The sequence below is a fragment of the Rhinatrema bivittatum genome, chromosome 19 (assembly GCF_901001135.1).
Source record: "Rhinatrema bivittatum chromosome 19, aRhiBiv1.1, whole genome shotgun sequence".
Classification (NCBI taxonomy): Eukaryota; Metazoa; Chordata; class Amphibia; order Gymnophiona; family Rhinatrematidae; genus Rhinatrema; species Rhinatrema bivittatum.
Window position 1 is genome coordinate 30,135,739 of NC_042633.1, and position 60,948 is coordinate 30,196,686.

The 60,948-nt window shown below is 46.4% G+C and overlaps 2 protein-coding genes and 1 long non-coding RNA gene across 6 annotated transcripts; 2 read left to right on the forward strand and 1 right to left on the reverse strand.

Moving 5' to 3' along the window:
- Positions 1-18,214: 18,214 nt before the first annotated feature.
- LOC115080457 (E3 ubiquitin-protein ligase TRIM39-like) lies at positions 18,215-45,224 on the forward strand. Of its 3 annotated transcripts, none has more exons than XM_029584641.1 (7): positions 18,215-18,443; positions 27,009-27,429; positions 30,284-30,379; positions 31,782-32,012; positions 33,084-33,106; positions 37,639-37,754; positions 44,304-45,224. In XM_029584641.1, exons 2-7 carry the CDS (start codon positions 27,013-27,015, stop codon positions 44,822-44,824), a joined length of 1,404 nt encoding a protein of 467 aa, XP_029440501.1. In that variant the 5' UTR covers positions 18,215-18,443; positions 27,009-27,012; the 3' UTR covers positions 44,825-45,224. The 3 variants fall into 3 exon arrangements, with proteins under 3 accessions (XP_029440501.1, XP_029440502.1, XP_029440500.1); XM_029584642.1 differs by lacking the exon at positions 18,215-18,443 and adding an exon at positions 25,858-25,992; XM_029584640.1 differs by lacking the exon at positions 18,215-18,443 and adding an exon at positions 26,294-26,451.
- A 1,854-nt stretch (positions 45,225-47,078) lies between these two features.
- LOC115080487 lies at positions 47,079-50,818 on the reverse strand. Of its 2 annotated transcripts, XR_003853573.1 has the most exons (4): positions 50,633-50,818; positions 49,702-50,003; positions 47,449-47,615; positions 47,079-47,302 (listed from the first exon to the last, which is right to left on the reverse strand). It is a non-coding gene; the product is annotated as an uncharacterized LOC115080487 (long non-coding RNA). The 2 variants fall into 2 exon arrangements; XR_003853572.1 differs by having other exon boundaries at positions 47,079-47,615.
- A 37-nt stretch (positions 50,819-50,855) lies between these two features.
- Positions 50,856-59,477, forward strand: LOC115080444 (zinc finger protein 260-like). The gene is made up of 4 exons (XM_029584607.1): positions 50,856-51,049; positions 53,107-53,233; positions 54,709-54,807; positions 55,737-59,477. The coding sequence occupies exons 1-4, from the start codon at positions 51,008-51,010 to the stop codon at positions 57,539-57,541; spliced, it is 2,073 nt and encodes a 690-aa protein (XP_029440467.1). The 5' UTR covers positions 50,856-51,007; the 3' UTR covers positions 57,542-59,477.
- The last annotated feature ends 1,471 nt before the right edge of the window (positions 59,478-60,948 follow it).

Sequence of the window (60,948 nt, forward strand, 5' to 3'; positions counted from 1 at the left end):
CCCGTGACTGGAGACAGCATCAAGGAGGCTGGAGTACAGGCAGAGCACTGAGGAGAGCATTAGAAGTAGACAGCTTGACAACACTGGCAGTCAGTAGACCATCCCCATCATCAAGCCGCCACAGGAACTCTGTAGTCAGGACAGGCCCAGCAGGCTTCCTCCATCTAGCCACTACAGGAACTCTGTAGTCAGGATGGACCCAGTAGGCCTCTTCCATCTAGCCGGCACAGGAACTCTATACACGGGCCTGGCCAGGCTTGTTCGACAAGTCTTGTTCTTAGGTGTCAGAGGCCAGCAGTTCAGCTCCTTCATGGCCCTTTGCCATGGCATCGCTTGCCATTTGGGGACAGCATGTCTTTGGGGGACCTATCCCTGGGTCATTTCTCAGGTCGGGGTCTGCTACGTGGCATGGCGTTGTGGGATGCTGGGGAAGGCAGAGGTGGAGGCTTCAGCATTCATTGCAGAATTTGGGGCAGGACACTGGTGAAATTATTGATGGAGGTAGCCACTGTGGTGACAGCTTGTGTGGGCTGCCATCTGGTCATGCAGGACCTGGGTCTGCCCATTGACAGCCCTCTTCTGGCACACTAGCTCTGCCTGTATGTGGTGGAGGTGGACACCATGGCTCCTTTCCAGCCAGTCCAGCTGCTTGTGCATTGAGGCCTCGGGCAGTGCTGGTGCCAGAGCTGGTGCTGGTGATGTGCTCATTGTGCCGGAAGGGGAGCTTTGAGCCTCCAGAAGTGGCATGAGGGGGGGCTGGTGGGCTGCTCCGGCTCACTGTCTGCTGCCTCGCGCTGGCCATGTGGTGTGCTGGAGTGAGGTCGCGCTGACTCAATTCTGCGCCACTGCAGGCTGGGTTCCTCCAAGGTCCCTTGCTGACCCAAGGGCTTTCAGAATCTGGCTGTGCTCAGGAGGCTGCTGCCCCTCCTCCTCCTCCTTGCTGAACTGTCTCTGAGCGTCCACAGGCAAGGGGGCATGGAAAAGTGCTGCTGCGCGGCCGGTCCTTGGAAGATACACCAAAGCTGAGAAGTACACACATGCATCGTTTGGCGTGAGATGTGCACTTTGCATCTCAATCAATGTGAGAGCATCTTATGCCAAATGATGTGCACAACCGTAGCAGCCTTGCCATTTATAGGGGAGGTGAACTTACCGGCGCCAGTTCACGTGGTGTCTAGCCACTCAACCATGCCCGTGAACACATCCAGTCCCAGCAGTTGGACGAGGCGCTCCTCCATGGGCATGAGCACAATCGGCCAAGGGGCTCCTCCGCCGGTCTGCGTATTTGCTGCAGTCAGCCACCTTTGTCTTCAATTGTACCTTTATGTCCCAGGATCTGTGGGCCCCTTGCTCCCCACACCGCTGTGCCGGGAGATAGCCTGGGTGATGGTGTGCCAGATCTTGCCCTTGGATACACTCGAGTTCTTGGCTGCACAGTTGCCGAACAGCATGGCATAATGTTCCAGGACCCCTGCAATCATCTCATTGTCCTCTCGGCTGAACTTCAACGCTCTCAGACAAACACGCCCTGCTGCCTGGCTGCCAGAATGGGGTTTCCAGAGAGGTGTCCTCCCCTTTCCTCACTCTCACTCCCCTCGCTTCCCCCCTCCCCCCGCACTTGCCCCACCAACTCCCCTTCCCTCTCTGTCTATCCCTAGCCTGTCATCTTCCTCCCACTGGACTCGCTCAGCTGCCTCCATTCCATGTGATTCTTGCGAGACTGAGACTGTGAGATCAGCATGAGTGCCCCTACTCTAGTGCCAATCTTTCAGTCTCATGCGAACAGTATGAGAATGGAGCCAGCTGGACTATTATGGCATTTGCTGTTTGGGGGACTGGTTAAGAGACTGATCCTCTGTGGGCCGGTGCCTGAAAAACCTGGTGCACGCAAATGCATCTCCTGAATACTCGGTATGGATGTCTTGAAAACCTGACTGTCTTGTGCACTCAAGGCTTGGAGTTGTCTACCCCTGCACTAGGCACTACCCAGGGATTTATCTTTTCCTACCTTGTATATCTATCCAAATCGTTCATCCACTTAGTCTAAAAGAACTAGTCTAAAGAGGCTTTTAGTGAGGTAGGAATCAATATACAATTATGCACCATGACAGAGAGATGAGGAGGCTGAGAGCTAGAAAGACAGACAAAATCAGAGCCAGAGGCTGCACCTTATGCCCTCTGAGGCCAGACTCGAGGATATAAATATGTATATCCAAGAGGAAAGCCAGCATAAATAAAACACAAGGTGACCATATTTCAGAGGAAATGAAAGTAGAGAGCAAAAAGTCATGATGTGAGGCTGAAAGAGACAGACTCAAGAGTAATGTCAGGAAGCTTTTTATCATGGAAGTGGGGAGGGTGTCGATGAACTCAGTAGGGGAAAACACAGTATGAGAAGTTAAGAAAACCTGGAACCTGTGTAGTGATAAAGTGATGGGTAAACCCACTGATGGTTTTCCATTACAAAGAGAGAAAAGTCTACACAGATAGGCCTTCTAGAGGCCAATATTCAAACAAAGCCTAGAATGGTTAACTTGTCCAGCTAAATAATCCTGGGTATTCAGAAGGATAACTGTCTCACGGAATATCCCCCAGTTACGTTTCCAGTGCTGCTGTCACAGCGATGCTGAAAGCTGACGGGATCACGGCAGGAGCGCACCACAATCCCGGCAGATTTGTGAAGGCGAGGGGGCGGCATTGATTTCCTATTTTTGCTAAACCAGGGGGGGGGGGGGTGGTAGGCCGCGGAGAGATTGTGCCACCTTTATTTTTAAAAGTTGACCTGGGGGTGAAGGAGCTCGTCACGGCAGGGTCCATTTTGAATACATTAAGTGGGAGCATGGGAATCGAGCCATTTAGAGAACCACGCGTGGTTAATATTTTTCTCGAAGTTGAAGGGGAAAACTATCAAGAGAGGACAGCACTTATCCAGCTAAAGTTTAGCCATGTTAAAGAGATGTTCTGGGGCAGAGTTAAGTCTGGCTCTCTACCTCAGCCAGAAACAGCTTAATATTGGTTTTAACATGGCTAAACTTTAGCTGGATAAGTGCTGTCCTCGCCTGATATTTGTCCTCTCAACTTCGAGAACCATCGTATTAGAACCCAAAGGAGATTACAATATAACCATTGTCTAAGTGCTTGTAATCATCGATCCTAGATAAACTTAGTCCATTACTTGAAATACCTTTTTTTTTTTTTAAACTTGTGCACATAAAACCAGACTTATCTGATTGTTGTAACCAAACACACACACACAGCTCCGTGTTTTGCTGTCTTCCGCCTCAGGTGGACTCGCACTTCTCCAGATGTTCCAGTGCCTATCACGTAATATGTTCATTTATATACGTCGCCGCCTAACAAAAAATGACACTCGGCCCTGCCCAAACAATCAAGGCGCTATGCAACGATAAGCACGCCAGTCCAGTCCCTCATTACAACCACTTGGTTTCACAGAGAGTTTAAAACAAGCAATAGGATCTCCACCTCCAGCACAATGGAGAACCTGTTGCAACCCTGCCCATCTCAAATCAGAAAAGCCATGCAGCAAGTGGATACAGTGAGAAACCAAAGGTGCTGGGATCTTGGGTGTGTTCATGAAGCTACAATGCTCTTTAAGGCCTGCTTTCACAGTCCATGTAGTGCAACCCACAGGCACCAGATCACCCGCACCGAATCAAATAAACCACCCAAGAGGAAGTCCAAGCTGTCTGATTCTCCAAAGGCACTCTTTTGCCAGGAGTCCGGCATGCCCAGCTTTCTGAGACTCACGAAAGATGGTTCTGTTGCAGCTCCTATTATGCGGAACTCTATTGCACAGGAACTACAGCCAGCAAACCTCAAGTTGAAAACATTCTTCTTCAGTCTGGCCTTTGATTACATCAACAGTTTGCCTAGTTGTACTTGGAACAGCATCTGGCTCTGTGCATTGCAGGATTTGTCTCTGTACAGAATTACAAGATGTGTCTGCTATTGATTGGTTTTTTAAATTTTGTTTTGTTTATGCATGTTCCTTATTTTTGTAGGTTCTTCTTGTGCACCGCCTAGGGTCTAGCCATAGGTGGTATATAAAGATATATTTCCACTCTTTGCCTTAAAGTGCAGATGCACTGGTGTCCAGACTCCAACGTGCTCCCAAACGATGTCACTTCTGGCAGATGAGCTCTAGCTACCATATCGTTAACGATGCATCCACAACGTGAGCTGTGGCGCAGTTGCACATGCAGAATGTAGAGAGAGAACTTGCCAATGTTTATATATGATAGGAGTGATTTTGGATGCTCAATCCAGAAATTGCTTGCATTACAACATCCTTTGGTGGAGTCTCTACCCACTTCACTTGTAGTTGGCAATGAGATCTTGCCAGTTGCCCCTCAGGTGAAGAGCCTTGGGGCCTAGCTCGACTCCCGGCTTCCATTCATTCAACAACTCATTCAAAGTGGTTGTCAAACCAGGGACTTGTGGTCTTGGTTTTGTAAGGAACTGCAATAGGGAAGACAAAACAACAAGCTCCAGCATGCAACAGAGTAAAACCAGAACTGGATTAACCTGCCCTGAAAATCTGGAGCCAGTTGGTAACCCTACCCTCCACCTCCCCAGTCATCTAACAACCTTACTGACTCCCTCACAGGATTTTTATTTCTAATGTACGAGAAAAGGTTTTTATTATTAGTTTTTGCCTCTTTGGTAAGTCTCTCCTCAAATTCTCTCATGGCCTGCTTAATTAGTGTTTTACATCTAACTTGACAGTGCCTATTTGTCTTCCTATTTTCCACATTTTTTCTTACTTTCCTTTCTTTGAAAGATGCATTTTTGTCTTTGATAGCTTCTTTCACAGCATCATTTAGTCACGCTGGCAGGTGCTTTATCTTTTGACCTTTCTTAATTTGCGCAATGAATTTTATCTGGGCTTCCAAAATGGTGTTTTTTTAAACAGCCTCTGTGCCTCGTGCAGGCTTTTAATCCTTGTAACTACTCCTTTTAGTTTTCTTTTATCTAGTTTCCTCATGTTATTTATTTTAAAAAAATTATTACCCATTTGTTTCTAATGGTGTTTGTGGTGGGGTACAGATTAACATAAAGAGTAATAAAAATACAAGCCCAACACATTAAGACACCACCAATTAGAAAGAACCATCTTCAACTTCACAGCAAAAAAAACCTGTGAAGAATACCAGATGACAGTATATCAGTTTACCAGCTGCTACTTGAGGCTCTATGGGCAATCTGAATACCTGTTTAAACAGAGAGGTTTTAAAAAGTCTTTTTAACGCCTTAGTTGTGGTGATGAAACGTATGCAATTTGGTAGTGTGTTCCAATACAAAGGGCCAGCAAGAGAAAAGACTCGCTCACAGGTTTCATCTAAGTGTGTCAGTCGTGGGAAGGGTACCTCCAGGAAGCCCTGCTGAGCTGTTCTGAAATACCGAATTGGGTTATAGATGCACAAGATTGCATTAATTCGTGGTGCTGAGTCTGTGGTCTAGCATGGCAAGTTTAAGCTAATGGAATGAATGCTGTGCTGGTATGACATGATCGGGCATTTTGGATGCTGTGAGAATCCGAGTAGCAGCATTCTGCTCCATCTGCAGGCCTCTTAAAGAATTAGCTGGGAGGCCAATGTTAAGGGAATTGCAATAGTCAATACCTGAGAAGATAAGAGTCTAATAGAGGTTTCAGTCTTCTGAGCATACAGAGTTTTAAAAAGGCAGTTTTAAACTACTGATTTTATCTGGTCATGCGAAGAGAGGTCACTATTCAAAATAGTACTAAGAGTCCATAACCGAGATGAAATGTGTAACTCGTGACCTTCATATTTAAAGGATGAGGGAGCGTCAGCAAGAGAAAACCTACTTAAAATAAGGATCTCCTTCTTGTCGATGTTAAGAGCCAACTAATTATATGACAGCCAACATTTGACTGCATTCAGGCCAGGTAGATCAAACTGGAAGAAAAAGACTGGATGTCATCGGGGCAAATTTTATAATTCACACCAAGGCAAGATGGAATTTTGCAAAGAGAAGATAGGTAAAAGTTAAAGAGGCTTGCTAAAAGAGCTGAACCTTGATGAACTCCTGAATTAATAGGGTGCCAACTTGGCAATTCTAAGTGCTGGATCCTAGCTATGAAATATGATGAAAATCACTAAAGCACCATTCCAGAGATCTCATGGCCCTGCAATTGAAAAGGAGAACTTGATGATTTAGTGAGTCAAAAACTGAGGAAATGTCTAATAGCACCATAACCATTCCCCTATCAAACCCCCACTATATGGTGTCATATCTAGAGAGTAGGAGAGTTTCTGTGCTAAAAGACTGTCTGCACCCAAATGAAGGAATTAGTATCTAAAAATCAGTTAACTGGTTCAGTACTACGGATTCAATAACTTTTGCTTCAAATGTACTTGAAAAGTTTTATTATGAGGTTTTGCTACCACAGCAAGCTTCTTTTCAAATTCTGCCTTCTTATCAATGCTTTGCATCTAACTTGCCAGTGCTTATGCAGTTTCCTTCATTCGGATCCCTTTTCAATTTTTTTTGAAAGATAGTCTTTTGGCTAGAATAACCTCTCCACCTCCCCTTTAAACCATGCTGGCAGTCATTTAGCCTTCCAGCCACCTTTTTCTTAATGTGTTGAATACATCTGATCTGGGCTTCCAAGATGTTATTTTTGTACTCTTGACCTTTGGCAGGCGAGATAAAGAACGTAGGGAATGGAGAAGGTGGACTTGGTATTAGTAGTGGTTTGCAGCAGGGAATAAGATTGGGGAGGATTAGCATTAGAAGAAAGAATTTATTTTATTTATTTATTTAGCATTTTTCTATACCGACTTTCCAATAACAAAATTATTGATCAATTCGGTTTACATTTTAAACAATAACAACAATGACAAGTAAATGTCTTACAATGAACAGGTCGAATTAACTTGGATTAAGATATATGGGGGTAATAACATAATTAAGATATATGGGGGTAATAACATAATTAACATGAGCGGTGCCTAATATAGGCTAGAGGTTGGGTTTTGATAATAGACTGCCAGAGATAATAGACTGCCAAAGATAATAGACTGCCAAAGATCATGTGATTTCTAGAGAAGATCTATATAGTTCTCTAGCGTGTTACCACTGAGGGGATATTGGCAGGGATATTTAGTGGAGCCATAGGAAATAGAGGCCTGCCACCTTCCCGGTTCCTGACCAGCTGCTTGAAGAATATGAGGTGGGAACACCTCAGGCTAAAAGGTGAGTTATAGTGACTTCCAGAGTCAACCACCAAGGCAGGTGGGAGAAGTATGCAGATAGGCTGCAACTTCCCCAGTACCAGGCATGAGAAGAATCTGAGCTACTATTCTGGATGCTCACAAACAGCTAAGATGATGCCTTTAGGGGTAGATTTTCAAACAAGCTTGTGGGTTCCCGGCACGTACACATGGATGCGCCAATTTTATAACACGCACGCACTGGCATGTGCATGTTATAAAATCAGGGGCATGTGCGCCAGATTTTACAATCCGTGCACACGTGCGGGCGGCGCGTGCAAGTGGGGGGGGGGGGCAACTATTGCAATTTCCGCGCAGCAATGCAATCGGGCCTTCCCTACCCCTCCACCTAAACTCCCTCCCTCTTCCCTGCTCCTCCTCATCCCCTAAACCAGGGGTGGGCAGTTCCAGTCCTCGAGGGCCACAAACCAGTCTGGTTTTCAGGATATCCCTAATGAATATGCATGAGAGAGATTTGCATGCACTCTGCCTCAGTTGTATGCAAATCTATGTCATGCATATTCATTAGGATATCCTAAAACCTCGACAGGTTTGTGGACCTCAGGGACTGGAATTGCCCACCCCTGCCCTAAACCCTACCTATCTTTTTTTATTTTGTTTTACAACTTACTTCAGGGCTGGAGCTGAAGTAAGTTGCGCGCACCGGCAGCCGGCCGGTGTGCAAGTCATTGGGACAGCGTACAATGGTGCTGTCCCAGCCCAGACCCCGCCCCCTCCTTTGAAGTGGCCCTGCACGTCTGCGTGTACCGGGATTTATGCACGTGGCCGGGTATCTTTGAAAATTCGCTCAGCATACGCAAGGCCCAGCCATGCACGTAAACCCCGGGTTTAATGCACGCAGGCCTTTTAAAATCCAGCCTTTAGGGGATGTGGAAAATGGAAAGGGAACAAGTGAAGAGGTCACCATCGAGCAGTGGATCTCAGATATTCTGAAGGGGAACCCAGCAGTGGGAAAGGTGGACCCTATGTTTACAATTTTATCCTTCTATTCAAGGACAAAGGAGGGACTCTGAGGGAGAGATCACAGGGACATACAAATACTAAATTAGTTAATCTAAGTTGCCATAAGGAGTTTACCAAATAGATACGTACTATGTATCATAGTTTTATATTTAAAATATTTCATCTGTAAATGTTTATGTTGGAACACAACTATAATGTCCAGCTTCTTTACTGACACTCGGAAGGGGACTATTCAGTTAATGCCGAAGGCCTGGAAGTTTATCCTCTCTTCTCTTTTCCCCACTCCTCCCTCTGGGCCTAAAAGATGGAATGGTTTGGATAGAGATCTAAACCCAGGATTGTGTATTAGCCCTATGACTCTTCAAAGAGTACTCAGATAGGGGGGTTACATCAATTTGATCTTTTTTTTTTTTGTAAATTTTGAAAACATAGATCTCCATAATGCTGTAAGAATGGAAGTTGTCAATGAAGGCAGGCAGCTCCGTGTAAGGTTCTGCAATGATATTTCTGCATGCAGGATCATCAGAAACCCAAGTCACACTACTGCAGCAACATGTTACCAAACTGAGGTCAGCCATGGGAGGCATGAGAGGATTCCAGGGCAGTATGTGCGGTCAGTGAAAGAGAGAGAACCCAGGATCTCTCATGGATGAGAAAGGGGAAGCAGCGGTTTTGGCTGTCCTTACCATGATCTGGAAAGAAAATTGCTCTTTGTGACTGGATTCACTTTGGAGTGGGTGGTATTAATTATCTTTTTTTTTTTTTTTCCTCAGTAGGCCAAGGAGAATTAATTAAATGAATCAAATTATACAGGAGCAAGGTTTAATTATATAAAAACATTATTAGTATTCCACTAAAGTCTGGTTAATCAATTGTTACGGATGGAAGCAAAATCCAGAATGAGCTGAGAATTCACATTTCTTTCTGTGTCAAAGTAAGCTTCCCCCATATACATGCAGGCACATGCATCACAGAACAGGTACAGCAGCCACAGGGCATAGAGAATTAGTGATTCCAGCATGAGGCATTCTCACTAGGCTGGGGAGAGGGCACCGATAGCACAGAAGGAGAGCGTCCCCCGGATTTAGAATATAGAGGATGGAAAGCTCTCTCTGGCACTAGTAGATGTTATCACCTGAATGGGGAGTGCTCCTGACAGGGAGGTACAGCTGCCGCCTTCGTGATGTCTCTGTGCCTGGCTGCAGGCCAAGGGTGGGGGTAAAGAGGAAGAGAGTAACCAGCCTTGGGAGTGATGGATGGATGCAGATCTCTCTGCTGAGAAAATGAAATTTCACTGTCTGGGGAGATGCATCAGAGAGAATGAGTCCAATGAATCCTTGCTGTCCAGCCATCCATCTCTGCCAGAACTGGCCCATGTCAAAAAGACAAGGACAAGAGTATAGAGCTTCTGGGATCTTGGGGTAAGGATGAAGGAGTAGTGATGCGAGAGAAGCAATTCTTTCCAGGCTCTAGCCCTGCTTCCCTATCTCTCACTCCCTACTCCCTCACACAACATTCGTCCCATTTCACACACATCCCCCAGCTCCCTCCCTGAATACTCTCCATGGTTCTCCCACCCACCCCTGCAGTGTTGGATCACCATGGCAAGAAAAGGAGAGGCTGCTGCCAGGGCTCAAATGCTGCTTTCATCCGTGCAGAACATCTTACAGCTGTGCAGTTGGATTTGGGTGGCAGTGGAGGAGGAGGATACAGCTCAGTTTGCTGTATCCTCCTCCAGTGATAAGCAGGGGAGAGGAGGTTAAGAACCAGGAAGGGGACCTGGAACTGAAAAACTGCTGCAGGACAACTGCCCTTCAGCTGCTTGATCTGACCTACCTGGACCAGGTCCCCTGGTTTCCTTTGGCAATTCCACTGGGGTGAGCAAAGTGAAGGATGAGGCAGATTTTGTGGCCCTTTCCATGACGGTGGAATCAGGAGAGACCAGGGGCCCCGACTGTGATCACTATTTCTAAGTGATTTCACCACCCTTACCCCTTGCATCAGGTTTTGTGTTCCACTGCTCCTCTCCAGCAGTTCCAGATGCTCCGTGCAAGCAGTCATTTATGGCATCTAGAAACTTTGCCTCCCTAGCATACCCTGATGATAGTCACTCAATCAATTTTAAAGTAATTGTAATCTCTCATTGTCTTCCCACTTTTATTGCCCTGTCTAATCTCTGTTTCTTTATCAAAATTTATGAATCGTCTAATGCGTAAGGTTCTAGGTGATTTACAGAGGTACATACATAATAAAATTGAAAATAACAACACAAATAAAACATACAACATAAATCAGGCAACAGACCAGAGAAATAAAATATTCATATGCTGAACTAGACACACAAGCTTCCCTAAAATCAGAAGTTGTTTGGTTTTTTTTTTGTTTTTTTTTAAACAGGACGTACATCGCCCTTTCTACTCACACACAAGCCTAAGCAGATGTGTTTTCAGTGATGACTTTGGACACTCCATAAGCTGGAGCTTTTCTGGCAATGAGTTCCATAACTCAGGTGTCTGCACAGAAAACGCTTTTTCATGCATTTCATCCAAATGCACCATTTTAGGTGACGGAACAGCCAGCAAACCCCTCCGAGCACCCAAAGGGCGTGAGTAGGAAGGTCTAAACTCACAAAACAAGCAGGCCCTAGGCTGCTCACGTCTTGCTCATCTGCACTGTGCCAATGACGCATTCATTGACCTTACTGGTAAATCACAGTGCGTTCAAGAGACTCGGGGAAAAATTCCCAACTGGGGGTGAAATAGTCACAGACATCAGCATTTTAGAAGGTACGTCACTTTACTATTCAAATCTGGGATGTGAGCTTCTTTGTTGGAAAGAGATGTACTCCCTAGAGCAAGGTTTGAAGAACTTGTCAATAGCTTGCATTTCCTTCAGTCGATCACCCTTGGAGAGGGATTTATCCAGCTTCTCACGCGAGCTAGATCCATAAGACTGAGGACAGTGCTGGGTTTTAAGTCCCAGATCTCAGTCCTGCCCTCGACCTGCAGTTGAAATGTGCTGTGACTTCAAGAAGAATGACCGTTCAAGCAACGCGTTGGCTACCAAACAATTCATCGTTGCATTATGCAATAGCTTCTAAACCTCTCCTTGGATGCCAGACGCACGGGGACGGTGGCTTTCCAACTGGCGCAAAGGCGCACTTTGGCACAGGTACGCAGCCAATTTAGAATGAGCATGCACATATGCGCACACATTATACAATAGCCCGACAGCGCACACATCAGCGCCTAATTTTAAGTGGGCATGCGCCTAGGTGCGCAAATCCCGATTCCACCGCAGAAGTCAGGGTATTTTATAATGGGTGCGCGTCCATGCCAATGCCAATTTCACCAGTTCATTCAGCAGTTCGCCCAGAAGAGCTAGGTCCTCCAACCCCCCCCCCCCCCCCCCCCCCCCCCGGGTTTGATAGCCTGCACTCCCCCCAGTTACTCCAGACCCTTCAAAACCCCTCCAAAATGCCTGGTTTTAGATTTCTTTTAAACTTATACGTCCTCCCTAGATGAAGTCGACTTACAGAGCAGCGAACCTGAGCGTGCACAAGGAGGTGTAAGTATTTACAAGCATTCTCGGCCGTGCCTCGAAATGCCCCATGTCGCACCCAGATCCTTTTTGAAATCAAGTTTAACGTGCGCCCAGCAGGAGATGCACGCGCACCTGGGCAGCTCCTTAAATTTGGCCGGCTCACGTAAACCCAGCTTGGGTGCACGCCCCCTAATTTATGCACATGCCGGGCTTTTAAAATTCACTTTACAGTGAAGATTAGCGATGTTCAGCTCCTCGTTGGTTAGACTAACCCTCTGGATCTGGTTAAACAGAATCAAAGGTCAGTTGAGCTTTGGCCAGGTTATCTTTCTAGCTTAGCAATACAGCACTAACACTACTAAGGAATAAAGCTAGAAGACCAAGAAATAGGTCAAAAAATATAATAAATGCTTAAGGCTGTAACTTATGTATCAGAAATAGGCACTGCTTCTAGCAACTCAACAAATACAGATAAGGATCAGCTATGCAGATGTTATGACATTTTTTGGTTTACCTCTGTCTTCAAAACGTAGCTGTAGTTTCTCAGAAAATATTCTCAGAGATAGCCAGGGTGCTGGTGTGGGGGCCTTTGAAAGTCTCATGCTATTCATGGCACAGAGGCGCTCAGAGGTGTTGAGCATCCAGGATGTCCCTAGATGAGCAACTAATGTAGTCTGTGGGCTGGTGACCTTTCTGCACCTGCACTGGCACAGAAAGCCCGACTCTGGCTGAATTTCACCCCTGCATGTGGGGCTGCCTCAGGGGGCTGTATGCGTATAAAACTGGAAACCAGATTCAAATCTTGCATAAAATAGTTAACCTGGATTTGCACACATGTAAGATTGGTTTCCGCGCATGTTATAAAAATCCGATGCCCGCGCGTGGGGGGGGGGGGGGGGCATTTTTGTAAAAACCACGTGGCGACGTGACTAGGCCTACCCCGGTTCCTTCCAATAAGGGAGCGGACTGGGCGGGAACTTCCCTACCCGTAACTTTCCCGTCTCTTCCCCGCACTCTAAACACCACCTACCTACCCTCATCTTTTTGGTCACTAAACTTACCGGCCGCATGGAACAGGAGCAAGTTCCGCACGCTGGCCCCCGCCCCACCCAGACTCCACTCTGGCACTTGCACACGGCCCAGCCACGCGCGTATCTCCCGGGATTTGCATGCGTCAGGCTTTTAAAATTTGGCCTTTAGGGAAAAGCCACTGCTATTACTAGCATCAGTAGCATGGGATCTACTTAATGGCTTGGGTACTTGTAGCCTGGATTGGCCACTGTTGGAAAGAGGATGCTGGGCTTGATAAACTCTCGGTCTGACCCAGTAGGGCACCTTCTTATGTTCTTAATAACTCTCTCCTCAAGGACAGGTACTTCACTCCTTTTCACCCCAAAAGTCTCGTTCCAACAATTTCCTCTGAGTCTTTAGGGGGGTCCATGGTGTATATTTCTCCCTGCTCAAAAGTTGCAACAGTTCAGTATTCCCTCTTCAGAAGCAGCTCAAAATCCAGTCATCCCACATCAGGAGCAGCTCCAGGATAGTGCACTCCCAGGCCATTGGGCCAGTGCCACTCCTGAGCTCAGTGATGAAATAACCAGCCAACACCTCTCCCCCTAGGGCCAGCCAGCCCCCACCACCACAGTTCCTTTGTACAACTTCCAAACGTCAAAAGTCTTCTCATGCTAGAACCCAAACTCTGTACAATCACCTTTCTCGCTTGAAAGCTGATGAGAGCTCTCAAATGGTTTTCTAATCCATAACTCATCTTGGGCTATTGATCAATAGTCAATCCAGTATTGCCGTCTCTTGTAAACAGCAACAATTATCATGCTGAAAGCTGATTTGGTTTCCAACTGAACGTTTACTGATTAAATATGGAAAGTTGGTGAAAGTATCCAATTGCTTATTATTTATAGTCCATTCTACAGCTTTCGATCTTCTAATAAATTAGACTTTAATTTATTCTGTTGCTGACGCCAATGGAGGTTTTATTCCTGTTCTAGAGCTGCCTCCCAGAACTCGGTGGACAGGATACACTGTCCCCAGCTGTTCTTAAGTCCCGTTTTGCATACCTTAGCCCAGTTCAGTCAGTCATTCTCCTTACTTCCCATGTTGGTATCGGGATGGTATCTCCATACTCCTTTACGCAACATCTTGATGATCTCGATGTGGTTATCGCCAGAAGGGACCACGGATCATCTTTCCCACTCTTCTCTCTCCCCAAGAATGAACCATACTGAGCCCCTGGGCCCTAGGGTACTCAGGCAAGTAGGGAAAAGGGAAAGCAAAACTAGAGAAATGAAGGGTAGAAAAATGTCCCTCTCTAGAAAACAAAAGGTTCCCAAAAAGACTTAAAAAGTTCAGCAAAGGCATCCTTTCTACTTTCCTTAGAGGCCCAAGGATCCTTTCCCAGGAAAGGAGTCGCCAAAGTATATAATCTCATGCCATCATTTGTAATTATCCCGAGTGCATCTCTACAGGCTCCTTAGGGCATCACCGTTTGGCCTATTTATTCCGATGCCACGACTATTTCCTAGTATCTGCAGCTTCTTCCACAGTTGCAGCTCTCTGTCCTCCAGAAACTTAACAGCTGAACTGGACACTGCTGCCCGTGCAGCTGTCCTTTATAGACTTTGGCATCCACAGTGAGTTTGAACTGTGCAGAGTTCCAAGAAATGGTATTCAAGCTAAAAGATTGAGAGCTGAGGGCAGAACAACTCTTTGGACACCTGAACTAGAGCAGTAAATGAGAACTTGAGTTACTTGACAGTCATGTGGGAGTGCATATGTACCATTGGTAAAAGAAGGAGTTGAGGTCATAATTACCCCTAGTAAGAGAGTCCTTTCAACAGGGCTCCAGCCAGGTAATGACTTCTATTTCTGACACCAAGAGGTTGAAATGTAAATGAATGACTGCTTGGAGTACCTTACTGTTGAGTGATACAGAAGCGACCCGACATGCTACCAAGGCCCCACCATCCGCCCCTGGTAAAGGAACTTGTAATAATGGAATAACTTCTTGGGCAGTGTATTGGCCAGGCTTCCCAGGCTCCCTTTCTTGCACCTCCCGCTCAGGCCAAACCTCTTGGATCAAGAGGCTCCAATAGCCAAAAGCACAAGCGACAAAACGTGCTGCCAAGATAATCCAGTTTGTTTACAAGTTTTGGCCAGTTTGGGGTTTTAATGGTCTGATTCATTGTTTCCAATAGTCCTGAGGATTGTGGGTGATAAGGACCTTTTCGGTTCCTAATACTTTTAAGTCTTTCAAAAACTTTCCCACAAATTTGGGTTCCCAGTCACTGTCCAGGGATTCTGTGAATCATTCTGTCTGGTGGCGGAGGCCTCTGGCCATTTGCTAAAGCTGTCCACACTGACCAAGCAGTATTTATAGCCCTGGGTTTGTGGCATTTATATAAAGTCCATTGTAGCCGAACTAAGGGGCCCCAGTGAGGTGACACTGCTCTAGGTGGTGGCCACATCATGTTGACATATGGAACAGTTGTGCATAATATTCTCAGCAATTTTCCCCCCACTATTGTTAAAGTTCAACATCATGGCCCCTTGGATACATGTGACACAGAATGGGCCATGTGTTCTAAATAGGGGAGCAAGGCCTCTGGAGCCACAGGGCGACAGCCCCTGCTTCACCAGATGCCATCCTTAGAACGTTGGCAGCCAATCTCTACCCACTGCCATTTCTCTCTGAGGCTGCAGCCTATAACTCAATGCCATCATGAGTGTTGCAGGCCGTGACAGCAGTTATAACAATATTCCCAGGAGGCAGCCTTGACTGCCTCATCAGCAAGTTCGTTGCCTTTCAGGACTGGATTAGTATTTTTTGTGTGTGCCTGACATTTAACAGCAGCAACAGAAGAGGGCACTAAAGCAGCATCAACGAGCTAAGCAGTCAAATTCGCATGCTTGATAGGGGTGCCCTGTAGAGGTGAAGAAACCTTGTTCACGCCACAATGTACCAAAATCATGAAGCACGCCACAAGCATATCACAAACCAGTATAAATATTGGTACTTACCCAAGCATAGGAGCCTTGGTCAGTGCTAGAAATTCACAAATCTGTGCAGAGTAATGAGATGGTAGAGCGTTAGGTTCAAGATCATCACACTGAGAAGTGACAGCATACCCACAATGGCGCAAACCATGCAAAAAAAAGCCCCCGATCAGCATTATTATTACTAATATCATTACATTTATTTATCACCGTACAAAAAACCCTTAAGGCAATTTACAATATATCAACTAAAAACATACAATTTAAAACAGAACCAAAAGGCAACATTTGAAGCATAACACTCTTATTAAACCAATACTAGAATAGCCCACCATGATCTCCTCAAAGCAGGCCCACACGGTCAGTTATCAAATTAACAAACAGATCCTGCAGATCTCTCAACTTAAAAGGGAGGAGGAGGTACTGAAAGGAGGAAGGCACTGAAAGCCTTTGAAGGCTGGTTCTTCAGCCTACTATCCTTAACTGGTGGAGCCACCAGTGACTCTTGCTGTAATGAACGCAATGCACGGCTCAGAACGTATTTTCAATTTGGTAGGGGTTGGGTCCAAATGGCAATCCAGAAGGGTGAAAATCCAAGCAGAGGTCAGAATCCAAGAAAACTAGAAGTCAAAGACAAGGTAGGGGTTGGGTCCAGGTGGCAATCCAGAAGGGTGAAAATCCAAGCAGAGGTCAGAATCCGAGAAAACTAGAAGTCAAAGACAAGGACCAGGACAAGACATACACTCTGGCAAGGCAGGGCAAGATGAACAAGGGTTGGACAAGGCAAGGACATAGGAACACAAGAACTGGAACAAGGCAAGGACAAGGAAGCATACACTAAAGACCGAAGAACTCCAGGAGATCTGTTGCTGAGGTGATGGTCCAGGGCACCATGGAGGTTTAAATGGCCCAGAGGGCCTGACATCATCCACCAGCGCGTACCGCTGTTTCCACCGGAAGCAATAAAGTATAGTGTGTCGGGTACACGACTGCCGCGTTAGGCGTTGGCAGTCCTGGGGTGTTACATTCAGCGAGCCGCTGAATGTAACACTTTTGTGAGTTTCTAGATCAGGTCTGAACCAGGGTAGACTGAAGCCGAACATCGGCCAGGTCTCTGTGAAGGGCTTGCTTGAAAAGGGATGGGGACTCAGGATACCCTTGGGAGTCTAGTCCAGGCATATTGCTGACCTTGGAAGGTGACTGCGAATATATAGTGAGACTCGAGATAGAGCTTAAGGGAGAAAAATGCATCTTTTAAGTCAAGGCAGTATAAATTTGGGCATCAGCAGGAATTTGGGATAGGATAGTAGCAGGGTTAGGGACAACAGGGAATTTGGGGGATCACGCAAGCATTAACAGCCCTGAGGTCTTGTGGCAGGCACCACCCGCCATCTCAGTCCTGCTTCTGAACAGGCCAGTTTGGCATGTTGCAAGGACTGAGTGGAAACAATTATACCTTGGTAAACGAGACTATCACTGGCACGACACCTTGCTCTGCGTCAGGTTTTAAGTGATATTGGTGCAGATTGAGCAGATGTTGGGGTCCAGGGTAATGGAAACAAGAGCGGCGGATTTAACCCATTTTTCTTCACTAATTGGTTATGTCCACAGGCACTTCAGGATCTGGAGGGATTGTAGCAGGTCCTCATGGTAGTTGACAAGAAATAAACAGGAAGAGGACTGGTAGGGGAAAAAAAAAGCTAATTTTTCTTCTGGGCCCAATGCAATATGAACATCTATTTTGGGACAACACATCCATACCTAATAGACAAAAGGGAACATAAGATTCGCCAAACTGGGTCAGACAAAGGTCCATCAAGCCCAGTTCCCAGTGTCCAAAAGTGGCCAAACCAGGTCACAAGCAAGATAACATAATAATAATGCATTAATATTACTAATAATAGTAATGATGGTAGAAAAAGACCAAATGGTCCATCCAGTCTGCCCACAAAGGTCAATAGATTGCATGCTGCTTATCCCAGGGATTTCCTCAACTCCACCTTAATGGTTGATGGACTTTTCTTCCAGGAACTTATCCAAACCTTTCTTAAACCCTGTTATCACATCCTCTGGCAACAAATTCCAGAGGTTATTAATTACGCGTTGAGTATACAAATATTTTCTCCTATTTGTCTTGACTGTATTACCTAGCAATTTCATTGCATATTCTCTAGTGTTCTGCCTTCACGGTATATTGAAATGCATATGTACATATGTCTTCTTCTTATCCTGCCACCTGGTGTCATTTTGTGATATTGCTCTGCTGAAATTCTCTGCATATTGTAGAATTCCTTTTTCTTATTGGATATTGTTTGAATGTTGCCGAACTCTGATTGGATCTGTTCCTGCTGATCTCTCTCTCTCTAGCTGTATTCTCTCTTTTTTCCTATTGGTTCCTTTCCCCAATTTCCTGCTGAGGTTTCAGTTAGAAGCGGGCTCTTGCAAGCTAAAACTCTCCTTCATCCTCTTCAAGCTCCTAGGAAGCCATCACCCTTTCACCTCTTACTTCCTAGAGCTATTTCCCATATGCTATTAGCCTGCCTTAGTTGCTCGTAGCGCTACCAGCAGCAGTTGTCTGTGTCTGACTGCTGAGGTCCAGTTCACCAGGCTGCTGTCTGGACGGATACTCTTCTCGCCTTGCAAGTCACTGTGAGTGTTTGACATTGTTTCTCTTCATTCTAATAAACATTGCTTGGCGTTAAGAACTCTTGAGTTCTCTGATGTTTGGAAGACGAGGCTCAGCTTCTTGCCTAGGAATTCAAACTACAGAGGGAACGCCAAGGGCGGGACACCTGGTCTTTAAAACAACTGATTTGCTTTTACTCGCTCCACAGCCACTCATTATTTTATAGGCCTCTGTCGTATCTCCCCCCTCAGCAGTCCCTTCTCCAACCAAGTAACCAAGAAAGAGACAGAGACAAGCAGGGGACCTTTTATGGATAGGACGTACCCAGCTTTAAATTCAGAGCTGTCTACATTTTCAGCTGCATCTGTGCTTCCTCCAGAGGCTCCCTCTTTCTGTTCCCGAGCTGTAGTGTTTGCACTTTTAGTAGCAAAGTTCTTAGCAGCAAAAAAAAAAAAAAAACTTTGCTTCTGTCAGCCTACTTCAGCCCGCAGTAGTTACCAGACTGCTGCTGCCGCCCTGGGCTTGATGAGTGTGGCTTAAAAGGTGGCTGCTGTTTGTTCTGACCCTAAATTCCTCTCCGAGCTTGCAGTGCAAGGACAGTGGCTGACTTGAGCCTTTTTTCCCCTCCTGCAGGGCTAACAGAACTCTGCCCGTGTCCTTTGCTGTGATCTCGGGGTGGACTGTTCGAAGGGCGTCTCCTAGTTTGGAGGTCATACCAGCAAGATGCCGGTCTATAACAGTGGTATTAATATCGGCGCTTCTTTAAAAATATTCATAAATCCACTATTGGCAATCCTTGTCCGATCTATTGTAGCAGGAAAAGCCTCGATAATATTCTTATAAATGAGTGCAGATTAATGGATCCTTTTCAAATTCATGTTTACCCTTTGAACATGTCCATCTGATAGGTCTTCAGGACCAAGGTAAGGAGCGCTTCAGCATCAACATTACAATGGTAACATCCCACACTGTGTTTTATCTTCTCCGCTAATTCCGGAACATTTTGGTCTGCATTGGGGATGGAGGTGACTGGCGAATTCATTTCAAGTGGTGTCCATGGTCTATGGATGTCATGGATCCTCCAAACCTGGAGGTATCATATCTGCCTATTTGGCAAAGTTGGCCTACCAGTGTAGGATCCCTATGCCCATCTAAGTTTCGTGACACGTTTTGCCCACTCAGCGAAATGTTCTAATGCCCATTTTAAAGTCACGAGGAATGAATTAAATGATTTTTTAGTCACTGCTGTCAACTTGTCATTATCTGAAGGCATTGTACCTTGCATATTGAAAACTGCCTCAATTCGTTCTGTTTTTAAAAAGCCTTCATTAGACCCAGCAGGTTTTGCTAGCTACCACCCTTTTTCCTCACTACTATTGTTGGCTAAGGCTTTAGAAAAAGTTGTGCTGAGGCAGCTAAATTCCTACATTGAGGAAAATAACCTGTTCGCTTTCAATTTGGTTTCTGTGCTGCCCGTGGTTCTGAGACATTGTTAATTTCTGTCGCTGACGTGTTCCATTGGGGTTTTGACAGCAGAACTGATTTCCTTTTAGTCCTGCTAGATATTACATCAGCCTTTGAAACCTTAGACCAACATCTTCAGGTCACTGGTCTCTCTCTCTCTCATCAGTAGTTCTCTCTTGATTTCATGCTTTCCTATCAAACCGGTTCCAATATGTGGCCATAAGTTAGATATTGGTGTACCACGAGGATCTGCTCTGTCACCAATCCTATTTAATCTGTGGATGTACCCATTATGCCAACTTCTAGCCAGTTTAACTGTCGGCTACCGTCTTTATGCCAATGACATCCAGTTCTGGGTCCCGGTTTCTACCACTATTGATGCCTTAATTAAAGTTTGATGTTGTCTTACTGCCATTAAGGATTGGCTTTCCAAAAATAAGCTTCTACTGAATGTTAGTTCTATCTTTGTCTCAATTTTCCCCAAAGGAGCCTCCTGCTACACTTTCATTTGTTGGACTGGATATTGTAATCTCTAGGAAAGTATGCAATCTGGAGATAATTTTCGATACGTCTCTTTCTTTAAAATCTCAAGTTGGGACTGTCGTTCCGAGTTGCTTTTATAGGCTCCGGCTCTGGCGACATCTTAAGTCATTCCTGTCTGAATCTGACTTAAGAACTGTGACACATGCATTAATCATTGCAGTATGTACTATATTTGGGGCTTCCTCAATAGACTCTTAAGGCTCTCCAACTAATCCAAAATGCCGCAGCCCGACTTGTTACTGGAGCAAAAGTTCAGGCTCATGTCACCCTAGTATTTGCCAAACTCCATTGGATACCAATCACTTGGCAAGTGAAGTTCAAAACCATCTTATTGATTTGGAAAGTAATTCATGGTTTATCTCCTCCTTGTTTTAATTCATTTTCAAACATACTCTTAGATCTTCACTTAAGAATTATTCTCCCTAGCAGCGTCAATAACAAGCTTTCCTCTTCATCCAGTCAGACAAGGCCAGACCAGTGGATGAACAGGCTCGCTGCTGTCACTCCTTATGTACTTCAGTGCTGACACCAGCCTGCCAGTAGTCTGTCTCCAGAAGATGGGTAGGCAAGCAAACCTGTGCTGTGGACTCAGGCCCGTAGGCCGCACTGGAAAGTGTGGAAGCCTTGTGTCCGGCGATTATGGTGGTGCAGAAGAATTTCTGAGATCTCTGCATTTGATGGATGCTTATTGTCACATTTTGGTCCAGAAAGATCAGCAGTGTTTCCTCCAATTTGCAGTTCTCGGTTGGCATTTTCAGTTTCAGGCCCTGTCCTTTGGGTTGACAACCACGCTGAGAACCTTTTTGAAGGTGATGATGGTAGTAACCACAACACTGCGCAAAGAGGGAAGTTTGGTTCATCCTTATCTGGACGATTGGTTAATAAGGGTGAAGTCATATCAGGAGAGTGTGCTGACCATTCACAGCAGGTGATAATTGCTGGATTGTCTATTTCCTCAAGAGCAATCTTCAGCTGTCTCAGACACTGGAATATTTGGGGACTCAGTTTGAGACGAATATAGGTCATGCTCGTCTAACAGACCAGAGAACTCAGACCTTGTGGGGCCAACCCTGGCTGTTCAGAGCAGCCAAGAATCTGTCGGTGTGGTCCTACCTTCAGATTCTCAGTTCCATGGATCTAGTGCCATAGGTCAGGGCACACATGCATCCTCTTCAACAGGCCTTTCCCTGTGGAATCCCTAGTCACAGGATTATTCCAGGTGTCTTCCATTCCCGGAGTCAATGAGGCTGGGTTCGCATTGATGGATGGGCTGCAAGCATTTAGAATGGGGGGTAGATTTGGTGACCCCATATGCCAGTCTGACTGGCTGGGGAGCACACTGTCAAGAAATGTTTTCTCAAGGGCAGTGGATGTTGGAGAAAGCGAGCTCATTTATCAACTGGTTGGAGGTCAGGGCAGTTCGGTTGGATCTCCTGAACTTTTCACCTCAGATAGTTGGACAGGCGGTGTTCTGGGTCCAGACCGGTCACTCAGCTTACCTTATTAATACTAAAACACATCGGTGCCAGGTGAAAGTAATGGATTTATTATTAGTTTATAAAAATAATTTATAAATAACACTAAATGGCGCTACAAATAAAATTAAATGTTGATTGCAAATAAGTATTCTTTGTAATAATTGTTATTAACTATACATAAAAATACAGAACATACGCTCCTAGCCACAAGGGCTCGGGAGATCTGTTGGAGCTGCCATCTTTGGGGGCTGTGTCGAGTCTGATCCCATTACAGTTCTGTTCATTTTTATATACTTTGGGAGAAATCTAACATTCCCTGAGGCAGGAGGGGGTCCCCCCTTTGTTCTTATCAGTTAAGCACATCAGACCTTGCTCTTGGTAGTTAGAAGGGTCCTAATCAACAGCATCTGCATATGCGAGAGACGCCTCCCTTCAGCTGTAAACATTAGCAAGCAAGCCTGATAAACTTCAAAGCAATTGTTTGGAGGATGTGCTGACAATAAGTAATTATGCAAAGCAGTAATTATGTGGGGTATTAGATGGAAAGGACTAACCGGTTTTGAGTTGGCCAGGCCCAGAACCCGTTTTCTATGTACATTCTGTCTGCCTGGCTCTGAGTTTATCAATAGATTCAAACAAAATAATCCCATAATAGGCAGTCAAGGGCATGTCCATCCATGCCTGGGGGGTAGCTTCCATAAACCATCAAGTCCTCGGGTTTTGTTGCAGATAGACCTGCTTCTTCAGTGGGTGATGGTGAATCTGGAAGCCCTGACGGCACTGCACATGGTGGGCAGACACAGCGTGCAGGCGGATTGGACTGAGGGACTCCACCCAGGAGAAGGGTCTGCCTTTCAAAGAGAGTGTTCAATCCGCCTGTCGACAGACGGGGTATGCCGGATCTGGATTGATGGCTGCGAAGGTGCGCATGTTTTTCAGCCGAGAGATGGGCTCGATGCCCTGCTACGAGACCGGCCACGGGAGGAGCTGTTGTACGCAGTTCCCCCTTGGCCCATGAGAGGCAGAGTGCTTCAGAGGGTTGCTTATCATCCGGGTCTAGGGTTCCTAGTGTAACCCTTCCTTCTAGATTGCCACGGTTTCCAAGAGCACACAAAAGAATTTATAACAGGCGCTGTCTGTCTTCACAACTCTGTTTCCTTTCTCCTTTGTCCCCAAGGTGTGGGTTCTTCTGATGGGGGGGGGGGGGGGGGGGTGAAGGCTGTCCCTCTTGGTCCAGGCAGTAGTGTTCCCATGGCTCTTCAGGACAGCTACACTTACAAACCAGGCTGGGTTCACTTGATGGGTGTTCAAATTAAACTTTACTGTGATTTCTTGCAAAAGAATCAATAGGAGCAAAAAAATTTTTTAAAAGTGTCCATGTACATCCAGTGGTCTCAGCTGTACAAGAGCCAGGATTTAAAAGATCTCTACCTCTGTGGATGTCTCCCTCCAGGCGGGGGCTTGGAACCTACTCGTCCCCCATGGTGTGGACTATGACTGGATCCCCTCCCACAATACCCGAGGGTCCACGGCGAATCACGAACTCCAACCTGGCCAGTGCCCTGTGTCCCGGGGTGGAAAAACTCTGTTGGGGTTCTCCAGATGCTCCTTCATCCTCTCTCTCCCTCCAACTCCTCTTCGAAAAGATAGCTTCTGACCTTGCTGGAGGAAAGGCCAACTACGGACAGCAGTCCAGCTTCCAGCTCTGGGGAGGGACGGGATGCAAGAAAAAAAAAAACGAGGCTTTCTTCCCTCTGTAGACAGACCAAAAACCCAAACTGGGAAAACTCTCTCTCTGACTTACTTGGTCACTGTAACCTCCTCTTGAGCTTGGCAAAGAGGTAACCCAGTTCCCTCCTGTCCACCCTAAGCCGTGAATACCGAACAGGGCCAACCTACAAAAAAAAAAGCAATAATTCTTCAGCCTCTCGCTCTCTTCCCTCCAGTGCTGTCAGAGGACCCGGCAGGGCAGTGTCACCCCCTTCTGTGCTAAGCGAGCCAACTGAAATCAGGCCTTCTCCCTCAAAATCAAATCTACACTGCCACACTAACTAGGGCTAACCCCCCACCAATCACAGGCAACCTCAGGGGGAGGTGCTGGAGAGGGAAAGTGGTCGCCCTCCAAGATCTTATAATCCTAAGGTCAATGGGAGCTAGAGCCATCTACGCTAGTGGCTCCAGACTGGCCATGTCAGCCGTGGCCCGCGGATCTCCAGAGTCTCCCCCACCCCGGGACTGCTGTATCACAGGGAACTATTGTCTCACAAGGATCCAGAGCCGTTTTGTCTTCTGGTCTGGCCCTTGAGAGGGTCCGTTTGCTAAAGAAAGAGTATTCTCGGCCAATGGTGTTAAGAAGTTTTCCACTTCCCTGGCTTATGTCCACATATGCAGTGTTGTTTCGAGGATTGGTGCACATTGGTACCAGTGATTTTTTTTTTGCAGGAAGACCTCTCGAAGGGCTTGGTGCTTAATACCATAAACGTGCAGGTGGCAGCACTCGCCTGCTATAGGTAGAGCTCGGGCTTCTCGTCCAGATGCATAGCGTTTCTTGAGAGGCAGGGAGCACATTAGGCCTCTGCTCTGGATTCCAGTCCCAACCTAGAACCTGAACTTGGTTTGGGGCTTTTTGGCAGGTTTTCGATTCGCTCCTCTTAAGTCTGTCTCTCTGTGCCTTCTCACCTTGAAGACCATCTTCCTGGTTGAGGATCTTAGAATTGCAGGCGATTTCCTGCAGGGAACCTTTTTTTTTTTTTTTTTTGTAAAGGATAGGGACCAAATTTCTAAGGTTCCCTTCTTCCTTCTGAAGTTTTGTGCCCAGCCAGATTCCGAGGATTATACAATTCTTTGCCCCGGGATGTAAGAGAGCATCATCCAATAATTAATAGCTTCTATTAAAATTTTTAAAAATTTACCAAGAACCAATATTTCAAAACAGCAGACATAGCAAATGAAGTCCAATGATACAACAAGCAGAGGTAAAACAAATATGCCCTGCTCTCCATGCCTGAGAACCTTTGATTTCCAGTTACCCTTAGATTGTTTGTCATGGATTACTGGGGGGGGGGGAGGGCAGATGCACACTTTATCCTCTCTAATACATACACACCCTTCCTAACACACACGTTTGTTCTCTCTCAAACACACGCCCTCTCTTTTCTCTGACACATGCTCTCACACGCTCACTTTCTCAGTCACACGAGCAAACAAACTCTGGCCCTCTCACATTCACTGGTTCTCTCTCTCTCACACACACACAGGCTCTCTCACACTCAGACATAATTTCACACACACGCTCTCTCCATCGCACACACACAAAGCTCTCTCACACTCACTGATGCTCTCTCTTCCTCACACTCACAGGCTATCTCCCCTACCACACACACACACGCTCTCTCCATCGCACACACACAAAGCTCTCTCACACTCACTGATGCTCTCTCTTCCTCACACTCACAGGCTATCTCCCCTACCACACACACACACGCTCTCTCCATCGCACACACACAAAGCTCTCTCTCACTCACTGATGCTCTCTTCCTCACACTCACAGGCTGTCTCCCCTACCACACACACACACACACATGCTCTCTCCATCACACACACACAAAGCTCTCTCTTCCTCACACTCACAGGCTGTCTCCCCTACCACACACACACACACACAGGCTCTCTCTCTCTCTCTCACACACACACAAATAGGTTATGGGCCTCTGCTTCAGCACACCATGGGTCGCCTGTGCTTTTTGCTGTGCCGTGTTGGGAGGGAAGCTGCTGGTGCTGCACTGCAGGAAGGGAGGAGAGGTGTTGGCGGCCCCACTTCTTATTGTCCCATGGGCAGGAAATGAGGCATAGGTGGCCTCGTGGGACCTTTTCTTGTTTAGCCGTGGGCGGGAGGGGAGATGCCAGTCACTATGATGGACCTTGTTGCGCTACAGACAGGAAGGGAGGGGCCAGTAGCCTCCACAGGCAGGAAAGCGAGGTGGCAGCGACCAAAATTGCAGCAGGGAAGGCAGCATGTGTGTGCATGCACAGGCAACTCTCTAGAAGTGTAGCACCACCCATGGCTATGGAGTTAAACCGCAGCTAGGTGAGGAGATGTGACGCAAAGATACTTGCTGCACTTGACTAGAGGGTTAAAATCCCAACAGCTTCCAGACAATTTAGCCCTCCATCTGGCTTCTGGCCAGTACCTTAAAAAATTCTACACTGTCTGTAGAAAATCTGGTCAGTGGGCAACCCCAACGCAATCCACTGCAATCGGTGTTGCGTGTGCCACAGTGCATCAGGGTGGGAGAGTCAGAATTCCAGGACTGGCCTCCAGTCTCCCTCCTGGAACGGGACTGGCTTGCTGCTTCCTCCTTCAAGCGAGTGAGGAGGACAGGGCATGCCATTGCCCACTTCCCACAACCTTAAGAGGAAGGAAGGACAGGGAAAGCAGTAGCAGGCGCTGCATTTTCTATGACCATCCCCCTAAATGGATGTCAAAGGGGAAGGGCTATAGGGATCTGTGTAATCTGAGAGGAGGGCGGGACCGAGAGACTGACAGGTAAGTAAAGATGGAGAGCGAGAATAAGGGGCACAGAGACAGATTCATAGAGACGGAGCCTGGCTGAATACAGAATAAGGGACTGCCGATCGGGCATCCCGAGAAAGCAGGCTCTGCCTGCAGGGCAACCGTAAAGAAATGGAATGGGCAGTGCATTCCCCTCCTGACCTGTGCAAACCACAGCGAGAGGTGCCCATTTCCCAGAGCCGACTGAGAAGACAAAGTGACAGGCGAGCACAGCCCTGCATAAAGCTGGAGGGGAAATGGCAACCGGAGCAGCAAAATGCATTGTCTCCTGCCAGCAGATTGCAAGACTGAACCTCAGCAAAGAAAGCAAGCAGGAGGAGGGGGGGACAGAGCAACACAGGCAGAAAAGGAGCAAATGATCCCCCCAGTCTGCCAGAGAGGGGGGGGGAGGAATACATTGTACAGATCAGAGAGGGGGGGAGGGACAGATTCAGGGATGGGGAGGAATACAAGGAAGCCTTCCCTGGCTAAATAAGCTTTGGGATTCGTGCTGCTGCAGCTAAGTCCGTGTGCGCTCTCTCTTTTTTCAGAGCCATGGCTGCCTCCGACCCCACCGAAATCCTCCGGCACGAGGTCTCCTGCTCCATCTGCCTGGACTACTTCAAGGAGCCCGTGTCCATCGAGTGCGGCCACAACTTCTGCCGCCCCTGCATCTCGCGCTGCTGGGAGGGGCTGGAGATGGACTTCCCGTGCCCCCAGTGCCGGAAACGCTCCCGGCAGCGGAACCTGCGGCCCAACCGGCAGCTGGCCAACGTGGTGGAGGTCCTCGCCAAGGAGCCGGAAATGAAGCGGCGGCGGCTGGAGGAGAGCAACCTGTGCGCCAAGCACGAGGAGAAGCTCAAGCTCTTCTGCGAGGACGACCAGGAGGCCATCTGCGTGATCTGCGACCGGTCCCGGGACCACCGAGCCCACAACGTCATCCCCATCGAGGAGGCGGTGGAGGAGTACAAGGTAGGAGGACAGGAGCAGTCCTGGCCCCCGCTGACCCGGAGCTGCCTCTCTCCCAGTGCATCTTTCCCAGGCTAGGCCAGCTCGGGGTTTGCCCCAGAGCTACATAGTCATCCCTAATAACATGTAGCACTTCTTTGCATTGGTAAGTAGACACAGAAATTGACACAAGTGAACGTCTTGAAGGCTAATTTGAATGGAAAGCCTGTCAGCCTTCACAGTTAGAGTCCGAGCCAGCTAAGGTGCACGCGTGCCAAACTGCAGCTGCGACCGAAGGCACAGCAGGAGCCCAGCCCACGGGCTGGTGACTGAGCAGGCTCACCTGGCCTGTAGCACTGCAAGTTCAAAACTTGCGGGCCAGCACAGGTAAGTTGGCAGCCACCGGATGAATTCCTGCTCGGCTAGCAGATACGAGGGGAGGGGGTTGCAGGAGAAGAGAGAAATGGAGGGCAGCGGCGGGAAAGAGTAAGAATGGGAAAGGAGACGTTAAATGGATGTGGAATGCCATGGCCGGGAGCCAAAGAAGAAAAGGATGGGTAGAAGAGAGGAACATGGAGCACAGGAGTCGAGGAGAGAAAATCCAGGAAGACGTGAGATGAGAAGAAAGAGAAATGGAAACTGATTCACACAGGAGTGGCGCCCAGCCGCCCACACTCCGGAAACAATTACCAGGGACGACAGGTTAGAGCGCCTGCCAGGTCAAAGCTTTCCCGCCCTGCTTCATCTCATGGTTTGGGCCAGGAGGTGGAGGAGAAGTTCGGATCAGCTACACGGGGGGCCAGGAGGTGGAGGAGAAGTTCGGATCAGCTACACGGGGGGCCAGGAGGTGGAGGAGAAGTTCGGATCAGCTACACGGGGGGCCAGGAGGTGGAGGAGAGGTTCGGATCAGCTACACGGGGGGCCAGGAGGTGGAGGAGAGGTTCGGATCAGCTACACGGGGGCCAGAAGGTGGAGGAGAGGTTCGGATCAGCTACACGGGGGCCAGGAGGTGGAGGAGAGGTTCGGATCAGCTACACGGGGGCCAGGAGGTGGAGGAGAGGTTCAGATCAGCTACACGGGGGGCCAGGAGGTGGAGGAGAGGTTCGGATCAGCTACACGGGGGGCCAGGAGGTGGAGGAGAGGTTCGGATCAGCTACACGGGGGGCCAGGAGGTGGAGGAGAGGTTCGGATCAGCTACACGGGGGCCAGGAGGTGGAGGAGAGGTTCGGATCAGCTACACGGGGGGCCAGGAGGTGGAGGAGAGGTTCGGATCAGCTACACGGGGGCCAGGAGGTGGAGGAGAGGTTCGGATCAGCTACACGGGGGCCAGGAGGTGGAGGAGAGGTTCGGATCAGCTACACGGGGGCCAGGAGGTGGAGGAGAGGTTCGGATCAGCTACACGGGGGGCCAGGAGGTGGAGGAGAGGTTCGGATCAGCTACACGGGGGGCCAGGGGGTGGAGGAGAGGTTCGGATCAGCTACACGGGGGCCAGGAGGTGGAGGAGAGGTTCGGATCAGCTACACGGGGGCCAGGAGGTGGAGGAGAGGTTCGGATCAGCTACACGGGGGGCCAGGAGGTGGGGGAGAGGTTCGGATCAGCTACACGGGGGGCCAGGAGGTGGAGGAGAGGTTCGGATCAGCTACACGGGGGGCCAGGAGGTGGAGGAGAGGTTCGGATCAGCTACACGGGGGGCCAGGAGGTGGAGGAGAGGTTCGGATCAGCTACACGGGGGGCCAGGAGGGGGAGGAGAGGTTCGGATCAGCTACACGGGGGGCCAGGAGGTGGAGGAGAGGTTCGGATCAGCTACACGGGGGGCCAGGAGGTGGAGGGAGAGGTTCGGATCAGCTACACGGGGGGCCAGGAGGTGGAGGAGAGGTTCGGATCAGCTACACGGGGGCCAGGAGGTGGAGGAGAGGTTCGGATCAGCTACACGGGGGCCAGGAGGTGGAGGAGAGGTTCGGATCAGCTACACGGGGGCCAGGAGGTGGAGGAGAGGTTCGGATCAGCTACACGGGGGGCCAGGAGGTGGAGGAGAGGTTCTGATCAGCTACACGGGGGGCCAGGAGGTGGAGGAGAGGTTCTGATCAGCTACACGGGGGGCCAGGAGGTGGAGGAGAGGTTCTGATCAGCTACACGGGGGCCAGGAGGTGGAGGAGAGGTTCTGATCAGCTACACGGGGGGCCAGGAGGTGGAGGAGAGGATCGGATCAGCTACACGGGGGGCCAGGAGGTGGAGGAGAGGTTCGGATCAGCTACACGGGGGGCCAGGAGGTGGAGGAGAGGTTCGGATCAGCTACACGGGGGCCAGGAGGTGGAGGAGAGGTTCGGATCAGCTACACGGGGGCCAGGAGGTGGAAGGTGTGGGAGGACCTGACAGTCGGCACTGGGCATTTACTTGACACCCGTTCATACTTCATACACACACTACTTTAAGTCAGCTCACAGGAGCGTAAAGTACACGCTGGCTGTGTGTGCACATTTTCATTTTTAATTAAATGCTCACCGTTTTCTCCCCTAACCAAGTTCCGCCTCCTAGAAAGTCCCTTTCTAATGTGCAGGCATACTTTTAGGCAGATTTGGCCATTCTGCCCACATTACCTCCATCTGCAGCTCCTTCTCCTGACTGGGCCTCTGAAGTTTACCATTGTACATGTGTAACGTATGCTCTTCCAGTTTTTTTTTGATTGCTATACCAAACATCACTAGTAAAGCAGAGGACTGATAAAGCCAGTGCACCACATTTTATGTTACGCCAGCAGTAACACATATCGCAACCTCCAGAGTCTCCAAGCTTTCCTGGGAACACAAATTGGCATCTGTAAAAAAAAAGAAATATATATCTCTCTATCTATAGCTATCTTTTGATGACTCTCTTTCAGGAGAAGCTGGAGAGCTGCCTGAAGCCCCTGAAGAAGGAGCTGGAGGAAGTGTTACGCGTGAAATCCAGAGAAGAGAAGAGGACCTTGAAACTGACGGTGAGCAAGTCAATTTACAGTCACCCCACGAGGGGTTTACACACAGACACATCCTGCACACTGCAGTCCCCCTGGGAGGGTCAGCAGTGGCGCCGCGAGATCCACAGAAAGAGGTGGCAGGCAGACTGCCGCTGCCCCAGGGTAAGCAGACCTTGGGGTGCTCGGCTTTTCGCAGGGACTCGACTTCAGGACTGGGGTGGGGAGCTGCGTTACCCTCCCAAATCTGTTGCCAGCTGTCGATCTAGCCCCAGTCTTCACCACTTTTCCCAAGCATTCCCCCCTTCCTAGATCACTTTGAAAAATGGTATTTCTTTCAGCTAGCCTCATATATATATATATATATATATACCCCGACCACAAATGAAGCCTCTTTAATACAGTCCCACACCCATTCATATCCCTAAGCCTAGAACCTTCTCTCTCTCTCTCGCAGTCTGCCTCCCAAGCTCAGGGGAGAGAAGCCAGCGCTATAATGTGCAGGTCATAGAGGTAAAAAGAGCAGGGCCTCTGCCGATGCCAGGCGCTGGACTTCCTAAAACTACTAGTACAGGCAATCATTCAGCCCTTCCCAAACCACTGCTATTCCTTGCCGAAATCTGCAGTCTGCTTAGTGGAACCCAGGCAGAATCTCCCCTCCCATTACAAGTCTCAAAATAGATCTTCAACCTCAACAGATCTTAAAGTCACAACCTCACCCTGCAGCCCTACAATTAGCGAAGAGAACTTTCGGTGGCAGGGCTAGGCCCTGTTAATAGCCAAAAACCCCCACTTACAGGGATGGAGCATCTGTGAGCTAATCTGGAGAGTGGAAACAGGTCTGGTTTTGAATCCAGATAACCAAACTATGCAAATCAACCTGGTTTGTTTGTTTTTTTTTTTGTAAATGGTACGCAAAGTACTTCATGAACGTACATTTGGTTATTTTGAAAATATGGATCTTCAGGACTGGCACTGCACCCCCTTCCTAATAATGCATGTACCTGTCTGCCGGGGGGGGGGGGGGGGGGGGAATGCGTACTGTGGCTAGGGAGGAGGAGCGAAGATAGGAAGGGTTAAGGGAAGGAAAAGAATTAAACACAGCATTTCGTAATTTCTCCAGCAAGCTCTGCTAATGAGCGATCGCCAGGAAAATGCATCAGCACACACGTGTGAACCCTATATTGTGTATCCTTGTGCTCCCACCGCACCAATGACACTCATGCCTACTGATGAGTAACTGCCCTACAACGTATCTGGGCTTATTCCTTTTGGGCTGGTTTTTTTTGGCTAAAGGACTGGGAGAAATCTTTTGCTGCAGAAATCTAGGTTTTTCAGCAGCGCCTGCCGCTTCTGGCAACGATGGGACAGGAAATTGGTGCGGTGGCCTCACACTGTAACTGTTGGGTTCTCATTGTCAATCAAGAACAACGTGGAGACGCAAAAGCAACAAATCCTGTCGGAGTTTGAGGAGCTGCAGCACCTCCTGAAGACGGAGCAGCAGACCCTCCTCAGCCGGCTGAAAGTGGAGGAGAAGGAGATCCAGAAGAGAATCCGGGACAACATTAATGCGCTGGATGGAGAAAGCTCCTCCTTGCAGAAACTCATCGCGGAGATAGAGGAGAAGTGCCAGCAGCCCCCCACCGAACTACTGAAGGTGAGGAATGCAGATAACACAACATGCACCACCAACGGCTCTGGGATCAGTGCTAGCAGAACCCATGCTGTGGTCCCAGAGGCACCTGAAATACCAGGCCCTACTGATCCTTTCCTCTTCATGTGGGTACAAACTCCTCTTCTCTCACCGGCCAAACACCCTTTGGTAAAAGGGAGACAGAGTTTTCATAACTCTTCCAGTCAGTATTCCCCTGTGCCAAAAGCACAGGGGCATAGCAGGCAGCTATGTGGTTTCCTTCCGATATTCTCTCACTTCAGGCTAGGATTTGTTTCTCCCCTGAAAACCTCTCAGAGCAAGTTTCCACCCATGGGAACCCTTCATAAACATTTCATGTCCACGACCATGAGAAGAAAAAATAAAGAAAGAAAGAAATGGAAAGTGTCACTTACTTGCCCCTCATCTCTCCAAAATAAGCTAGGGAAAGCAACTACAGACCCCCCCCCCCCTGCCCACGGTCTGCAGCTGCTTCCTACACACAACAGCCATTGTGTTGTCTGTGTGCCCCCCTTACTACACCACATGACTCTTTCCAGAAAACTCTAGGATCACCCCAAGGCCTTACTTCACAGAAGTCTGCTCTGCTTAAAGGGGACAAATGAATTTACTGGGGAATGTAAGGGGGGCCGCTCCTTTTCTCTCCCTACCTGACCTCACCTCACACAGTATTTCCTGCAATATTGGACTTTGTTATATGAGGCCCCTGCCAACTCGTTAAATGGGTGGTGATACAGACAGAGGGCCCTTCGTGCGTGCAGCCTTCTCTGCTCTAATAGTCCTATTGGGGCTGAGAAAGCTGAAGTCACTGCAGGCCATGATACTAGTGTGAGAATGAGCCATAGACTCGGGCCCTGCTGGTACCAGCTAAACCTCGGGTGCTACTGTGGTCAGAGAAGAGAGCTCACGGTGGCATTTAAACAATTGTCACTGCTTCGAAAACACAAACTAACCCTGCAGAGGACAAGGGATCACCAGCCCTGGAGCCTTGTTGGTGGTGCATCCACTTTGGAAATTTATTGAGCCTCTGACTCTTTCTTTTTTTTTTTCTTTTAGGATGTCAGAAGCACCCTTAGCAGGTACCGTTTGCTTCTCTACCTTTTATGTACATATGGGAGGAGGTGGGGGCCTAGTGGGCAGAGCAGTGAACTAGGAGGCAGGAGAAGCCCTGAGATGGGAATTAGAATCTCTCCCCTATTACTGGCTCTTAATGTGGGTCCTGGATGAGTCACTTTATCTCCTTTCTTCTCAGTATTAATCCCTGGCTCTGTCATAGACTCTGTATTTCTCTTTGTGACCTAAGGGAGAGTCATTTTATCATCCTGTGCCTCAGGTCTCATCTTCAAGCCTGTCATGGAGGGTGTATATGAACTTGGTGGGAGTCACTTTATCTCCCGGCAACTCCCTTCTAATCTCTGGCTCTGTCACTACGTGTTTGTGTGGGGCCTGAGAGCCGGGTTGGTGCAAGGGTATTAGGCGCCCTAGGTGAACCTTAGATCCCTCTGCACCCCCCCTTCCCCACACATGTAACATAAAAGGTACATTCAAAGGGCAGCCTTCTGAAGTAAAACTATCACTTACATGTATATTATACTTACATGCACTGCGGTGATGCCAAACCAGAAAACTCGGCAGAAAAGTAACCAAAAAAAAAAAAAGCCACCCCAGAACCCAGAGTTACCAGTACCAGGAGGGATACGTTTTGGCCAATCATGATTTTGAACTTACATCCCATGGAAATCAGGGCTGCAGGTTCCAGGGGATGTCCGAAATCCAAGACTAGCCTAAAGTCTCCCTCCTGGAACTGGTTAACTTGGCAGCTCTGTATTAGGCCTACTGTAACGCAGGTTGGGGCTGGGTTTGGCCCTCAAAATCATGAGTAAATGAACTACAAATTACAATATTAGTAAACCTCCCATACCAAAACAGCACTAACTGCCAGCAGTCAATCAGTAACAACCCTACCTATGAAAAGGCAACACTGCAAATATTACACCAGACCCTAGAACACCAATACAGCTCCTATTAGGAACACAGAGCCTACATGCTAGCAGAATAAAGATTTTTTTTATTTAAATGTTTTGTAATTTCGATCATGCCTTTTCATTGGTAGCACTCAGGTACTGTAGGTATTTCCTCTCCCCAGAGGGCTTCATTTATAAGCCGTTGTATGTTTCCCGGTATTTTACTATCGGGGAAAATCCGTGAGGTCTATTAATCTGTGGTACTCAATACCACAGCCTTGTAAGCCCTGTAAGTTTTGGTCCCAGTAATAAAATACTGCGGCTTTATTGCCTCTGCCAATACTGTGCAATAGGCTGCCATGCCTTAAAGAGGCCAATTGGCCCCCATCTGATTACCCCCCCCCCCCAAAAAAAAGAGTCCCCCTGTCCCCCCCATGTTCCCCCTGGAGGCGACCAAAGTTCCCCAATAAAAGTCTTCATTTAGACAAACCCCCAGGTGCAGGAGCCACCCCAGCCCCACACCAGGGGTTAGCCCACCCACCCTCCTGACCAATCCTGAACACCAAATTTGCTCTGGTGGTCTAGGGTCTGGACCTGCTGGTGGCCATTTTCCAAAATGGCGCTGGCTGCCCTGTCATGTGATTGGCTGCTTGCTTGCCTTTGCCCAATCAGAACCATTTTGGAAAATGGCCATCATTGTCTCCAGGACCCCATTAGACCACCAAGGCAAATTTGGTAAGTCCAGGGGGGGCCTTTTTTTTTTTTTTAACAAAGTGAAGGGGTTGGAGGGTTGGGAGTGGGAACTGTGCCTAATGTCTGGAGCCTAGAGTCATTGACTGGGTTAGAAATTGGCAGCGTGGGAGGTGGCAAAGGGCAGTGGTAAATGGCGTTTTCTCTGAGGAGGGGGTTGTTACTAGTGGTGCCTCGGGGATCGGTCCTTGGACCGGTTCTTTACAACATTTTTGTGAGCGGCGTAATGGAAGGATTGTTGGGAAAGGTTTGTCTTTTTGCTGATGATACCAAAATCTGTAACAGGGCGGACAGCCAGGAAGGAGTGGAAAACATGAGGAGGGATCTAGCGAAGCTCGAGGAATGGTCTATGGTCTGGCAGCTCAGATTTAATGCTAAACAATGCAGAGCAATGCATTTAGGATGCAAAACCCCAAGGGAAAGTCGCAGTATTGGAGGTGAAATTCTTCTAAGCACAAAGGAAGAGCGGGATCTGGGGGTGATCATATCTGATGATCTTAAGGTGGCCAAAGAAGTGAATAAAGCAATGGCAAAAGCCACAAAGATGCTTGGCTGCATAGGGAGAGGGAGGTGATATTGCCCCTGTATAGGTCCGTAGTGTGACTTCACCTTCAGAAGGATAGGAACAGGATGAGGCTCCTGGCTGCATTGGGGTTTTATTTAAAACTTATAGGCCAGAGAAGGCTCTACAATTGGCTGATCAATGCCTCCTGGAGACGCCTTCAACTCACATTGTTCATCTAGCAGAATCCAGAGGATTTTTGCTGTTGCTGGCGCAGTGGCATGAAACAGTTTATCTGAGGCACCAAGGAAGGAAGCCCGTTTTAATAAAAAAAAATTGAAAACCTATCTTTTTAATTGCACCTTTGGCTAATGGAGAATTTCTATTATTTACTGGTAATTAATGGCTGCTGTGATCATTAGGGGCTCAGTTTATGTTTCACTTTTTACATTTTTTTTATTTATTGGCATATTTACTGTATTTTATGCTATTATGTTTTTTATGGCTTTTTATGTTTTTCACTATTTTTAATGTTCACTGTATTTTATGCGTTTGTTTGTCTGATTTTATGTTTTACCTTGTCTAATGTTTTATTTTATTTATGAATGTTTTATTATGAGCTGCTTAGATAGTGAGACATACAAATGCTTTAATAAATTAAATAAAATACTTCAAAGATCTTTGAGACCTGGATATGTGCTAAGGATGTGGACTTCTTCCTAGCCTGAAGCAAGGTGGTCACAACTTCTTCTGAATTATCTTAGCCTTCTCCTCTCAATAGCCAAGCCACATGACAAAACGGAGCTGAATTCTCCCATCAGATCTGGACTATGTTGCATCAATCTGTCGATTTGAGTGAACCTAAGTGGCTCTTCCACCTTGAGCTCCATGATTACGAAGTTACCAGAAGTCTTACTATATCCTTGGAAGTAGGACTGTTACTCACTACTTACTCCCTGTCCCACACATCCTCACTCATTATCCCCAGTCTCACACCCATTCCCATCAACCCCAGGTCATCTCAATCCCTATTCACATAATCACCTATCCACTACTGATCTCCCTAAAACACCCATTCCGCCCAAATCCCCTCCCACCCAGTATCTGTCCCCAATTATCTCCTCATGTCCCAAGTGCTGCTGTCCCTATATCCCCCAGGTCCAACCCACCCTTCCATGCCTTAGTCGACACTCTTTCCATTCCCCAAGCCCTTCCACTCACCCTTCATCCTGACCTCCAGTTGCCACCCACCCCAATCCATGCGCTCCACATTTAACCCCGTCTCCCACTTCCCATGCTCCTCCAGCACAAATCCCCAGGTGTTTTTCCTCCTCCAAAGCCCTAGTCCCCGCTCTGTCTCCAAAGGCCCCAGATGCTGCACTCCCCCTTCCAACCCCCAGTCTCTGATTTCCTCCAAATGACCTAGGTACTGCTCTCCCTCTATCCCCATGGCCCAGCCCAGATAAGAACAGCAGAGCTGGCATTTACGCCTTCCTCCCACATGGTTCAGTCTAAGAAGCAGTTTGAACCATTAAGTGCATCTTAGATTTCTTGGGAGCGCCATATGTTTCAAATGGTATCTGAACCACCTATGGGAAGGGAAAGGTGCTAGCTCTGCTCTTCTTCTGGCTTGTGCTGGGCCAAGGGAAGGCGAAAGCACCAGCAGCTGTCTTGCAATTTTGGCTCTAGTGGCGGCTGCAGATTCTTCAGCCCTGCATGAGCTGCATCTGGAGGACGGGGCAGCAGGAGAGCATTTTGTTGCTGGCCCCCCAGGCCGCATCAGAGCTGGGGTTGGGACAGCAGCAGCCCGATGATGCCCATAGAGGTATGATGCCTGAGGAAGGTGCGCCTCTTCTCCCCTGCCTTCTCCCTCATCCTGAAATTTTTTTAGTTCTGCATGCGTGAAAGGTAAAATACACGAGTATTTTGTACTGTTATAAAATAAGGAATACGCGGATCCAGGCTACTTACACCTGCGTTTCCTAATTTTTAAGTGCGCACTGTTTGGAAAATTCATCTTTTGCAGGCTTTTCTCACTGGCACCACAGCAATGCATGGAAAGATAATATAAATGCTTTAGGTGATATTTTTACCTAAGAAGCCTATTTTGAATATCCTCTTTTATGTAAAATCTGTTATGGGTGGGGGTGATGGCAACTGAGAAGGGGGATCCGGGACTGTAAGGTTCACCGAGAGGGCCTGATACCTTTGCACCAATTCTAAATACTGAGGAGCTGCAGGTGACACAATCCTCTGTACAGGATGATTTCAGCGTTCTGCTGAGAGAAGAGAAAAATCTAGGTCTGTCTGGCAGGTTGAGAAGGAATTTTTTGTTACTTTAGCCAAGTGCTGAGCTGTTACTGAAAACTCAAGACCATAATCCTTGTTCCCTTAGGTATAAACTTGTCAAGTTTCAGAAGCCAGAGGCTGTTTTTACTGATCTAGTAAAGGAGTTGTACACCATCCCTCAAGAGTGTACATCTCTGAGGAAACTGATAAAGAAACGCAGAGGTAAGAGCAGAAACATGGTGTGCGCAGAGATCCTCTCACATACTGCCCCATTACAGAACGCATGGCAAGCTTTGCTCACAGAGCAGATACAGCATGGGCAGGACATAAAAACGTGCCATACCAGGTCAGACCGAGGCTCCATCAAGCCCAGTATCCTGCTTCCATTACTGGCCAGTCCAAGTCGCAAGTACTTGGCAGGATCCCAAATAACAGACAGATCCCATGCCGCTAATGCCCAAGGATAACTAGTGGGCTTGTCCAAGTCTTCTTGATTAATAAAAGTTTATGGACTTTTCCTCTAAAATCTTGTCCAAACCTTTTTTAAACCCAATGCCCAATGCCTTTACTATATCCTCGGCAATAAATTCCATAGCTTGATTTGCATTGAGTGAAAATATTTTCTCAGATTTGTTTTAAATGTGCTATTTTATAACTTCATGAAGTACCCCTGAGTCTTTGTAAAAAAATTTTTAAGTAAGCAACTGATTCACATTTACCCTTTCTACTCCACTCATGATTGTATAGACCTCTATCATACTCAGCAGTCTCTTCTTCAAGCTGAACAGCCCTAACTGCTTTAGCATCTAAATATTTTCCTGAGTGATACTCCTAATATGGAACCTAACAGTGTGCAAGTACAGTTTGGATTACTTCTCTCTATATGCATCACTTTGCACTTGTCCACATTAAATTTCATCTGCCATTTGAATGCCCAATCTTCCAGTCTCAGAAGACCCTCTTGCCATTTCTCACAACCCGCTTGTGATTTAACATCTCGAAATAATTTTGTGTCGTCTCACTCATTCCCTTTTCCAGATCATTTATATGTAGATGAAAAAGCAACGTACACAGTACAGATCCCTAAGACACTCCACTGCTTACCTTCCTCCACCGAGAAAACTGACCGTTAATTCCTGCTCTCCGTTTTCTATCGTTTAACCAGTTTGCAATCCACAGTAGAACATCGCCTCCCGTCCCATGACATTTTTAATTCTCTCATGAGTCTCTCATGAGGGAGTTTGTCAAATGCCTTCTGAAAATCCAGATACATCCGCCAGCTCACCTTTATCCATGTGTTTATTAACCCCTTCCAAAATTGTAGCAAATTAGTGAGGCAAGGTTTCACATTGGCTATGTCCCATTACACCATGGTCTTCTAAATGTTCTCTGATTTTGTTCTTTAGGATAGTTTCTAAGAATTTTCTTAGCAGTGATCACCATCGGAGCCTTTTTTTTTTAAATCATTTTCATTGAACATTTTGAATAAACAGATAACACAGAACCCAACAAATAACAAATGCCACAAGTTCGAAGCATGTAATACAAAGCATAGGAGGACAATCAAGTAGCCATCGAGACCTATTTACCCTACAAGAGAGTTGACGAAAACAACAAGAAACCAAATAGGCCATAACCTTCACAAAAGGAAGAGCAAGGGAAAACACAGTAAAATTTACAGAAAGGACAAACCAAGGAAAAGGGAAAAAAATATAGCCTCCAGGCTTCCCCCATGAAAGTCACTCAAAACTCACTCCCTTATAATCAAAGAAATGACGGCACAAAGGCAAGAAGAAAAGAGTGCAGGGAGCACAGAAAGCCAGCTAACGAAAAAAATAAATAGTCACAGCAACTACGCCCGTAAGGATGCAACCCTCCCACATTGGTGAACGCTAGAAAGGATTTCCAAATCTTTGAGCCACCGGGGTAAGAATCTCTCACCCGGCAGAATCAATATGCCATAGGTTTTAAAACCAGAAGGGAAAAATCGGCTTGGAAGAGGAATTCCAATGCGAAGCAAAACAAAGGCGCCGTGCTGCAACCAACCTATGGCCACTCCGTGTGCGGCGCCTTAAACAATCGTTCAAGCCAGGACCCACGTAATACAATAGCAGGATCCAAAGGGAGTTTAACCCTGCCAATTTTATCAATCCACAAAATGACTTCTGACCAGAACATAGTGATAACGGGGCAGCCCCACCGGATATGAAAGACGAAAGCCTTCGAAGCTACTTAAAATGAGTTTCGCGGGAGTAAAATACCAGCGATAAAAAATGTGTTATACTCAGTCTCCTGAATGGAGGCATTAATGGAGCCTAAAAAACCATCTCCTCCCAGTCTTCGTCACCTTGTCTGATTCCAAATCCTTTAAGGGCGGAGACAGAACTGGAGTCGGATGCCATTACAATAGCTCAGAAATAACGAGTTGCTCAAAGAGGTCCAGTGAAAGAGTTAATCGGGGGCAACTGCCCTGTCCAACAGGATTCAGTATTTATCTGGGAAATCATCCATCCAGAAAACACCACTCTTTAAAACCATGGCCCAGTAATAGACCCTGAAATCTGGAAGCACCAGTCCACCCTTATCTGTCTGCTCAAATAAGACTGGGACAATATGTCACAAAATGGGGGTACTGAGCCCTTGGGGCGCTGTGAAGTTTATACAGCCTACCTTGTGCGAGCACAAGACTGGGCTTAACAGGGAACAGCTGATACGCCACAAGACTAGATCTTCTGCCTGACCAGCCACCTCCCCCTTAGGTTGAGCCCACAGGTTTTGGTGGTCGGCAGGGCTTTTCAGGCTGGGTACGCAAGGTCAGTGGCCGGGCTGAGGTTGGGGCAGGCAGAGAGCAAAGCAGAGTCAAGGTCCAGCCTGGGGTCCAGGCAATGAGAAATTGGGCCAAGGGGAGAAACACACTAGGACAGATAGAAGCGGGCAAAGCTGGAACAATTCAGGGCACGAACACACAGAAACAAAACCAAGATCAAGGCAGGAACATGCTGAAGCAACCAGCACTGCAGAACGAGCAGGAGACCTGCTGCAAAGGTTCTGGAAGGTGGCACTGAGCTTCCCTTTATACTAGGCAGGATGTGATGTCACAGGAAGTGCAGCCAGCAGGCCCTATAAAAGGGCTCTGGAACTGCAGGAAGTTCAGCTTAGGGGTGTTACACAATCAGTCTGAGGAGCTTACTTTCCTTTTCTAGTTTCAGTCCCTGTAACTTCAGGACCCTGTTTAGGCTCCGAGGCTAAGTTAGCATTAGATATCCCAGCAGGCCCAGAAGGTCCCCTTTGAAGATCTTCTATATTTAGATAAGGTAGCAGTGAAAGAGAGCTTTGGTTCCATCAAAAAAAGAGAAAAAAAAGCCACAACGCTAATGAGGGCAGCGATGTTTATGTGAGAGAGTCTAATCGGATATCTAAAATGCACAAAGAGGAAGAGGAGAAAATAGCCTCATCCAGCAAGAAATGTCCAAAATTCATATTGGCACACCCGGCAAGGACCCCGGCCGCACAGCTCTCCAAGGAGAAGGAAACAAGATGCCGCTTACAAAGAGCGAATAAAAAAAAATATGTACTTCTGTATAAAAATGAGAAGGTTGCACACAACAAGGCCAGGTCGCTGGGGGCTTATTTAGCACACAGCAGGGCAGGCCCCATCACTCAGGAGCAATAATGGTAAGGCAATGGAAACATGAGCAAGACGACTTACCCTGGCTATATATAGCTGCTCAGCAGCACCTCCTGGGTCCTGATGAGGGCCGGCTTGCCCGAAGTAGACCGGACAAAAACAGGCCCAAGCCACAGACGTACTCCCTTCTCTGAAGCCATCAAGCGGCAGCGCCGTGGGGACATCCTGGTGCCGTAGAGGAGCCTTGTGCCAGCAAAGAGCACCTCTCAGCAATACAGTCTGCAGGAGCCCCGCAGACAATCCCTGCACCATCAGCAACCGTGCGGTGATTCTGGGTCGTGTGTACACGTGTCTCGGTGATGACAGGCCCACACAAACAGGAAGGAGGCCAGACAGGATGAGAAAGGCCCATCTAGTTGACACTCAGCAGAGCCAGCATTGTCCGGTGAACCCTATGAAGAGCTAGCTAAAACCCCATCAAAGCATTAGGAATTGATGGGAGAAAAACCACAAAAACATAGTCAGAGGATGGTGATAAAGCTGCCATCTAGTGCCCCCTGGAGGCCCATTATAAAAATCGGCATTGCATTGGCCACTCTCCTATTCTTCAGGCACAACAATTTTCATGATAGGTTACAAATTACTAGTAATGGATCTTCAATTTCATTTTGTAGTTCTTTCAGAACTCAGGGTTGTAAATATTCAAAAGCCATTTAGACAGATAACTGAAAAGATATCCGTCTAAATAACTTAGCTGCGATATTCGGTGACTTATCTGGCTAGAATGTAGCCGGATATGTCGAGGCTAAATTCTAGCCTGGGGCGGATGGTAGGTGTTCCGGGGAGGAGCGGAGTTAGCTGGTGAACCTAACCAGCTTACTCTGGCCGGGCTGTGGGCAGGTGATACCTATCCAGCTAACTTTTAAGATAGCCGGGTCTATTCAGCTCAGCGGCTGAATATAGACCCAGGGTGTATACCAGCGGGTCCAGGTGATGTGCTACTCTTTAGTTTGTCAATCTGCCCTATTACATCTTCCAGGTTCACAGTGATTTGCTTCAGTTCCTCCAAAACATCACCATTAAATACTGTTGCTGGCAGAAAAGTATCTCCCTAACATCTCCTCTGTAAACACCATTTCAAAGAATTCATGTAGTTTTCCGCTATGGTCTTGTCTTCCTTAAGTGCTTCTTTGATCATCTAATGGCCTAACCAACTCCCTTCATAGGCTTCCTGCTTTTGGATATATTTGAAAACCGTTTTAGTTTGCACGTTTGCCTCTACAGCTAGCTTCTTTTCAAACGGTTTTCCCGCCTTATCAGAACTTTGCATGCGACTTGCCAGTGCTTATGCTTTTCCCTATTTTCATGAGTTTGATCTTGTTTGCATTTTTTTTAAAGAAGTTCTTTTGGCTAAAATAGCCTCTTTCACCTCACCCTTTAACTATGCCAGCACTCAGTTGGCCTTCTGCCACCGTTTTTGATGCATGGATTACATCTAATCTGGGCTTCCAAGATAGTATTTTTAAACAATGTCTACACCTTGTGTAAACTCTTAACCTTTGCAGCTGCACCTTTTTAATATTCTTTTTGTCTTAACTATTTTCCTCATTCTATCAAAGTCTCCCTTTTGAAAGTTAAATGCCACAGCAGTAGTTTTCCATAATGTCCCCTTCTCCAGTTATTAGGTCACATTTGATTGCATTATGATCATCACTGCCAAGCAGACGCACTATCGATAGCTCTCGCACTAAATCTTGCGATCCACTAAGAATTAGGTCTAAAATGACTCCCCCTCTCATCAGTTCTAGTAGTAGCACTGCATGGTCCTTATCTGCCATCATCTACTATATTACTCTGTAGAACAGGCATAGCATGTGCAGAAGCACATTTTCAGTTATTTTATCATAACAAAAATGGGAGAAAAATCAATGTAGAAAAATATTTCTTTTCCACTAATTTTCACCTGCTATTGCTTGTTATAATAAACATTAATTACCAGGAAAAATAAAATAAAAACCGAAAATGAAGTTCCCACTGATAATGCCAGCTGAGATGGATGATTAGTTTCACTTCTTCAGATGTGACGTGATCTGCAGCATCCTTCTACATTCTCAAGACCATGTATTTTACATCTTTTATTTTGTTGGCCCATTAAAAAAGTTATCATAACCTACAAAGACTCTAATGTAGATCAGATAACTGTATAAGAAGGTCTAAGCCTAAATTGTATTATCAGTTACCAACTGGCTCTACGTTTTCATAGAAACATAGAAATGACGGCAGAAAAAGACCAATCGGCCATCCAGTCTGCCCAGCAAGCTCCCACACTTATTTTCCCATTCATAGCTGTTTCATCAACCACCAAGTTCAGGGCCCTTGTTGGTAACTGTTTGATTCAAATTTCCTGCCACCCCCTGCCATTGATGCAGAGAGTAATGTTGGAGGTGCATCAAAGGTGAGCATAAGGCTTAATGGTTAAGGGTAGTAACCGCCACATCAAGCAAGTTACCCTGATGCTTGTTTACCCAGACTGCACAGATCAATGCCTTGTTGGATGTTGTCTGAATGTAAATCCTATTTTCCACATTTCCCCACATTTTCAGAACCGGTTCAGAAATACAATTCCTGTGAGCAGTGCTTTTTACCTCACTGCTCACAGGGATTGCACTTCTGATTTCCGTATTGCATTCCCTAAGAAAAGCAAGACTACAAGTCCCTGCATGCAGTGGAGCAAAACAAGGACCTGATCGGTCAGTTGGCAACCCTAGGTTCAAGTGATTCAGCCTTAAAGTTCCATGAAGTCTGTCATAACCAGAATTTCTTGAGTCTTAACAGGTCTTCCCTGAACAATCACTTTTTTTTTTTTTGCACGGTTGATGTGCTCACCAAATGGATAGGCTAACTCTGGATAGGCTACGCCTGTCCTAGTTTTGCCCCCTTCACACTGTGGAATTTGTAGATATGGTCTTTCGTAGATAAATTGGAGAGTATAACCATGACTGGCTCAATTTGTTAAGGTTTGCTCTTGTCAGGCAGCATCTGTGCCCTGATGTCAAAATGGCAATGACCTGAAGCCATCTGGTGACCCTTCCTCTGGTTTTAAAATAGGTTCCATGCCTCTAATCTAATTCTGTTTCCCACAGTGGACATCACTCTGGACCTGGACACAGCCAACCCCTACCTTGTCCTTTCGGAAGATCGGAAGAGTGTGAAACGTGGAGACATAAAACAAGAGTTCCCAGAGAGCACCAAGAGATTTGAGGACCACTGCTGCGTGCTGGGAGCCCAGGGTTTTACCTTAGGGAGGCGATACTGGGAGGTGGAAATCCGGGATGAGGAAGAGCAGGACACCTCTTACTGGGATGTGGGTGTGGTGAGGAAGTCTGTGAAGAGGAAGGGATGGGTCAGGAAATCTCCCGAGGATGGGGGGCTCTGGGCTGTGGAGCTCTGCATTCATGATTCCAGGGCTCTCACCTCCTCTGGGACCCCTCTGACCCTGCATGATATCCCCAGAAAAGTGGGTGTATACCTAGACTATGAGGCAGGCCAGCTGTCACTGTACAATGCAGAGAGCATGGAGCACATCTATACCTTCACAGACACCTTCATGGAGAAGGTCTACCCATACTTTTACATTGGCTATGGAGTAGAAATCAAACTCTGACTCTTCAGGTCACGATTAAAGATTGGCTGGAAACAAATTCTCCCCCAGTGCTGCAGTCAAAACTTGTGCAAAATCCTTCACTAAAAGAAAAGCACACAGCAAATCATTTAGCCTGTGACAAGTTGAAATGGTGCAGGTTTTGTTCTACACCAGCTAAACGTTTGTGCAAGAAAAGTTTGTGGTGACAGGAAGCCTTGCAGGTAGTTCCGTAGGGATTTTTTTTCCGTATCTCATCTCATCTTGTACTGTTTTAGAAATGCCAGCGTTTGATGGTTTCATGGAATGCATCGGAATTCTTCTCCTTAATGACTTCAGTGCCCCATCCTGCTGGCGAGGAAACGCTTTCACCTGCCTCCCCCCTCATAACACTGAAAATAAAAGACCCCTTCCTGATGTGAAATTCCTGTGTACAATTCATCACTTCACGTGGTGTCCCTGCCGTGATTTCTGGATGATGCATGTGCATGATTGCTTGCAGCAAATGCTTCAAGTCGAGGTATAACGATGAAAAAGGGGTGCACAAAAACAAACGTAACCCCCCCTCGGGATATATTCTTTGCCAAGGGTGAGGGGAGCACAGGAGAAACGTAACCCCTGGGCCGGTCATCCAGGATGAAAGGTCCAAAGGCCACATAGTTCTTATTTCATACATCTCCAGGATCCTGGTAGCCTTCTAGCGCGATCCGGAACCGGCACTTCTGCTGACACCCAGCAACAGCACAATCCCGGATTGCAGTAGGAGGCTACCAGGATCCTGGAGATCCACTACAAATAAAGGTACAAGGCAGGGGTAGAAGGGAAAGGGTTGGGGTGGAATCTGAGCTCGTGAGATATACTGAAAACAGAAAGGGGAAGCAGGGGGAGGAAGGGGGACTCCCTGCACCAATAATTTTTGTTTAAATATGAAATGGGGGTGGCTAGTTCGGCCCCATAGGGCCTTTGCAACTTGGGTGGGAAACAAGCTGCAATGTTGGTTTTTTTGTTTTTTTAAACAGGAAAGTTACTTAACTGTCTATATTCTTTTACATTATAGCTGGTTAAGTCTATAGTTATCTGACTAACCATAGCCAAACAACTTTAGACGTAACCAGCGAACTTCAAAGAAGAATATCTGGTTATGATAAAGTTATCTGGCTATGGTTAGTCAAATAACTTTAATCAGGGATATTCAGTGGGATGTTTCTCCCACTGAATATCCATGACAAGTTATCCAGCTAACTTGTCCACTAAACAGCCAACTGAATATGGACCCCACAGTGACTATAGAATTTTGAGACCCCTTCCAAAATGTTCACCTTTTGTTGCTTCATAGCCTGGAAGTAAAATGCATTAAGTCAGTGTTTGTTCCATGAATCACACACATCCTACACCACAACTGCCAAGTGAAAAATATATTTCAGAATTCCTTAGAAAATGAAGTAGAGGAGAAAGTGATGTCACTCACAGGCATGGTCGCTTAAGAGCAGAGCTGAATTCATTGTATGAAAAATAAGCTTATCCGAAGTCAGTGCCCGAGGACCCTAAAACATTGTTATTAGGAACAACACAATTGTGCGGGTTGAGCAAGATGCAGGTGAGACAGGGTGACTTAAAGAACTTCTTGTAACTGTCCAACAAAGGAGTTGTGAGAGCTGCAGCAGCACAAAATGGCAGAGAGAACACCTACTTCCAAGGAAACAAGACCACATACAATAGGAAGACATTTAGATGACTCAGTTGGCCTTTTCACGGGTAGAAATACATAAATGGCTTACAGAACTAAAGCAAGCTATCACCTCATTATAAAAAGACGTTAATAATTAAGTAAAGAGGGGAGTGCAATGAGATCAACAATCATCTGAGAAAGATCGGACGAACATGGAGAGACCTTTAGACAAACTGGGAAGAGGTGGAAAAAAAGAGATGCCGATTATAAAGACCTGGTGGCTAAGAAAAAAACCTTGGGACCAGATCTTGCAGAAATAATCTCAGGTTCTTATGGGCTTTCAGAAGTCTCTTAGGACCTAACTCCACTCATGCTCTCTTTACTGGAGGGTGCGTAGCCAAGTCTTACAGCTCCTATTGTCTTGGGGGGAGGACTTCGTAAAATCATGACCCCTAAATCCTAACATTTAATGCTCAGTTTTTGAAACCCATATTTTTGGAAAAAACAAAAGCCAGAAATCTGACAGTCCCATAAAGATAGCTGTATTCAGGATGAGGAAACTTCTGCTATTCGCATTTAGATTTGACACCGCTTTCATTTAAGGTTTGTTTATTTGTATACCATCATAACGGTGAACAATAAATTAAAGCATGAAAAATACAATAGTAAAATGATCAATACATAAAACAAGTAATAAAATAAGATAATCAATGAAGCATCATAAAATCATAAATACTTAAAATTAAACATATTTTCTCTATGTAGAACCTCCTGCCTGGATTGAGTGACATTCAGTAGAGCTGCTTGCTAGAAAATGTCAGCGAAAGAGCAAGCTGCAAAAAAAAAAAAACAAAACCCAAAACTATTTACCTTCCGGGTGCGAGTTTCATTTACATCTGTTATTTCTTGTTAGAAACTGAAGTAAACTGTTTTAAACAATCGGGAAGAAAGGAAAGGCTCTCCCTCTACTACCGCGTACCTCTTCCTGCTCCCAGCTCTGCAAGCTGCATCAAAAGTCGCCTTCTTTCCCGCTACTGTTTCTGCAGCCTCTGACTGGCTTCTGCGCCCGTGCGTCATCATTCTGCGACTGCTGGCAGGGCTTGCCCCTATGCGTCATCGCTCTGCGACTGCTGACAGGCTGGTCCGCTGCAAATAATAATAAAAAAAAAACCCAGAGACTAGTTCCGAGGCAGATTGCTACTGTTAGCGCTCGGTCGTTCACCTGCTCAACCCGCACAACGGGGAGAGAAAAGTACGGAAAATTGCCTAATCTGGCAAAACTGCCATCCTACAGCTTCTTTCTGTCTCTACAAATTCACCGTCGGGAGGGGAGAAGTAGCATGGCTTCTGCTATAAAGGGCAGAAAAGACACCGAATAATAGCAGGAGGTTTACAAGTAAGTCAGATCTGATAAAACCTAAAAACATTCACGGACTCAACAAACCTTTTCAGTGTTCTGAATTTAAAAAATGTTTTAAATATAGATTTTGGCTTACAAATCATCAGAAAAGTCCCAAAGGACTGAAGTTATTTAAAAGTTTTCCATGTGATAAATATTCCATTAAGAACCACAACCTGCAATGGCATGAAAGGACTCACATGCCCCATAAACCTTTTAGATTTTCTGAATGTGATAAATAATTCAGTCAGAAAGGCCACTTGCAAAAGCATGAATGACCCACAGGAATGAGAAATCATTAAAATGTTCTGCACGTGATAAATGCTTCAATAAGAAACGCAACCTACAGAGACATGAAAAGACTAACATGCCAGAGAAACCTGTTAAATATTCTGAATATGATAAATCTTTCAATAGCATATCTTTTCTAAAGAACCACAAAAGAATTTACTCTGATGAAGAACCATTTCACTGTTCTGAATGTGATAAATGTTTTATTCATAAAAGTTCTCTGGGACAGTAGACAATGATCCTCAGGAATGAAAATCCCCTTAAATGGTTTGAATGTGGTAAGTGTTTCATGCAGAAAATTGATCTTAAGTGTCACACGAATCCACACTGGTGAGAAACCAATTACATGTTCTGAATGTGATAACATGTTTCACGTGGAAAGGCTTCCTGCAAAAAACACGAAAAGACTCACAGGAATGAAAATCTCTTTAAGTGTTCTGAATGTGATAAATATTTCAGTCAGGCTACCTCTTCTTCTCTTTAGTGGCCAGCACAGCCACAGAAGAAGTGTGAGAATAGGAAATGTTTTCAGGCAGATGAGCAGCACGGCTTCTTCATAGAGCCATTGAATCATCTCCCCTGCAGCTGTCACTGCACCTTCCCGTGGTTCTGCACAGTATTGCACCACCACTGCTTACGGCTCCTTCCCTTGTCCCAGTCTCACACTGCAGCCCTACCTCCTGGGTCTCACTGCTGTCACCTCTTCGCTCACAGTGGCAGTGCACCTACCTCAGTTTTCTCATGGCTACACCACTGCCTGTCTTCTTCTCTTACCCCAGCATCATGCTACTCAAAGTCTGTGACCACTACCATTGTCTCTGCTGTAGCCAGCCAGCTAACTAAAGAACACTGTTATGGGGGGTAGAATTGAATGCCAAGGTTTCTCCATGGTCTGGTGGTATTACCAGTGTCTCAGTGATGCTGGTCTTCCCTGCCTGCTTTTTTTTTTATCAGTCTTTGGTGTCCCCACTAGGGGATGGCCACCTGCCCCTGGCCTAGAAATAGACACTGTAAGTCTGGATCTTAAGCACTGGGCGAGACAGCTGTGCCCAGTCTCTTGAGGTAAGCTGAGGGAGTTTCCTATAGACTCCCTCACAAAGCCTTCCTGCCACCCTCCTCCCCATGTTCTCCTCATGTGCACTCACAATACACTGTTATCCCCCACTCTCACACCACTAGAATCCATGCTGGGAAGTGAGGTAACCTCTTACCTGTTCCCAGAGCTTCCAGGGCCTCTTATGCATTCACTTTTACCCCCAGGGACAGGACGTTTGGGGAAGGGTTTGTGTCTATATGGATATTTTTGCATTTTCCAATGAAAACATATTTTCTCCAACAAACTATCCACTCAAATTAGCAAGTGTAAATGTGTGTGGTAGCACATGCATACTTTCCCATTAAAAACTGCTATAAGTCTGCTCGTAATTGACTTTGGATCTATGTAAGCAGTTATAAAATTACACCTGAAGTTTTTAAATTCTCTATATTTGTATATAGTCTGCAGGTAATTTTTATGCACAGCCTTTAGGCTATTTTTCTAACCTGGAACATGAAACTCGCTGTAATTCCGCAGGTCCTGGATTCTTTCTGATATCTGCCCAAAGAGTAAGAGGGGATGCTTCCTTCTCCTCTCTCCCACTTGCTCTCCCTGCACATGGGATGCGAAGACAAGGACTTAGCCAAAGCTTATGATGTTGTAGAGGAAACCTAGGAACTTAGTATAGGCAGAAGACTCTTAGCAGATGACTGGTGTCTTCCTCACCCCACTGCTTCCTCTGAAAAATCAGATCCTGTTCTCTTATAAACCTCTTCTTCTTCCACAGGAACATGAAAGGAACCTCAAACTGTGCAAAAAATAGTGTTTTTTTACATCTCAGTGTTTTTGCTCCAAATTATGATGACCTTTTATGAGAAAGGTTGAGAGCACTGTGTATACCCATGGTCCATTCCAGCCCAAGAAGCACAGGGTTTATTTACTCATTTCCATTGCCTTGGAATAATCAGGTTCAGCAGCAGAAACAAAAATCTGCTTGGCTGCTGCTGCCATTGCAGGTTATAAAGACACATGAGCAGCTGCTTCAGGATCCAGAGAAGGTCCTTCCCTTGACAAGGGCACTAGTGCATGGCTGGGGCCCTCGAAGTGCCAGGGGCCACCACCTACATACAGCACAGAGAAGGGTGTTTCCCTACACTTAGCAGCAGAGCAGAGGTGGTTGGGAGTGGGGGAACAACATCAGCCTATCCCACAGTGTAAGTAGAGTTCCCAAATGTCAGAAAATGACTCCTGTCCAGCATGTGCTGCCTGGGCAGTGACTTCGTGTTCGAGCTGTATTCATGTAAGAGAGCAGTGTTGCAATATTTTAAACGAGGTTTGTAGACCAAACTGGCCCATGCTCAATCTGCAGAAAACCCAATAAAGGCAGTAATTTTATTTCTGATGTTTTAAAACATTCAAACTTGTAATGTAACTTACAGTATGACAACAGGTAGAGATCCAGCTCCTCCCGCATTAAAATGACTTCCGGCCAGCGCGTGCAGGCCGAACAGGACATCGGAGCTCTAGTGACATACGGTTTGGGGGGGGGGCGGGGACATGCGAGTGACATCACGTGCGTATTCGGTGCGCGGTAGCGCTACGCGCCCACGCTCGGGTTTGGGATTGGAGGGGGGGAGCGCCGAGTTGGCGCCAAGTTTGGAACCTGGCGGCGTCTCTTCTGTTCCCAGGGTGACCCGACCGTTGAGTGAGACGTCACGGCAGCGCTCGGCCGGACCATTGGGCCGAAGGGCGGGCTTGAAAGCTTGAGTCTGCCCCGCCTCCTCTCTCCTGAGACTGAGCCGGTCGCCAGCAATGCCGAAAGCTGAGAGGCCGAAGTGGGGTCGGGAAGGGCAGGTACGTGTCGTCACTCTAAGCCGCACTTCACACTGAGGGGAGCACCCTGAGCATTGTGCAGCGAGCCCCTGCCCCCGAGAGCTTACAGTCTGAGTGAGGCCTAGGGTTGGGGTTTTTTTTGTTGTTTTGCGCCCAGACCTGGAGCTGTGGGGTGGGGCCCTAGGTCTCCCTCCTTCAGCAGGGTCCCCTGGCAGCTTTTAGCGCTCTCCCTCCCCCAGTTTCCCCTGGCTGGAGCTGAGGGATAGGGGAATCTCCCACTTCTCGGCCGTACCAGCTTCGCTGCCTGCAAATTCCTCCTTTTCTTTTTTGCCCTTTCCATGGGACGTGGAGCTGCCTAGTGCTTAGCTGAGAAAGCTACCGCCTCTCAGGTCGATGCATAAAACGGGCGCGCAGTGGAGGAAACTTTCAAAGGGTTTGCACGTGTAAATGCAACACACTGTTCTAGCGACTTTCAAAAGCCATTTACGCCAGTGAATCCTATTGACAATTCAATGGCAGATATTGTAGAAAGTTCAAAAACACATGAGCAAAGTGCATTTACATGCACAAAACCCTGTAAATGCTCTGGAAAATCAGGCCCAATATGAGTGCCCGTCTTCCGAATGCGCGCACAACCGTATCCCCTGTGTGCCCGGTGCAGTATTCAAATGAGCATAAAATCGGAGTGGCATAATAAAAGGGCACAATAACAGCGAAATGAGCATCTCTGGCACTCAAAGGTTTATTGCATCAGGTGCACAGATGTCTAAATTCTGTGTTCCTAACAAAAGTGTAACATTTACATCTGCAATGCCTATTGTTTACCAAAAGGAAAACAATCTCCCTCAGTTTTTTTAAGGTGTCCTTTAGCTAATCATCACGCTCTGCTCCATTACTCCCTCATAGTTTTTTTTTTTTTATTCTAACCCCAAATAACTAAAGCTTATACTAATCGCGCTCTACCCTACAAGGGGCACATTTATCACAACACAGAGTATCACTTTTTTTTATATTTCTCATGAGCCCTTGACTACATGTAAACTTCACTCCACCTCCAGAGCTGGAGTTATGTTTCCCACATAAAAAAAAACTGTGCGTTGGGTGTCCCGCCTTTGGATGCGCTGTCCTGCATTGGGTGGTGATAGCTCATGTCCTCATTTCTATTGAATGTACATGCATTGAGCACTATCCAGTTTGCATTTATTTGGCTGTGCTAATCTCCTTCCTGCATCAGTGGCTAATTTTACGTGCACAAAACGCACTTGGCTGGACCCACCTTATTGTTTCGGCTTGTGTATCTGAGAATAGACCAAAGGCTGGCCTCGGCCTTGCATGTTGTTTGATTTTTGCCTCTTTGTTTTAGCTTCTGTTTTGTAAATGTTTTCAATTTTTTTTTCCTGTTAATTTTTTTTTCTCCATCCTACCAGTTTTTCTTCTCTTCTTCCCTTCCTTCAGCCATTCTTTCCCTCCCCTCCTCCTTTAATCTTATAAGAAATATATTTCCACCTCATTCCACCTGGCTTATTCTGTACGAGATGGCACAGTTCAAAAGGCAAATGTTGTTTATGGCACTTGGCTCTCCATCACAGGGCTGGGGGGGGGGGAGGGTCTCAACACACTTCTGATCCAGACAGCCTGTGAGAATTTGAGATTGTAGGTGGTTCCTCCACAACCGTGGACAAGTATGAGTTGTCTCACCATTTTTATCAAAGAATCTTGCTTCAAGTTCTGCTCCCCTGTCTTGTTTCCCCTTATTTTATTTATTTAGTTATTGAAAAAATGTATAGCCCGCATGTTGCAAAATTTGTAGCGGGTAACAATAATACATACATAATTAATAAAAACACAGCTCTGTGAAGGGTTTTGAGGCTAGCTGTCAATCTGACTGCAGCCACCTGAACAGTGCCTCTTCTTTGCTCAAATACACTAATAAAGAAAGTTCTCTCTTATATGGTAAGGGGGAATAGCTTGATTATTGGTGACTGGTAGAATTGCTCACAGTCCCCAGTATTAGATTATAAACTGTGTGTCACATGTTGCGCTGTGGCCCTCAGTAATAGAGGTTGTTCTTGTTGCAGACTTCAGTGACGTTGGAGGACGTGATGGTCTCTTTCTCATCTGAGGAGTGGCAGCTGCTGGAGGAATGGCAGAAGGAGCTCTACAGGAGTGTGATGACCGAGAATTATGACACTGTGTCTTCTCTGGGTAAGGGCATCTCTGCCTGCCTGGGAGCTTTGCAGTCACCAAAATGGCTGAGCTGGCCTACTTTATTATATTTTCACTTTGTTTTAAAACTCCCTTTCCTGAATCTATGCTTAAATTATTCATGCCATATTTATGCTTCACATGTATAGGCCCCTGATGAAATTCCGTTCTTCCGCTGTTGCTGCTGTGTTCATGTTTCATTGAAATTAGAAGAGCAATCAACCGAAATAGACCTTGTAACCTATGCTTGTGATTTAGGCATAATCAACAGCAAATTTAACTTTAGAGAACACATTTCTACCAAACTCAGAGAAGGATATAATAAACTCAACTCTGATGCTTAAAACCGCTCTTTCCCCAATCTGATTCTAGAACTATACTACAATTACTGATTTTCGCAAACATGGATTATTGCAATTCTCTTCTACTTGGTCTTCCATTGTTTTCAATATGCCCTTTGCAAATTTTACAAAATGCAGCTGCCAGAATCCTAACAGGCATGAAGAAATGTGATCACGTAACTCCGGTATTAATATCTCTACATTGGCTCCTAATCAAATTCTGGATCAATTACAAAATCCTATGCATATTACACAAAATTATTTATGGTGAACAAACTGGCTAAATGCTGCCATCCGTCTCCATGTTCCACAACAAAACTTACGATCCAGAAACAAAGGCCTGCCGACCATTCCCTCAGTGCAGTCAGCCCAGGTTTAGTCAGGTTAGGGCTAGGACTATTTCACTTGCCAGTCCAAACATATGGACCTCCCTGCCGATCGAACTAAGTTTACAATCGGATCTAAAGTCTTTTAGAAAAGACCTAAAGACATGGTTATTCAACAAGGCTTCTCAAGGCTCAGAATAATATCTATGCAAGAACTGTGCTGCAGTAGCCTCTTTCTTTGTCATGCCCCATTTCCTTTTTATTTATTCTTTCATCTTTTTTCGACAAAGTTCTACTGTTTGCTCTGATTTTATTTTCTTTTACTTGTATTTATAATTTCACTTTTATGTGTTTTTATTTTAAATCATAGTAACTATGTTAACTGTTGTGATGGTACTCCCAAGCGACGGTATACAAAATCAATAAATAAATATATTGCCTGCATGGGGCTCTGATCGTGCTCAGCAACCCCCCCACCGATTCACTTAGTGGTTCCTGCACCTATGACTCTTAAGTAGGAGGTAGTTTTTGTTTTTTTCTGTTTTAAAGAATTAAACCCAAATATCTGCTCTGGAATGAAATAAAAAGAAAGGGAAAAGGAGATTGTGAGAGTGGTGTTGGCTGTAAATGTTACTGTCAACTTGATTGAAAGATCATTTCCTCTTACAGTTGTTTTACGGAGTCTGACAGATTTCCTTCTCCTGCAGGTGTGTGGGGCTGTATTATAGAGCCAGAGAACACTCCTTTAACTCTTTTTTTTTTTTTCTTTTTCTTTTTTTTTTTTTTTTTCTTTTTTGATATGATCCAGTAACAGAGGATGTCTCCTGCAAACTTGGCATTGCACCGAGGACTGAGCGGGAAGAAGAGGAGATGGCTGGGGATTGGACTCTCTTAGTGGCAAATGACGGTATGCAAAACCATCCCTCTCCTTGCATTCTCCCCTTCCATGCCACATAAAGGGAGAAGCTAATACACAGTGTGTGCTGTGCAAGGTTTCAGCAATCTCCACAGCATCAAACTGTTCTTATACCCACCCCCATATTGATCTCAAGGTCCCATATTCCATCATGCATATCGCATGATTTGATCAGCTCGGGCGATGGTAGTTTATTTTGTGTGGATTATATGTTCATGTTGTATTTATTATGTATGTGTTGTGTTTGTTATTGCATTTTTAACCTATTTATACTTTGGGTCTTTCATGGTGGTTGTGAATCTCCAAGAACCTGCTTTTGGGTCAGGCTGAGAGTCACTGTTCAGACTCCATTTATTTCCCACAGGGGCATGTTCTTAGGATATTGATGTGAGGCTGAAAAGTAGAAACTTAGGGTAATGCACAGCAGATCAACACTGCCAGGTCCAGCTCCACCCACTCTCCTTCCACAAACCTTAATTGATTTTGGATTTACTCATTTCTCCATGGCTAAGGATGTTCTGGGCTCAATCAGAGGCTTTTTTTAAAATTTCTGTTCCTGTTTTGCTGCCTATCATCACCTGTGGGAGGCCACTTTGATACATTCATGACACTTTCTGTAAAGAGAGATTTTTCTATTATTCGTGCGTCAACCTGCCTTTTGAAATCCATGATTCCTTGTCCTGAGGCATCTATCCACTGAAAAATGCCTCTCCCAGCAGATGCGATTCGCACCATATTATAGTTAGCCTTTGTCATGTAGCGCTATAGAAATGTTAAGTAATATATCTGAGATTTTTGCATGGCTCCATCATGTTTCCCCTCTGCCTACTTTTCTGTATGGTATGTATTTTCTTTTGGTGTCTTCATTTTCATACACCTGAATGATTGGAGTCCTTTTGTTTTTCTTAATTTGAATCCAGCTGAGGAAGTCCCCTACAGCACCAAAATGGAGGTGGAGGAACACCCTGAAGAATGGATAGAGGGAAGGGACCTTGAAGAGTTGACGTGTAAGGAAGCTGAAGAGAGAGAGCTGCCTGTTGCCAGCAAGAGGAAGACCAGAGGAAGGTCGCATCAGTTAGCGTGCAGCATGGAGACTTCTACTTGCCGTCTTAGAGGATCAAAGGCCTCTTATTCCACTGTACAAAAGAAAACTCGCAGAGGAGAAAGTCCAGATAAGACTTTGGTCCCTGAGAGGCACACCAACAGGAAATCCCAGAGAAACAGCACCCAATCAAAGATTTACTTATGCAAAGAATGTGGAAAAAACTTTGGAAGACAGGAGCACCTTGTCGTACATAGGAGGACACATACGGGGGAGAGGCCATATGCGTGTGTGGAGTGCGGGAGGGCTTTCCGTCAGTCTTCGGCCCTAAAAACCCACCAGAGAATTCACACTGGGGAGAAACCTCACTGCTGTGCTAAATGCGGGAAATGCTACACTGAAAAAAGGACTGTTAGGAGACATCTGATGTTCCCAGAACTGTGCAAGCCATCCAGAAGTGAGGCTAGTTTGCAAGAGAGACACTACAAATGTACAGAATGTGGGAAAGGCTTTCCAAAGCTTAGTGAGCTTAATAGGCACATTAAAATCCACACAGGAGAGAGGCCCTTTCCATGTTCTGTGTGTGGAAAAAGCTTCAAGGATAAGTCAACGCTCATTCGACATCAAATAACGCATATGAGGACTAAAACATTTCCTTGTGCTGAATGTGGAAAAAGCTATGGCCATCGGGATTCCCTTAGGAAGCACCAAAAAGCCCACAGAGGAGAGAAACCATATCAATGTACCCAATGTGAGCAAGGCTTCCATCACAAACCTGCTTTTTTGAAGCATCAGAGTGGTCATACAGGAGAAAAACCTTACAAGTGTGGTGAATGTGAGAAAAGCTTTGATGACCGCTCCTCTCTGCAAGCTCACCAACAAGTCCACGCAGAAGAGAAACCTTATCGATGCAAAGAATGTGGGAAAGGCTTCAACGATGAGTCCATGCAGGCTAAACATGAGAGAACCCATGGTGAAGTAGGATCATGGAAGTGTGCCGAATGTGGGACCAGCTTCCGTGATCCTGCTAGCCTGATTGAACACCAGAAGGCGCACAAGGGGAAGAGACCGCATAGATGCACTGAATGCGACAGGAGCTTTGCTCAGAAGATCCACCTTCTCGTTCACTGCCGAATCCACACTGGAGAGAAGCCATTCAAATGTACCGAATGTGGAAAAAAGTTCCGTTTTAGCTCCAGCCTCGTTAAACACCAAAGAACGCACACCGGGGAGAAACCGTATCATTGTACGGAATGTGAGAGAAGTTTTGCGGAAAATTCAAGCTTTGCTAAGCATTTAAAAATTCACACGGGGGAGAAACCCTACAAATGCACTGAATGTGAGAAGTGTTTCGTCCAGACCAGCTCCCTCAAGGTGCACCTGAGGACCCACACGAAAGAAAAGCCATACCAGTGCCCCATCTGTGAGAAATGCTTTGCTCAGAGCTCCTACCTCAATTACCATGTGAGGTTGCACAAAGTCAGGGGGCAGTTGCAGTGTGATGTGAGTCAGAAGTGCTTTGCCGACCGTGCTGCTTTCTGCCAGCATCAGCGGACCCACAGCGTGCCTGCTCCACGTCCTGCGAGTGAGCGCAGGAAGAGAGGTAATGCAGGCACGCTGAAAGGGAGTAAAGCGTCAAGCGGATCATCTCTTACCAAAAAACCCAAGAAGAAGAAAAAATAGATTGAAGGCTTATCTTGTCAAATATGGATTCTTTACCAGTTGTTAGGTTGTCTCTTGAACCTGAATAAGAGTTATCCAAAAATGATTTACATGATCTCTTGAGTCTACTACAGTTTTCTCATCTTTGGATGTCTGACGCATGCTAGTCTTCAATTTCCAACCTTGTCGCTGGGTAATTGTGCAGAATATAGCCTGCAACAAATCAGTTTTCTGCAGGAAATGGAGAACTCCTCTTGTTGGCCACAAAGGAAGTCCTATGGTGCTGCCTCTACGAACTCTCCTCTTTCATAGAGCTTGGGGTTGGGGCAGATTTCCCAGGCTAAACCAAGAAAGCCAGGTTCTGAACGGATGATATAGGGGCAGGAATTGTTCCCCCATCTGCTGATGTGCATCCATAGGAAGATTTGTGCGCAGAACCACGTCGGCTCATCCACTGGAAACAAAACGGTACATTTTCCTAGTGTGCAGTCAGATGGACTCAGGACCAACGGGTATTTGTGCTCTTCTGCTAGCAGATGGGCGATGAAGTCAGATTTCAAAGCTGACGTCACTCTAGATATAACCCCTGCAGTAACCTCAGCTCTTCAGTATCTCAGGGGAAAAAAAAAGATTAACATACATTTGCTTATGGGCATGTCAGTGCTGACTGCTCACTGTCTTCTACAGTTGGAGAGACAGATGATGAAGTAGCAGGAGCTGCAGTTGGTGATGATAAAACAGAAATGATCCTGCTGGTCTTTGGTGAATTTCTGGACCCAACTCCTGTTGGCTGCTATCCAAGCTCCACAAGGCACAGTGGAAGTGCAAAGACCCATCTCCAAGATGAATACACAGCTTTCTTTGGCTTCATAGTCTCTTACGGTGAGAGAACCTTTTCACTGTTTCACACCACTGAAACTCTTTAAATTGTTTGTTCTTTCATTGTGCGGCTTCCAAGCACAGGCTCCTCCACTTGTGCAGGGCCCTACCTGAATTGTACCTGTGCCTTACTCGAGCAGCAGTGTCTGGGGCCTGAGATCCCTGCTGACTGGGGACTTGGAAGGGCTGTGTTGGAGACCTGGCCCATGATGTAGCTTTCTGTGGCACAGACGGAGCTGGGTTGTGCTGAGAGAGGCTGCCCAGCTGCAGTCTCTTGGGCCATGTTGTTTTTCAGCTGGTGGAGACTATGAATTGCGACCAACCCTGCCTCCTCCTTCCTCCTTTTCTTCAGCTGTTTGGGGCCTGGGAGCCTGGCTAGAATAAATAAAACAGTCCAGGGCTTCCACATATTTCGAATACTGTTACAGATGAAAGCATTGCTCTCGCTAGAGAACTGTGGCTTATTAAGGAAGGTTAGAACAGAGCAGCCACAGCTCTCTCTAGCGGGAGCAATGCTTTCATCTATTGAGGAAAAAATGAACATAAAAATCCATTATAAGAACATAAGATGTGGCCATGCAGGGTCAGACCAAAGGGCCATCGAGAACCTGTTTTTGACAGTGGCCAGTCCAAGTTATTGGAAAGTATCCTGCAGATCCCAAAGAGTAGAGCCTTGTGGCTCACTCCCAGGGATGAGCTGTGGCTTTCCCAGAGACCACCTGGCTAATAATTGTTTATGGACTTTGCCTCCAGGAGCTTGTTCAAACCTTTTTTGTAAACTCAGCTATGCTGGATCCCTTGGCCATGTGTTTGAGTGGGGAAAAAAACACTTTCTCCAATTTGTTTTAAGTCTGCTGCTTTCTAGTTTTATGGTGTAAAAAAGTAAATCGCTGTTCCCTATTTATCTTTCTTTTTTTTTTCACCCTATTCATGACTTGATAAACCTCTGTCACATTCCTTCTCCGTTGTCTCTTCTCTGAGCTGAAGAACCCTAATCTGCTTAGCCTTTCTTCATAAGGGTGCAATTCCATCCCCTTAAGAACATAAGAAATTGCCATGCTGGGTCAGACAAAGGGTCCATCAAGCCCAGCGTCCTGTTTCCAACAGAGACCAAAACCAGGCCACAAGAACCTGGCAAGTACCCAAACACTAAGAAGATCCCATGCTACTGATGCAGTTAATAGCAGTGGCTATTCCCTAAGTAAACTTGATTAATAGCAGTTAATGGACTTCTCCTCCAAGAACTTATCCAAACCTTTTTTGAACCCAGCTACACTAACTGCACCAACCACATCCTCTGGCAACAAATTCCAGAGCTTTATTGTGCGTTGAGTGAAAAAGAATTTTCTCCCATTAGTCTTAAATGTGCTACTTGCTAACTTCATGGAATGCCCCCTAGTCCTTCTATTATTCGAAAGTGAAAATAACCGAGTCACATCTACTCGTTCAAGACCTCTCATGATCTTAAACACCTCTATCATATCCCCCCTCAGCCGTCTCTTCTCCAAGCTGAACAGCCCTAACCTCTTCAGCCTTTCCTCATAGGGGAGCTGTTCCATCCCCTTTATCATTTTGGTTGCCCTTCTCTGTACCTTCTCCATCGCAATTATATCTTTTTTGAGATGCGGCGACCAGAATTGTACACAGTATTCAAGGTGTGGTCTCACCATGGAGCGATACAGAGGCATTATGACATTTTCCATTTTATTCACCATTCCCTTCCTAATAATTCCTAACGTTCTGTTTGCTTTTTTGACTGCCGCAGCACACTGAGCCGACGATTTCAATGTGTTATCCACTATGACTCCTAGATCTCTTTCCTGGGTGGTAGCTCCTAATATGGAACCTAACATCGTGTAACTACAGCAAGGGTTATTTTTCCCTGTGTGCAACACCTTGCACCCTTTATCATTTTTGTCGCTCTTCTCTGTGTCTCTTCTAATTCTGCTATATCCGTGAGGTGGGGCAAGCAGAATGGCACCTGATACGCAAGGTGTGGTTGCACTATAGATCTGTAGAGGTAGTATTATAGGTGCAGTTTTAGTGTCGTCTATTCCTTTCTAATATTCTGTTTGCCTTTCTGACTGCTGCAGCACACCGAGCTGAGGATTTAAACACATTGTTCCCAAAGGACTCCAAGATCCCTTTTCCTGGGTGGTTGCTCCTAACATGGAATCCAGCATTGTGTACCTATTAGTTGGAATTATTTTTCACTTGGGTCTGGCAGGCAAGTTCCCTGTTCAGTGTCTCTTGCTGGGGCCAGATTTACATACCTAGGATGTCAGATTGTTTGCAGCTAATTCTGCTCCCATGATAGCTAGTATTAAATGTGACCTTACCCGCAGGGGCGGATTGTGGGAAAGTAGTGGCCCGGGGGATTTTTCTCCAACTGGCCCATGGGTACCCAATTACACATACAATATAATTTACATATATATGCACCAGTGGTGGATTGCAGGAAAATATAGGCCTGGGGCATTTTTTTCAAAACCAGCCCTTTCTCTGCAGCACATATGTCACCAGCTCCCAAAAGCACGCCTTGTTAATTC

What these genes read in the sequence shown, in the direction of transcription:
- LOC115080457 (XM_029584640.1), top strand. Translation starts at nt 26,384, where the DNA reads ATGTCAAAGGGGAAGGGCTATAGGGATCTGTGTAATCTGAGAGGAGGG. An exon ending in CGGGACCGAGAGACTGACAG is followed by an intron (nt 26,452 to 27,008) that starts GTAAGTAAAGAT and finishes CTCTTTTTTCAG; the next exon opens with AGCCATGGCTGCCTCCGACC. An exon ending in AGGCGGTGGAGGAGTACAAG is followed by an intron (nt 27,430 to 30,283) that starts GTAGGAGGACAG and finishes ACTCTCTTTCAG; the next exon opens with GAGAAGCTGGAGAGCTGCCT.
- LOC115080444 (XM_029584607.1), top strand. Translation starts at nt 51,008, where the DNA reads ATGCCGAAAGCTGAGAGGCCGAAGTGGGGTCGGGAAGGGCAG. An exon ending in AGTGGGGTCGGGAAGGGCAG is followed by an intron (nt 51,050 to 53,106) that starts GTACGTGTCGTC and finishes TTCTTGTTGCAG; the next exon opens with ACTTCAGTGACGTTGGAGGA. An exon ending in TGACACTGTGTCTTCTCTGG is followed by an intron (nt 53,234 to 54,708) that starts GTAAGGGCATCT and finishes GATATGATCCAG; the next exon opens with TAACAGAGGATGTCTCCTGC.